This window comes from Rutilus rutilus (genome assembly GCF_951802725.1).
Source record: "Rutilus rutilus genome assembly, chromosome: 20".
In the NCBI taxonomy this organism is placed as follows: domain Eukaryota; kingdom Metazoa; phylum Chordata; class Actinopteri; order Cypriniformes; family Leuciscidae; genus Rutilus; species Rutilus rutilus.
Genome location: NC_140225.1, coordinates 1,710,210 through 1,782,298, shown reverse-complemented (window position 1 = coordinate 1,782,298; position 72,089 = coordinate 1,710,210). Strand labels below are relative to the sequence as shown.

The following is a 72,089-nucleotide window of genomic DNA, read 5'->3' as shown; positions in this document are numbered from 1 at the left end:
ACGGTGCCTTAATGCAGCTACGTGTGGCTTACCTGACTATAACTCATCTAAAATAAAATAGTGAGAGTCCCGTTGTGTTTTGCAGGGAGTGCTGGACTTCTGTTTTGCAGTTCACAGTACCGGGAGTGATTCTAGTGTACCGGAAGCTTGCATAAACTCCCGGTAGACTTATCTATCCAATCTGGAGATATATTGAAAATGAAACCATTGATTCAGTCGCACTCTCGCACTGGGTCTCTCTCACGTTCTCAGTTTTATATATTTAGATATAAAGAGCATAGTTATTACATTGCATTTCTCTACCCCGGGCTCCATTCGAGACCAGCAACTTGAGTTAAACTGATCTGTCCAACCTGGTATCCCGTTTCTGCAGTAGAAATGTGCAGAGGCTGGGAACCCGAACTGTGTCGGTGGAAAAAGGGAGATATTAACTTACATTTACATTTATGTATTTGACATATGCGTTACGACTTACATTGCATTCATGGGATACATTTTTTTTTTTATATGCTTACACAACCCATAATCTTGGGAGTTGCTAGAGCCACGCTCCACTGTTTAGGAATTACTTGAAGCCGACACAAAACATGCATGTTCAATAGGCACCATATTTTTTCAGGCAACTAAATCACATCAACATTTTCCTAAATAAGCCATTTAGACTAAGTATTTTATCTGTTAAACAGAGTTATTTGGTTTATTGACTTTAAAGGGGCGGTTGATTATGATTTGACTTTTCTAACTTTAGTTAGTGTGCAATGTTGCTGTTTGAGCATAAACAACATCTGCAAAGTTACGACGCTCAAAGTTCAAAGCAAAGGGAGATATTTTATTTAACAGAAATCACTTTTTAAGGACTACAACAAACGGCTGGTAGAGACTACAATGAGCTTCTTCACAGGTTAGTGACATCACAAACCCTAAAATTTACATAAACTCCGCCCCCAGGAACACCATTTTTTGATCATCATGACAGAATATGCTAATCAATGACTAGAAGATAGTTAACCCCACATCAGCTACATAAATTCATCAACTAACCATTGAGAAATGTCCTGTTGCTCTACATGTTGTCACTTCTTCTAGAGTCTCTCCATCTTAGTCCGACTCCGGATTGAATATAAAAGGCTAAAAGTTTTTGAAATTTTCAGTGCGTGTCTGTGTGAGGTAATCGGAGCTGCTAAAACACGAGCTCTTGAAGCTCCGCCCCCTGTGCCGGGAGCAGCAGCTCATTTGCATTTAAAGGGACACACACATAAACGGTGCGTTTTTGCTCACCCTCAAAAAGTTACCGTTTTAAAAAAAATATCTGAAAAGGGCATTATATGAACATAAATAAACTGCATGAGATGCATTGTGTTATGCATGGTGGCATAGTGACCAAAGTCAGTACCACTGGATGCATTTGAGAAATCCTGAGAAGGACAGCTGTCTGAGAAAGGAATTCTGTTGAAAGACACCATGTAAACAAAGTCAACCCACCGATATCCATAGGCACGGGATCAGTATGGGCTCGCCAGCAGCCTTTCACAGGAGCGGGACTGATCCGGTTGTAGGTCGAGCGGGTCCCGAGCTGTCCGTTTCCCCCGAGACCAAACGACTCAATCTTTCCTGATGAAGGGACGAACGCCAAAGTGTGCTGCCTTACATGCAGGCGAAGACAAAAGCAATTCATGTTCTTCATGATTAAAAATACATCCCGAAGCACTTTACAATAAGGTTCATTAGTTAATGTATTAACTAACATGAACTAACAATGAGCAATTCATTTGTTACAGTATTTATTAATCTTTGTCAATGTTAGTTAATAAAAATACAGCTGTTCATGTTAGTTCACAGTGCATTCACTAATGTTAACATACAACATTTGATTTTAATAAATGTATTAGTAAATGTTGAAATTAAAATGAACTAAGATTAATAAATGCTGAAGAAGTATTGTTCATTATTAGTTCATGTTCACTAATGTTAATTAATGAGCCTTATTGTAAAGTGTTACCATACATCCTTATAAAGAAGCTTATTGGTAGTCGGTCTCAAGCTTTCATATTGACAGACATTGAGCCAGAATGAAACAATGGTTGTTTATGGATTGTTTGATACTTACCTACCACAAGCGATCTGTGCAACCACATTCCCCATCAGTTCAAACACCTTCCTGGGGTTCACCTCATGGTTTGTGGTGTTGTGTCCCAGCTGACCGTACCCACCAGCTCCAAATGTAAACACACCTCCCTCCTACAAAATAAAAATCAATAATTACTCATCATATAGCCTAAACCTATATATACACAGAGATATAGCAAATATTGCCACAAAATGTGACTCTTATCATCCAGCTTTTTATATAAAGTTGGATAAGCATGTCCAACTTTATCTGCAAACACACTCATGTAAAGCGATATATGTTATATAGTGATATATTTTTTTGCTTGTATCGTTGCAAAATGTAAACTATATTATCGCCCAGTTCTAATCTGCTCAATGCAACTATAAGGCATTAAGATATTAAGAGAGCTTTAACACTTGAAAGTGAGTGACACACACCAAAAGTGCTAGTGTGGAAGCACCCTAATATATTATAAACATTAACAACATTTTCTGTAAATCTGCATTGAAACAATGTGTAGTATGAAATGTGCAATACAAATAAAGTTAACTTGATTTAATCTAAACCATGGCAATTCCTTCTTCTGAATGTACAGCATTTAATTAGGGATGCACCGAAATTTCGGCAGACATTTCGCGAACAGCGAATTGATTCCTCTTTTGAATCTCCGTGTGCGCTTGAACGGACACATACACACAAAATTATTACAAAACACCCGTCTGTGCAAGTATTCTCGTAAACACAGTCGGTTATGTCTAAAGTATCTTAAGTGAACATAAAGAGTTGAGAAAGAAATCGGATGTGTATCATTATATTGGATCAGTGCATTTGGCCTTAAAGCCTATAAATCCCTGCTGATAAGTCATTATACAACAAAAACACAGCTTTAACAAAGATTAATCAATATTTAATTTATACAGTGAACTATAGAGTTATTTACATTAACCTGACTTTATTTGTAACTTCGTTATACTGTGTTAATCTATGCTTGTAATTAGTGTATTTGATCTTAACCCTCCCATTTTTTTTAAGTCAGCATGATTAAAATGGTTGAATTTCATAAAAAAAATCTAATATTAATACAATTATACCTGAATAAGCGAACTTAAAATAAGAAATAAATACTTTATTTTAAGGTGTCTTTGTTACACTGTTATTATACATTTAAGTACCGAGTAATATTAATTAACTAGATGGTTAGGACTAGGTTTGGTTTGGTTTAGGGTTAGTTGCATGAAATTATGCATAATTTATTGTTATTACTATAGTAACTGCATGCAACGTGTAACAACGACACTGTAAAATAAAAGTGTTACCATAATAAAATAAAAAAGAAGCATTTTCGGTCTCGGTTTCGGGCCAGAATTTTCATTTCAGTGCATCCCTACATTTAACATGTCATTATAAATTAAAATGTTGCTTATTAAGCCCTTAAAATAAGCACCAAATCCTGTAAAATCAATGCACACCTTTGTTAGTGCTGCCGTGTGGTCCTCTCCACAGCATATGTAAACCACCCGTTGGGACCTGAGAGTCTTCAGCAAGGCAGGGAAATTGCGATCTGAGGAACACCACGTACTCCACTATAAAATCATTAAACCAGAGAAAGCTCAACTGAATGTCTGAGGTGTTTGTTTTACCATCATTATCGCTGAGGCCCAGCTGGCCGAACTTGTTTCGCCCCCAGCCAAAAACGGCCCCGGAGAGCGTGAGCCCGAAGCTGTGAGCGCCTCCCGCAGATATCTGGGCAAACGGGACGCCCTGCAAAGACTGAATGACTTGTGGGGTGGAAACACCCGCTCCCTGCATCCCGAGACCCAGCTGTCCGTATTTATTTTGGCCCCAGGAGAATATCTGACCTCCTTGAGCGAGAATTTGGGAATAATGACGCATAATTAGGGTAATTTTCAGGCGTGAGGATCAGGGGCCATATTTATCAAGCCTCACAAGAACAATATTCTTGGCTCAAAGTTGCACTTAAAAAGATATTTATCAAGCATCTCAGTCGTAATTTAAGTGAAGTGTAGGACTAAATCTTAAGTGTCAGTATTATAGATGATTCACAACACTTTGCTGTGCCACAAACGGGATTTTGGTAGACGACATTGGCATGGACCAATCACTGAACAGATTTCCTTATTTAAGAATGTTCTCAGATAAATTCACATTGAATGGTGCACTTCTCGAACTGTCTTAAAAAACTGGGGGAGTAAGACAGTCCCTCCAGAAAAACGCGATTATGCGATCGCATAATTCAATGCATAATCAGCCAAAGTCCGCATATTTATGCGGGGGTCGCATTTTTTCAAAAACGCAGCACTTTCGCTGCATAAATTGCCGATTTCCGCGCACAAAAAATATGCAGGGCTTGCGTGATTTCATAATCCCTGCATTTTCGTTGAAAAAAAGTCACATATATCTTAGCAGAAAGTTGAAAAATGTTGCGTTTACTTCACACAAGAGCAGCCATTCTCCCCTGTTGCCATGGGAACGTTATGAAGTGACGTTATTACAGTTGTAAGTATATTAGTGGTATGTAAATTTACGTTACAGTAAGAGATTGCACTTTACAGAAGATGTCTGTTTTGTATAGCTAATTTTTGCAAGTTCCCGCAATAAAATTGCATAAATATCCCACATATTCCATCGCATTTTTTAAGAATACGTGCCGCATAATCAAGGATTTTTGCCCACAACAATCACAAAAAAACTCTGCATTTTTCTGGAAGGACTGGTAAGAGGTATTCTTAGCTTTAAGAAATTTGATAACTTGCTTTTATACTTAAGTTTGAAAAGTAGTCCTGAATTCGCAGCACTTAAGACTAAAATGGCACTTTGAGAAGCTTGATAAATACGGGCCCAGGTTTATAACTATAGTAAGACTCATACCTCTGGCTAAAGCAAGGGAATGCCAAAATCCACAGGCCACCTGGGTAATGTGAACCTCTGACAAACTCTTGACAGTTCTGGGAAGAGAGAACGGAAACACAGTGTTCTGCCATCAAGGTCAAGGACTATAATCGTCACATTTGTCTATAGACGTTTTTCAGTACGGCACCCATTACAGAGGCATTTTATACTGTGAGAGGTGAAGATGCTGTACCTGGGTACACGGAGACAATCTTCAATATTTGAAAGGCCGAGCTGTCCATCTGAACCCAAACCCCACGCAAACACTTGTCCTTTATCATTCAGAGCCAGAGTGTGAGATTCACCGCAAGACACGGCCACAATGTTCTGAGCATCCAGAGACACTACCTGTTCTAGAGAGAGGGTGTAAACATCAGAGAGTCTGAGTGAATTATACAGATGCACTACATGGAAAACTGGCCAATATATTGTGTATATGAAGTACCCTGGAAATCCAGAGTTCTCGTGAGAGCACAAGGTGAATTTGCTCAGCGAGTTTACTCTGGCGTCGAGTAATGATGTCCTTGTATCCGAGCTGCACCAATCACATCGGGTTATCTGATATATAGGCGGAGCTAAACAGAAGACGACAGCGCTGTGACGTCGAAGTCATTAGTAAACATTGCAAGATGGCTATGGATGAACACCAGTTGTTTGAAACGGCTTTGGCTAATACAATGAGCGAGTTAGACTTGGCTTTTTATCTAAAAGAGGAACAGAAGACGGCGCTCGAATCCTTCCTTTGTAAGAAGTGCGTTTTTGCTGTTTTGCCGACCGGATACGGCGAGAGTATAATCTACCAGTTAGCTCCGCTGGTAGCTAAGCGGATGGGGCTTGTTGTGATTGGTCGTAGTGTTATCCAATTGTGTGCAGTGAGATTTTCAGATGCATGCTTGGTGCCGCCCCTCGAGCCGGCCGAGTTTCATTATTCGACGCCAGACCATTAATCTTTCAGATTTAGGTCTGGATTTCCAGGCTATATATAAAGCAAAATTCATATTTGAACTGTATAATCTGTATAATACAACATTCTTAATGTTCCTTAAAGTCCCCCTGTGGTGAAAATCCAGCTTTTAAATGTTGTTTATGTGTCTATGTGGTGTTTTTAATGTGCTTTAAGACAAACCATGTGTAAGTTCATAAGTCGACACCATTGCTGAGTATTTCCTCCTTAAAACTGCAGTGAACCAAAGACAGTCTCAAAAACACGCTTTGAAATCGCTGGTGTTTCTGACGTCACAAACTACCTTGTAACCAATCAGATCAACGTGTGATCGTCAACCAGTGGATCTCTGAGCTGAGTGAGTGAGTGGAGGCGGGGCTCATTTGCATATTCATAGAACCGCGTATACTAAATGAGGCAAGGGTGTCGAGTTACATTCAAGATATTTTAAGGATATGTTATTTTGTTTGGTGATCAAAAGATGAGTTTTAAGGGATAAAATTATTGACTACTTATTTTATTTTAGTGTATTTGCTGTTTGATTTTTTTACTGTGTTATGTATTGTAATATGCTTTTGTCCTCAGGCATGTGAAACAGTGATGCTATAATAAAGGGACCATCAGTTTCAGTGCAACATATTTCTTGATGTTAGAGGTCACTTACTTAGAGGTCATGTGACTTCTAAGGAAATAACAGTTGCCGATGTCACACTGACCGACTAATCTCTGCATTTCTGTGGAATGGTATTATGTTACCAAATCCATCAGATTGTTTTCAGCAGATGTTATGAAAGTACAGGCTGTTTCACTGATATAACCTAATATAACCCAGGGTTCCTGAACAGGAACGCAGAGTTTGTGAGAATGTGATGTACTACGATTCAAAATGTTTTTTTTTTTTTTTTTAAGAAATTAATAATTTTATTCTGGAAGGATTCATTGAATGGATGAAGTGCCAGTAAAGATATTTATGATGATTAATAATAATCATAAATGTTTCCTGAGCATCAAATCCTCATATTAAGAGTGATTTCTGAAGGGTCATGTGACACTGAAGACTGGAGTAATGATGCTGAAAATTCAGCTTTGATCACAGGAATAAATTACACTTTACTATATATTCACATGCCGTTTTAAAATTTAATAATATTTCACATTATTACTGTTTTTACTGTATTTTTGTTCACAGAAATGCAGCATTGGTGAGCAGAAGAGACATCTTCCACAAACATTATAAAATCTTACAGATCTCAAATTTTTGAATGGTCGTTAAACAAAATGGGACAAATTAAAACAACGAAACGCTGATCTAATAAACTCAAAACCTACTTTACTTGAAACTTACAAAAAAATAAAGGGTGAGGCTTGTTCCAGCAAGAAATGTTTGGATCAAGAAAAGTGGGTGTTTCATGCTAGAATGAAGGAACCACCTAATTATTACCTTATTTTTCTTTTTGTAAAATAATAGGGACTGATGACATCCGCCACAGTGATTCACAGTGAATCATTTAGATTAAGATTAAAGATCAAGAAGTCCAATTAAAAGGCATTACATTATAATGCTAGCAGACTGTCTTTGTGGCCCAACCTGGTTTCTTGCGTCCTTTGTCGTGTCCCAGCTGACCCAGGTCATTACACCCGCATGTGTAAACCGTCCCGTCCTCCAGCAGAAACACACTGTGACGTCTGCCACATCCCACATCTCTCACACGCTTGCCCTCGAAGAACTCGCACTTCCTCGGCTCCAGCACGATCTCCTCATCAATCCCACCTAAACCGAGCTGCCCGTACGAGGCATTTCCCCAGCATAGCATGACGACGGGCCCGTGTGCCCGCTCTCTTCCGCAGGCGCAGACCTATAGGTTTGATAAGTTCTCACACACACACACACACACACACACACACACACATACATACATACATACACCTGTCAGGTGAAAGCAAAACTAAACTCTAAAAAGCATCTGTAACAAGAGGCACTTCATTAAACAAAGATCTTTTTTAATGATACATAAATAAAATAAAAATAATAATGGACAAAAGGGAGGTAATGATGAAAATAAAAATAAAAATAATCAGTTACATGAAAGCAATGTACTAAAATGTACAAAATTACATTATATTTTTACTTTAACAAATACTCTAAAACACTTTTTATACAAGTAACTTACTATATAGTATCTATAATTACCTGTTTGATTTACAAATGACTAGGTCACAAAACTAACTAGTAGCCTTCTGGTATAGCTGTCGCAGTTTAAATGAAAGCATGCATATATTTTTACTTAACAAATACTATAAGCATATACTCTAAACCACATTTTCTATAAGCAACTCACTATACTTTGGTTAGTAAATTTAAGTACAGGGTGTAAATTGGTGTATTTTTGTATCATTTAAAATGGTGTGCCTGATTTTTCTCGTTTGATTGTGATTTTGTTTTGGTAAGTACTGGAGGTAGGACCTAATCAGCCCAGGGCTTCTACCTATCCCTTTTCCAGCAGGTTGTGTATTATGTTTACATTTTGTTTTGTTATACATTTTCTTTTTTTACTTGTTTGAATATTTTATTTATGCGTTTCCTTCTTCTTTTGATAGTTCGAAATAAAGATTTTCATATCATATCGTAGTTATAGTATAAAACTAACTAGTAGCCTACTAGTATATCTGTCGCAGTTTAAACAGATGGACATGAAAGCATCTGTAACTAGAGGCACTTCATTAAACAACGTTCTTTTTTAATAATACATATACAGGGTGGCAGAAAATAAAATAAAAATAATAATGGACAAAAGAGAAGTTTTGCTTTAACAAATACTATAACCATATACTCTAAACCACATTTTCTATAAGTAACTGACTATACGTATAGTATCTGTTTGATTTGCAATCACTAGGTTAACAAACTAACTAGTACTCTACTAGTATATCTGTCGCAGTTTAAACAGATGGAAATGAAAGCATGCAGATTAGACCCGCCCTGCAGAGAATATTCGACAGAAATCTCTCTAGAAAGTTCACTTAGGACGGAGGTGTGTGTACATAAACAATTATTGCATAACACAGCTTACAGTTGAAGTCTATAATTGGATGCATTAAAATGGGCACTGGCACTTTAAGAACGTAAAGACACATTGTAACTTGTCTAGACTAAATGACAACAAATGTAACACTGTATCGAATTTTAAACTGCAGACCACGTGATTCACGTGAGATTTAAATGCCCTGTGTTAACGGAATGAGTGAAAATTACCGTTAAAACGGTTGGTGATTAAACGCAGTTTTGAGAGAATGTCAATTAATTCATACAGCAAACAAAGTGTGTGCGCGTTTTAATGACAGGCTTTCAAAATAAAATAATATAAAATACACCTAAATTTAATAAGACCATAAACACATACTGCATCAAGCCCAGGTATGAACACCGCTACATAAGGATATCTGCACACACACACTCCCATACAGCGTTTTGACAGCATGTGTGTGTGTTCGTCAGTGTTGAATCCTCCCCTTACCTGTTGATATGTAATATAATGCTCCTCTGGACGTCTCCAGCACAGGTTCAGGGCTTATGTTTATGTGAGCGTTAATGCGGATATATTCTGTAATGTCATGACAGCCGGACACGCGCTTAAAATACACACACACAGGAATGAACGCGAGGCTCCTGTAATATTCTAGAGAATTTCCGAAACACCGGATGTGACGACAGATGAGGAGTTCCTGCGGTGCGGTTAGAAAACACACACACAATAATAATATAATGATAATAATAATAATAATAATGATAATAATAATATTAATAATAACGCGATAAATATATTTTTTAAACTATGTCTGTTGAAGATTTCCGGTGACATTATGCTTTCTTGTTTTGATATGTTCTGGTTCTAAAGCTTGTCGTCAAGTAAAACACAACAATATTATAAAAATCAATATATATAAAAAAATCTATATGAATAAATATATGAGTTGTATAAAATCTAAGGACAAGGCTTTGTCTAGTCACAGCCATAGCTAGACAATTCTTCAAAATAAAGGTCTAGACAATTTCAATTATTATTTGGAAAATATTGCGTTACATAATTTTGTTTTTGTTTCGTTCTGTACTCTCAGATGTATTATTTGTCTAGGTTCAAGATATTTTTAAAATTATTTTAATCCATTTTTTAATTATTTGTTCATTCATTTTAATCAATTTAATATTCTAATTTTTAGTTATCAATTTATTTTAATCTGTTTTTATATATTTATTTTAATCTTATTTTTAATTAATTACTTTATTTATGTATTCTCCCTGACATGGATGTATGGTCTATAGTATGTGCCTACAACAAAGATCAATACAAGAATGATAATTTCCCCTCTTAAACGTTTCATTTAAGTCATGATTTCACACACGGCTCAGTTTGTTTAACTGCAGCGATTCATCATGTTAATGAGTTTAAACCATGCTTTTGGACATTGCAAGCGTTAGAATCCAAATTAAAAGTCCAATATTCACTCTACATAACCATGACATTTGGAAATGCTTGATTAAACTTGATTATGAGACAGCATTTTTAGCTGCAGGTCAGTCAAGCCAACACATATTTACATCACTATTATGAAACAAATCGCTTTTTATCATCAGAACAAATGTATCAGTTTGACTTTCAACATCAATTAAACCAATCAAAATCGCAGTGTGTGATTCTCAAAACAAAAATCAGTTGAGGTAGAACTATTCATAAAGACAAATAGTTGCATATGTGAATGTTTGTGTGAATCAGAGAAGGGTGAATTTAATAATAAACACGTTCAAATCGATACAAACCTCGGTGTAACAACAGAAATGTTGCATTTTTATTTAAAAAAAAAGAAAAGAAAAAGAAAAACACTATACCAAAGTGCATTTGTAAGGTCGCAAGACAATAATGGTCTACATTCAATGAGGTAGAGCAAAATAACACTTGCTTGTGTTGGTAAAAACAGTATTTTCTTGTACTTAAGTTACTTCAAACTACCATGATGTCTTCATTTAGAAAGATGCCTGTAAATAATAATGCTTTGAAGTAAACTTAACACAAGATAGCGTTCAGTGGGAAGTGCATGACAGCATTATAATAATATTGCACATCTGGGATGACTCCACACCTCATGAACATTATTGATTTAAATCTTCACTCTAATCACTTAAATTAAAAAGGATTCAGAATGTTGCATTTGCATGCAGTAAAGTTGTGTATGCATGCATTCATGTAAATGCATATGCGTATTTCAGAGCGGTAGTGGTGTTTGCAATCCCACGTTTGCACTTAATAAATACAAACTCGCCCCTGTGCGGTGGAGCGGTCCGTGCCGTCTCCATCACCTGTCGAAGCAGGGGTAAAGCGCGCTGGGCTGGTAAGCTCTTCCAGGCACGTTCACCTTGGCGTCCATGTTCTGTGTGTGTCCGAGGCCTCGTATCGGCGCCGTGGACGTCAGGTATGTTGCGGGACCTTGCGCTGAAACGACCACCGGCTGGCAGTTCTGCATGTACTGTGTGTTCGGACGCTGCATGTACTGGTGCAAAGACCCGCTCTGACCCGGGACGGGATACACCGTCTGCTGATGCTGGCATTTCTGCTTGTTTGCTTCCTTTACATCACTGTCGTGAGCACTGAGTGAGAGAGAGAGAGAGAGAGAGAGAGAGAGTGTGAGTGAGTGAGTGAGTGAGTGAGTGAGTGAGTGAGTGAGTGAGTGAGTGATTTTAAGGGGTGATGACGTCCAATATTTGTGGCATCCATCTTTTCATTCAACAGGGTTCGTACAGATATTGTAAAATTACATTTCAAGGACTTTAAGCACTACTCTTTTGGATTTTCAAGGACAACAATCAGAGATCTCACTTATCAAACAATATCTTTATTATCTTTCGAATTCTAAAAAATAATTAAGTAGACAAATAAAAATAAATAAAAAAGGTACAAATAAAGTGCAGCACATGCAACGGCTGTGGTAACTTTAACCATTACTAAGACACAGAAAGATATCACTTTCCTTATTCAAACTGACTTTTTCTCCCTTGAATATATAATTGATCAGAAAAATGAAATCTGTATCATATACTTGAATAATTATATGAGCAATATTACGCTCATAGCCATGTGAAATGGCTCTATATCAATATCAGACGGTTGTGAACAATTTTTTTTATCAATACATTTTTTAATAATTTAAGCACTTTTTCAGAAATATGGCTGTTTTCAAGGGTTTTCCAAGACTTACATTTCAAAAAGTCAAATTCAAGCACTTCAAGCACCTTGTACGAGCCCTTTATAACACGCAAGCATACAACGGCATGAGTTATTTATTAATGCTGAATCATGCATCAGTCCTTTAATGCAGTTTCAATGAGGTCAAACCCGTGTTATAGTATCACTGAGATACTTTCTAGTTTGGAATAATTAAGATTTTTGAATGTTTGTGAAAGAGTCTCTTCTGCTCACCAAAGGCTGCATTTATTTGATTAAAAAATACTGTAACATTTTTTAAATATTATTACAATGTAAAATATCTGTTTTCTATGTGAATATATAGTAAAGTGTAATTTATTCCTGTGATCAAAGCTGAATTTTCAGCATCATTACTCCAGTCTTCAGTGTCACATGATCCTTCTAATATGTTAATTTGCTTCTCAATTATTATTGGTGCTCAATTAGTCAAAAAGTTTTTGCTGCTTAATATTTTTGCTTAAAACATGATCCATTTATTTTCAGGATTCTTTGATGAATATGAAGTTCAAAAGAACAGCATTTATTTGAAATAGAATCTTTTGTAACATTATAAATGTTACAATTTGATGCACCCTTGCCGAATAAAAGTATTCTTTTTTTTTAATCTTACGTACCCAAAACTGCAGCACAACTGTTTTCAACATTGATAATAATCATAAATGTTTCTTGAGCATCAAATCCTCATATTAGAATGATTTCTGAAGGATCATGTGACACTGAAGACTGGAGTAATGATGCTGAAAATTCAGCTTTGATCACAGGAATAAATTACACTTTACTACAGTACTCAACATTTGAAGTGGATCAAAACCTTTCATCAAAGTTATACATGAATTTTGTACAATACCCGTTCTTGTCTTAGGACAACTTTGATGAATCCACTTCAAAGGTTGACTACTGTATATATATATATTCACACATAGAAAACAGATATTTTAAATTCTAATAATATTTCCTGTATTTTTAATCAAATAAATGCAGCCTTGGTGCGCAGAAGACTCTTCAAAAGCTCAAACTCACATTAACAGTCTCTCGACGGCAGGCAGCATCTGGTCCCAGGTGTACGCCGACAGACGCTGGAGACGCGGAGGCCATGACGGAGACAAACGCAGGATTACCCGTGAGGACGACACACACGCCGCTGCAACCAGGGACGGCACGAACCGCAGAAATGCATGATCTTCACACAGGAAATGCAATGCATGTGAATTTACATATGATGCAAACTCCAATGCACCAGTGCAACATTTTTCTCAATGTCATAATCATTTGTCAACAAGCTCATTGTTTCTGCTTTAATTCTTACATTATTTGAATTATTATATTTTTATCTAACTGATTTCTGAAATGCATAACTTAGTCTCCTCTGATAACAGATCACTCTATTGTAATATGGACTCATGCATTTTCTGTAAAGCTGCTTTGATACGATGTGTATTGTGAAACGCGCTACAAAAATAAATGTGAATTGAGTTTAGGACCGGACGCCGCACCTTGCAGAGACACCTCTAGGAAGTAGTCGGCATATTTGGACATGTAAAGCATGGTTTTCTCCATGCAAGCCATCGGCCAGCCGTCATGCAGGTCCGTCTCGTTCACAGCGACCGGCAGGTAATACTCGATGAAGTGGGCAGCCGTGGGAAGGTACAGGTTCCACTGAAACGTCTCGAGGAGCAGCAGCTCCATGTGCAGGAGACCCTGTTTGGTCAGGACCAGGTTCATAGAGCTCATACAGCCCAGACTGTTCAGCGTCTCCAGCTTCGGGACACGGTCTTCTCTCTCCTCAAACTTACCTGGATAATAAACACTTTGAAATGAAATGTTTGCACGCCATTTTACTTTTGTTATCAGGGGTCTTATTCATAAAACTGTGCATAGGATCCTTCCTAAAAGTGTACGTGCACCCAAAAGCCAAAAAATATTCAGGCTTATAAATGAACCTGCACAAAATTCCCTTTATAAATCCCAGTCAGCGGAAGATTGTGCGCACATGCGTCTCGTCCCCGAAATACCCATATATGGAGCTTACAACGCCTCGCTTTACTATGCATATCCTCATCTGCATATCATTTGAATATGCATATTCATCCACATGATCCCATGTTTAGCAGGTACAAGACATTAGGAAAATATGAGACACGGATGTGCCGTCACATTACATTGTTAAAAATCATTTATTCTTGAATAAATAAATAAAATAGTATAAAATACAGAGACTGGCCAAATAGTATTTTTAATTACTTTATATTTATAATGGAAAGAGAGCCTTATTGTGCATTATTGATCATTATTTGCGTGAAAATATTTGCTCAGAGCATGAGTTCTGCTATTATCATGCGCTAAGCAATCACAACGTATGCATGGGAAGTGGCGTACGCCTCTTTCAGGGCCTGTTTTGTGCGACGCAACAGTTATAAATGAAGCCCCTGATGTACTGCAGTATCTTCAACTAGATGTTTGCATTTTCAGAAGTAAATGTGAGTGATGTTTGCATGTTGCACATGGTTATGGCACATTCCAGTGTGTTGTGTGCTTTGTGCATCATACACAATTAGAGTAGGAATTGTGTTAATTTCAGTAATGATAAATAGAAGTAAACTCTTACTGGCCAGAAGCAAGCAGGACAGAGCGACCATGTGAAGCTGCTGTACTGAGATGTCATAGCGGTCCATGAACAGGTCCAGCAGATAAACAGCCAAGTGTCTGGCCGCTGGGCACAGCTTGAACCGATTGCTGACTATAGCGATGAGGTCTGCAAAATATCGTCTAAGGCTCAGCTGTGGGGACTGGCCTTTATATGCAGGCAACCGCAGCTCCTGAAAGACAACCAATGAGACAATCACACTGCAATTAATATGTTTTGGAATATTGATTTGTGCAATAACCAAGTTAAGTTGCACATACATGCATTTATGCATACCAATACGAAAATTTTACTGCAATGAAGATTTTATTGACGGCGATCTGTGCAATAGCCAAGCAAAGATGCATATGCAACCATTCTAGTTGCATTTACATGAATGCATGCATGCATATACAACTTTACTGAATGCAAGTAAATGCAACTTGAATTCATGCATATGCAACTTTGCTGAATGCATGCATATAAAAATGTACTGAATGCAAGTAAATGCAAATTGAATTCATGCATAATGCAACTTTACTGAATGCATGTAAATGCAACTTAAATGCAAGCATATACAACTTTTCTGAATGCATGCAAATGCAACTACTGAATGCATGCATGCATATACAACTTTACTGAATGCATGCATATACAACTTTAATGCATGCAAGTTGCATTTACATTAATTCAGTAAAGTTGCATATGCATGCATGCCTGCCACACATTATACAAACTAAATAGTCAGTTTCACTCTTTGTAATACAGATTTGTGCATGATATCATAAACACAGCTTCAGTGGCACCAAATAACAACACAATGACAGGGATACAAACTTTGTAACGCAGGGCCTGATAGATGTCCTCTGCAAGTTCTCCTTTCCACCACTGTCCCTCCAGCTCCATTGGGCTCCTGGAATATTTGAGGTTTGAAGATCAAGATCAGCTTCATTGAGCAAAAGCACCTCAATGCATCCCAAGACAAATCAAAGCCTGAGCAACAATCAGCACTGATGACGGAGAGACTGAGGTCTTGATTGGTCCAACACTATCCTCAATCAAGAGGAGAAGATCATGAGTAACAAGCCTGAGTCTTCCTCATTGTGCACAACAGTTATTGGGTCAAACCAACTCGGTGCAGATCACAGGCAACAAGTAACGAGAACCAATGCAACTTACTAGCACACATTAACCTACTATAAATCAAATGTGTTGTAATAAACTCATGTCAAATAGAATTGCACTACAACCGTAAGTTGTAAGCTTTCCTCAAAAGTCAGTTAAGTACTTACCTCACACAAAGACGCCTGCATACAGACAGTACAATGCCAACCTACTCGGATAATCAAAGTGTAAATCAAAGTAAGTTCAACACTATTGTGTTCACAAGCAGAGTAACAAATAGCGATACACGGCACGGCGAGTGCGGATCTCAGCCAATCGGAAGACGCCTTACAACCACAGAGCAACCAATCAGAACTCATCTTTCATCCGCGTCATCACAAGGCACGAAACTTTTGTCAATGCAGCGAGAAAGAAAATACTAATCACGGAATTGCACAGAAAATAAATATGTGATTATATAAAATGGCACGTGACAGAGATGCGAGAAGAATCACAATGTCCAGTAATAGCTTTTTGTAAAAGTGCAAATGTGTTTGAGCCTGTTTTAACACTATATCACCACTAGAGGTCCCGCTCTCCTCAACAATGGCTGGTGTTCCTGCGCTACTAATCATCATGTTTCATCATCGCTATCATCTGTTTACTGGTGTTTATAACCCCCTTTTTTAAACTACAACTTAAAAAAAACTGCATGGGTACGAATGTTCTTCTACTGCATGAAATACATATCATATATTTTATTATTTCATTTTTATGGTTAATTGCATGGAATTTACTCTCTCTCTCTCTCTCTCTCTCTTACACACACACACACACATAAACACACACACACACACACACACACACACACACACACACACACACTTTCTTGTACATCTATCTTTATGAGGACATTCATTAACACAATGCAATCTCTAGCCGCTTACCTAGGCAACTAAGTGCCTAACCCGACCCCTGACCCTAACCCGACCCTTAACCTCATTATAACCTTATCCCTAAAACCAAGTCTTGACCCTCAAACAGGCCTTTAAAGGCTCTCAGAAACTGAGGACCGGCCAAAATGTCCTTGCTTTACTCTCTCTGTCCTCACTCCAATGGTCTAACACTCAAACTGGTCTTAACAAAGATAGTTGTACAAGTACACACACACACACACACACACACACACACACACATCACTCACACACAGTAATCTGACACATCAATTCCATTCAATTTACCACACAAATGCAATAATAAAGATATGATATGTATTTTATTCATTAAAAGTAGGACTAGTACTACACTGCAGGATTATAGAATTATTAGAATATATTACTTCCAGAAGTGATACTAATAGTTTACATTTATTTGCACCAAAAGGAATTCACTACAGAGTTAAAAAGGTAGAGAGAGAGAAAAAAAAACAGAAAAAAAAAAACAGAAATAGATTTAAATAAATAAATTTAGGTTTTAAATAAAAGTAAAAAAATATACATTTCTACAGTGTTATAATGCATGCACTTTTCTCACATTGTTATTTTGGTAAAAGCATGTAGTAAAGTGCTCCACACATCATCAGTGTCGTGTGGAGGTTTAACAGTGGCTCTATATGGTGGTTATAAACAGTGCTGAATGATGTTGTGTTGAAAGAGGAAGCACATGCTGTCTTCACAGGCTTCTACTTTTCTGTGCACGGGCTTAAATCTGTTGCATGAATGAGAGAAAACGAACGACTTAGCGCAAACCTAAGCATTGTTGAATCGAAAAATGCATGCAATTTAGCCAATGCAATTAGGCATTAGTATGATGTGGCAGGCAGGTAATCCACTCGTGTCACGGGCTTGAGCTGCTTTTGTCCCCGGATTGAACTGTCATGGCTGCCGTGCGCGGTTGACTGGTTCTGGTTGGACGGGAGGCGGAAAAGCGCTGTAAGTCTGATCACCTTCGACAGTTTTACATGCACTTATACGCGTTTTCACATATGCATCACGTAAACGTTGACTTTGAAGAAGATTTAAAGTTTTACAAGTGGGAATGCAATGTCGCACGCGCAAATGGCATGACAGATATAGCAGTTTGAAACATGTTTGTTGGGCAACTTTACATAAGCAGGACTGCATAGTTACTAGAGTAAACTCTATCGCAAGCTATTTGCATTGCTTTTTAGATTGCATTGCATTAAATTAGTTTTAAAACTTTATAACACGTTCATTGCATTGTGACAGGGGGAATTAGGCAAATGAACCACAGGTGCAAACTGATTATAATTTAACTTGTGCAGTTCAAGATGCATGTTTAGTATGTGCTCCTTGATTGCTTTTAATTCATTTCTTACACGTCTTTGTTGCATGGGTCAGTATGCGTATATGAAGACAGAGATGTGAGGAAGATTAGTGTTAAACTATGCTACCAAAACAGTACAGTACAGTGATGTTCATGTGCTGTGATGTATAACATATGGGACCGAACGGCTATCATATTACAATGGAAGTCAAGTGTATTTCACAGAATACCATGGTATTACCATGGTACATGTCCAAAAGCATCCTGGTATTAAAGTCAGTGTATTTGTTATACACATGTTGCATAAGCATTACATTGCTTTAAACTAACCTTAAACCAGAAAATGATTATGCTAAGGAACAATAGTTGAAAAGGAAAGCGATAACAAAAAGAGGACTAGTGTATATACTATGTAATTAATAAAAAATGTAAGTGAAAATGTACCATCATGACACAATGTTCGAAAACCATGGTAATACCATAGTACAGTACTGAACACACACACACATAGCGTAATTCAAACATACTGACTTGTAATTAATATGTTGTAGTCTTCAGATAATCAGGGTTTGTTCTCAAAGACCTTCTTGAACATGTTGTGTAATTACTGTATGTGACAGTGTTTTTATTTAGGTTTTTGTTATATTTGTGTGGAAATCTCATGGATTTTGATCATAAATGCTTATTAATTTCCATTTAATGTCCAGTTGACATCATATTGCACATCATTCATTACAATAATTGCTCAAAATGACAAGAGTAAATGTAATAAACGAGCACAGTTTTAACAACACGTCACATGCGTTCAGAAGTTTGGGGTCAGTAAAATATGTTAATGTTTTTTAAAGAAGTCTCTTATGCTCACAAAGGCTGCATTTTTTGGATCAAAAATACAGTAAAAACAGTATTATTGTGAAATATTACAATAAAAAAATCAATTTTAATAAAAGAAAATATTTAATTGCATAAATATTAAGCAGCACAGCTGTTTTTTTTAAACATTGATAATAATCATAAATGTTTCTTAAGCATCAAATCATCATATTAGAGTGATTTCTGAAGGATCATGTGACACTGAAGACTGGAGTAATGATGCTGAAAATTCAGCTTTGATCACAGGAATAAATTAGTTTACAATATATTCACACAGAAAACAGCTATTTTAAATTGTATTAATATTTCAAAATTTTTACTGTATTTCTGATCAAAATAAATGCAGCCTTGATGATTTTTTTGCTCAGTCCTGCAACCAGAACCATTGGTGAAAATATAATAACATTGATTATTAAGTATGATACAAATGTTATGTTGATTGTTGAGTTTTAAGCCTGATCTATCTAAAATGTTACTCTTCTCCTTGTCTTGTGTAGGGCTCTGTACATCCAAAATGAACAGAGTCGACGCCAACCCTGACGCTCAGGTTGGGAATGAAGAGAGGAGCATTTGGCATAAACGCCTGCGTCTCAGGAAGTCCTCCTTTTCATTTCCCAATGAACAAAACACTGTGAAAGAGGAGAAGAACGTTACGCCGCACGGACAGAAAGAAACAAAGAAGTTTGAGAAACGACACCTCGTGAACACTTTCATCTGCTCTGCGTGCGACGACGGCATCTCCTTTACACCCGGCGAATTGATGATGCATTTTACGATCGTCCACGAAGGCAAAGGAAGCCCACCGATGTTCCCATGCGACGTGTGTGGTTTCTCGACGTCAGTGTTCACTACGCTTCAACAGCACCGAATGCATCACGAGGACTGTTTGTTCACTTGTGAGATTTGTAATGACAACGTCCAGCAAACGCTTCCCCAACTAACCAAACACTGTCAAACTCGCCATTCTCTGAATGGTCAGTACTACTGTCCAACATGCCAACTCTCCATCCAAGAGATCGAGCAGTTTATATGTCACTCGTGTTCGGCACCAGTCATAAGCAATGGTGAAGAAAGCATTAACTTGAGGGCGGCACAAGAAAACACTCTCCTAAAGCACATGGCTGCCGCATGTCGTCAAAGGTGGAGCAGAAGAAATTGGTGGAGAAAACGTGCACAAGTCTGCAAGCAACACAATAACCCGTCCCAAGAGTTTAAGTTCTTGCTTCCAAAACCAGAACCCCAATGGGCATCCCAGTTATTATTACCATTATCCAGCCCCGGTCTATTGGACAACCGTGGCTTGTTAATGGATCCAGCGAAGACCTTGGAGGAAACGCAGCAGTTTCTTGAAAGGACTGTTAGTAGTGGTAATAACTGGCCTATATCTCTCAAAAGCGAGCTTGATGTTGTTCCTCCCGTGCCGACGACACCCTGTCCGTCCCAAGCGAATGCTAGGCGATGCGACGCGCCACACCCAGGCCTGCGCCGCACTGGGAAAGATAAGCTAACCGGACTTATGGAGAAGAACAATATATCTGTCCCCCCAGATTGCACTACAAAAGTGGTCGGGTTCAAGATGGTGGACGGCAAAAAGCATTTAGTTCTCAAAGTCATTCCTTCAAACAAGCGAGATGTTTCGACTCATTGTGTTGAACCTCACACTGTGAAACCAGCCAATCAACCAGTCGAATCGAATTCGACCGTCTCAGGAAACTGTTCTCGTGCTCAGGTGACTTCTCGAAGGTCTTCATCCCACAGAAAGAAGTGCGTAGCTCAGCGGGACTTTCTGTCTTCAGTGGTTGAAAGGATAAAAAGCCAACAAAAAGATGGATGCAACAATCAGGAACCCACTGACTGCGATACACACGTTAATCACAACGTATGCAGCGCCAGAGAGACCAAAACGCAAAGCACTGAAGTGGATATTCATGCAAAGAGAGGGAAAGACTGCCAAGACAAAGCCCTCAGTGAATCCGAGGAAAACCTCACCGCATGCCAAGGAGACTCGGGCTGCCACAGCGATCTGACCTCAGATACGGGTTCGTTGGAAGAGAGATGTAGTTCTCGACTCCTTAGTGCAGCGTTTGATAAAGAACACAACCTCACACTAGATACAAACACAAACACAGATTCGTGCTCCATCTCCGGGTTTGATTGCATTAGTCCATCCGCTAGATCTCCCCTGAAGGATTTGGCTGAGACGTTGTGTCATTTTCCAAGTGAAGATGAGGGCCTGTTATTTCACAGTCGCGCTGACGAGTGCACAAACAACACGGACCCCGGGGATTCTCCGGTCCCGGTGGGTCAGCGCGACTGTGAGAGGGAGAGCGCTCCAGACCTGGATCAGACGGTGGATGAGCTGCCTTTATCAACAAGCAGTCGTTCGCTGGATGAAGCGCGAGAGGATCAGACGATATCTGCACGCTACTGCTCTGGTGAACCTCGGACAGATGTGACGTGCACTGGAGGTAAGCAGGACACGCTGGGATGAAGTGCACTTGTTGTGTGTTCTCAAGGTCATGGAAAACAGTTTGGGAAATGTTTTGATTCTTCAAATGCAATGGAAATTGTGTTCAATGGAATATACAGTCAAATCTAAATATATTCAGACACATTTCTCACATTAGCACAGTTTATTCGCTATAGTTTAGAAAATGGTAATGACAAGAACTCAGTTGATATTTGACTGGTTTTGTCCGTCCTTCTGTTAGACTGTCTCACACATGAATTATGTTGAATATCTGTCGCTGTTAAATTTAACTACACAATTAGATAATACCAGTTTAGCTCAACCAATCACCAAGCAATGCTTCATTTTGTTCAGTCTGTGGTGTAAAAAGAGCATTTAAAGAAAAAACACTTCAGCAAAACATGATCAGCTCAAAGTGTTGGAATAATTTTTGGTCCCAAATTGTTATAAAAAGATTTTTTGGGTATAATTTATCACAGTTTACTTTATTTTGCTATCCTCACTTACATAAATGAACGATAGTGTCATGCACCCACTAGTAAGAAAATATCAAAAATGAGATCTGGTTTCTGAATAATTTTTGGTTTGACTGTATTTTTGCTAGTTGGCTTTTGGAGTAAACAACAACAAAAACATGGAAAAGTTATGCCATGAAAAATCATAAAACCATGGGCTTTAGACAGCATGTTTAATTCAATTCACATTTACTTGTATAGCGCTTTTCACAATAAATATCGTTCCAAAGCAGCTTTATAGAAAATACACGCGTCTTTATTACAATAATGCGGTCAATGAAAAGGCTGTAAGTGATGTTCATTGTTTGGCCTACAAAACATTGACATCTTTCCTAAACACTTCCATATATACTGTATCTAAGGTCACATGCATAGATATCTAAACATGGATACCACATTAGAGAGCCGCTATATTGAAGTCGTGCGCCATATTGGAACAGTCAAAGCTGGTCCGTGAACACGTGAGAACCTGCAAACCTAGTTATTCATATTTATGAACGTCCGTATCTGCAATAGTTATTAGCAGTTTTCTTATATCATGAATGTTAGATAGTTCTGCATATGGTGCATTTCATATTTCCTATAAATATTATTAATCATCAGAGAACCCTGCTGTATAGATATCATATAATAGAATATTAAGGTTTTCATCCTTTTGACATTGACATTTATCAATATTATCATTAAAAAAAAAAAATTTTACTCTGAAATTGCTCGGTAAACATCTTTCCAAAAAGATTCAACAAATGCATTAAGTAAAATATAGCCATTAAATGTTTTCCATGTTTTTCACCATATATTTAACATTTAACACAATAATTAAAATATTCAATTCAATTCAATTCATATTTATGTGAATAGCGTTTTTCACAATACACATCGTTTCAAAGCAGCTTTACTGAAAATGCACGAGTCCACATTACAATAGAGTGATCTGTTATCAGAGGAGACTGTCTAAGTTATGCATTTCAGAAATGTACTAATGTTAGCTAAAAATGTATAAATGTAAACAATGTAATAATTTAAGGCAGAAACAATGAGCTCATTGAAGTAGCGAATACTTGTTTGTTTAATGCACACTATGTAAGATTTTTGGATTACAATATTCAAAAACCACTAGAACAATGTTATATATTTTGTTGATTTGTTTACCTACATAATCCCAAGTGTTTCCAAGAATGTTTAAATCCAGAGAAATAAGCAATTTTAACCAGGACACGGACCGTTGCCTAGCAATGATATTAATACTTCTGTTGTTTGTTAACAATAACATATAGAAAATTGTAGCATTGGTGCATGTTGATTCAGAGTAAAATATAGTAATTAAACATGCTTGATTTTTCTCTAAATTAACATTTATTATTTACAATTTTTATTTGCACCACTATTAGAATGCATAGAAACATTTAGCATGTAAACTATCTTCTGTTTCCATCAGGTCCAAACCAGCAATCCAAGCCAGTCAGCATCTTTCCTGATGGTTCAAACTCTTCCACATGTGTATCCCGGGAGTCGAGCGGCCCTCTTACATCACCGAACAGAAAGCGCATGGGAGAGACGTCCTCTCCGGACTCTCCCATCAGTAAATCCCAGAAGCGTTCGACTCGAGCCTCTGAAGACGTCACGGCATCAGACCTCCACTGGCAACCGGTGGCTCGAGACGTTCCCACAACACTGCGACTGATTCCCTACAGCCCCTCACAATCCGTTCAAATCCCACGGGACAACCAGCCTGTTATAGTTCTCAACCATCCCGACACTGAGATTCCCGAGGTGACGAACATCATGAAAGTCGTCCGCAAGCACAAAGACGCCGTGCAGCGTGTCGTGCTCTCTCGGAAAACTCTCCGAGCTCTCTCGGATTTCAGCTGCGATGACTTCCGGAACAACCTCATCGGTAACTGCCACGCATCCCATTTCAGGAGGGAACGGCCGAACGGGACGGTCAAGGAAAGGTTCAGCTTGAAACTGAGGCTTAAAAGAGTGTGCGGAAGAAAGTATACCGTGGTGCCAGCAGTATCAGAAAGCATCGTGCTTCAGCCGACGTTTAGATGCTGGTTCTGCGGGAGGATTTTTAGAAACCAGGAAGCCTGGGTGGGACACGGACAGAGACACCTGATGGAAGCAACCCGAGGCTGGGAACAGCTCTTTACCAGATAGAGGAGCCGTTTTTAAGAAGTGCTGTGAATCAGGGTTACTATGCAAATCTCAGGGCGAGAAAAACACAGGTCCAAATCTGAGGATATTTTGATATTTCATTCTTTATAGTAATATTCTTTTAAACCCTTTTCTTCGGGTGGCAATTTCTATGATCGAATATTCACATGCAAGCGTTATTTATTTTGTTCCGCAATGTGAAAAAGTACAGAGCATTAGTTAATATATTAAAAATCACCGTGTCAGACCAAATCCATCTCGCACGATACTGTGATGCATCATAATTCGTGAGATTATTGCAGAGACCTCAGGTAATATTATAATATTCCACTACTAATAGAGCAAGTGTGTTGAACGAGTAAATGAACAGTTGTGTTTGATGCTACACTCTGTTTGTCTTAATACTTTATGTAGCTTTTGAATATATTGTTTTATTATTTTATTTCTGGCGTTTGAAACACATAGTGCATGTGTAGTTTAACCTCTTCATTACTTCCGTTTTTGCTTTACTAATCAACTTTAATTAGGGTTTTGTGACTGGAATGTTTACAGAATGAAAAGTAGATTGTCGATCCGTTGTAAATGACTGTCAAAGGTGCTTTAGCGTGTCATATTGCCTGTTCACATAGCATTCGTTCAGTTTTGTATTTATGCTAATTGTCTTTATATTTATTTTTTCAGCATGCGGTTGTGGCTATGATACGTTACGTGGGTTTGATTAAGGATTTAATTAATAGTTTAAATTAATTATCTTGCATTTATCTAATTGTTAATGTAATACTGATTGTTTAAGAATCATGTAAACTGTGATGTTGTGGTCTCAGTAGTCAATCATTTATGAAGCCAAAGGATTTTTTAAGATCAGTGTAATCTGATCAGAATAATAATTTCGTGAGCAAAGGGTTTATTTTCACCGAATTAAAAAATGAGACCCTCACTGACCTTTGATTGCACTGCAAAGTTTGAAGCTCTTATAACAGTGGTGTGAATATCGTAAATTTGAAGACGGTCTTTATTCCAGGCCTCTGATCCGCTTAACTTGAAAACCAAAGAAAATGTGTGTCTTCTGTTTGTGTAGAAGTGTAAACACTGGTATACGCACTAACAGCTGTGAACGACACCTTGTGTTGCTGTATTGTAGAAGTGCCTCCACACAACCCGAGACTCTGAGTTCCTCTACCAGTAAATAAATAAATATAATTATTTTGAACATGTATTTGTGTTAGTTTTGATTTGAGCTGAGGTATAACCAGCTGTTTAAGAAAAACACTATTGTTCTGATTACACAGTTTTGCATATCAAACTCTTTATCTAAATGTACAGTACCAGTCAAAAGTTTGGAAACATTACTATTTTTAATGCTTTTGAAAGAAGTCTCTTATGCTCATCAAGCCTGCAGTTAAAAAAAACAACAAAAAAAAACAGTAATATTATTACAATTTAAAACAATGGTTCTCTTTTTTAATATACTTTAAAATGTAATTTATTTTTGTGATGCAAAGCTGAATTTTCATCAGCAAGTACTCCAGTCTTTGGTGTCTTATGATCCTTCAGAAATCATTCTAATATGATGATTTGATACTCAGTTATTATCAATGATGGAAACAGTTGTGCTGTTTAATATATATATTTTTGGAATACTTTTTTCAGGATTCATTGATGAGTAAAACGTTAACAGCATTTATTCATAAAAACAGCATTTATTCAAAATAAAAACATTTCTAACAATATAAATCGTTACCATCACCTTTTATCAATTTAACGCATCCTTGTTGAATTAAAGTACTAATTTCTTAAAAAAAAAAATAGTTATTGTTCCCAAACTTTTGAACGGTAGTGTATATTGTTACAAAAGATTTCTATTCTAAATAAATACAGTTCTTTTTAACTTTTTATTCATCAAATAATCCTGAAAAAAGTATCTCAGGTTATAAAAAAAATATTAAGCAGCACAACTGTTTCCAACATTGATCATAAATCATCATATTAGAATGATTTCTGAAGGATCATAAGACACCAAAGACTGGAGTACTTGCTGATGAAAATTCAGCTTTGCATCACAAAAATAAATTACATTTTAAAGTATATTAAAAAAGAGAACCATTATTTTAAATTGTAATAATATTTCATAATATTACTGTTTTTTTTTTTAACTGCAGGCTTGATGAGCATAAGAGACTTCTTTCAAAAACATTAAAAATAGTAATGTTTCCAAACTTTTGACTGCTACTGTATATCAGTTTTTTTAAACAGTTTTTTACACTTAAAAAAAGAAATATGGTGATCATGAAATTTTAGTTTAGTTTAGTTTCACCAAAACAATCCTAATTTAAGACTAGATGGACTAGATTTTTTTTTTCTTGAGAGAAGGGGAACGTTACTTTTAAAAGTATTATATTGTATTACTCCCACAAAAAGAACTAATTATAACTAATAAATTAGGTTATTTAAAAAAAAAACAGGCTTTGGGTAACAAACAAACTGCTTTAAATTTACAACAAAATGTTGTATTTTGGCAATGCATCTTTTTTTTAAAACAAAAGACTAAAAATGGAAATTAAAAGTTTCACCTAAAATAGTCTCACAGTTTTAAGGTTCCTAATTAATTTATTAAAATTAACTAATTATAACTAATAACTAATTGTGTGATAGTTTTATGTAATGTTACTTTTGCATTACTTTTTATAACCTGGGCTAGGCTTGCCTGTTTGTCTATAAAAACAAAAAAGTTCTATTTTTGGCAAATCTAAAGGCCCTTTCCCACCAAAAGTGAGATGAATAAGCCTCAGGTTGAAGGACATGCAAACTCTCAGCTGTACAGTAGAGGGAGCAGGGTCAGTCGGATCATTGAAGACGCTGGCTAATAAAGTGAGATTAAATGCATAAAGTATATAACATTTAATTAATGCAGGTTTGCTAAATATTCTGAGTTTTTATTCATTTTGAGGAATGCTGAATCTGTTTTTGTGCAAGTGAGATGAGTAAATGCATGCTCACATTTAGTCTTGAACGACAATAACCATCATGTTCTTACACACAACGCCTCTGCACTTACAGTTCCTCTCAACATGAGGACAGGAGAGCTGTCAGTCAGGGCATGGGAGGAACTTGCATTACTTGTTTGAAAAAGTAACTCAGGTATTTTGTTGTACATTTTACTTTACAGTTACCTGGAAAAAAAAAATCTGATTATGTAACTCGTGTTACTTGTAATGCCTTACCTCAAACACTGAGAACAAGCATTATGTAACTGGGCTTTTAACTTAATATATATATATATATATATATATATATATATATATATATATATATACAGCAGGTCAACTGATGGTCAAATCTAGTATTAGATTTTCAGTGGCCCACAAGTTTTCCAATTATTGCAACCTAAAAAGTAATGTAAACCAAATTACAGCCATTGAATGTGGATCGAATGTACAGAGCCGACTGTGGCCTATGTGGTTAAAAAGAAGTCATTTTTATTTATGCCTATTTTTTTTTTTTTACTATACAAATATTGTATACTATACTGTTATCTGTAGATCTGATTACTCTTGCAAAATAGCCTGCATGCTCCAAAGAATATTTTTGATCAACTCACGTGACTAGTCCAGCTTATGTAAAATATATGTAATTTATATGAATAATTTGAATTAACATAGTACACAACACAATAACTTTAAGTAAAAAGATTCATATTTATTTTTTTACTGCACACACTTTATATAAAACAAAATGTTCATACAATGATTCAACAACAAATACACATAAACTGTACAACTGTACCTTATTTGCATATCTTCATTTAACATTGCTCTCTTCTCTGCTGCTGTATTTTTAGCTCGTTTCGTCACAGATATGTAAACACGGACCTCTTTCATCATTGCAACGTTAATCTTGAATGGTATTTTCGGCGTTTCTCTTTCCGTCGCGTCAAATTAAAAAAACCGCGTTGTTTTAATTCCGTTACTGCGGCTGTTGTGGAAACGCGCGCCTTTGTGCGATCGGCCCTGTCACTCACTAAAATAAGTTATAAAAGTAGCAGCAAGTCCCAGCTTCGCAAGCGTGGATCTGTTTCCATCATCTATTAAGGTAAGATGTGAAACCATCATCACACAGTTGTATGTCAGTACAGTTATATTTGTCAGCCTGCAGTCTTCAGGTCGCGCTGTTGTTGTGGTTGTTTCACGGCTTCACTGCATGCCTGAGTTTGGTGGAGTCTTTGGTGTTGCTCTGTGAGTCGACCAGCACGAGAGGATTCTTCTGGTGGTTCTCAATAATGTCTGACACGCTGCTGAAACGCTTGAGAGTAAAGAGAGATGATAGTTAGTGACTGAGCTGACAACTTTACCTCTTTTCACCACATGCAGTGTATTTGGACACTTAAGTCACACTTATCTGAAAGCCATTTAAATGTGAGCATGAAATCAAAAGGGACTTTTTTTTTTTCATGGAATATTTCAGCATTTATTATAAATGATTTATCCGTGCACTGTGCACATTTAAAAAAGCCCTCAACTTCCCCTCCCTCTTGCAGCAACTTCTTCTCTGATGACGTGTTTACCGGCGCGTGGGCGGGGCAACCTGTCATTCACAGAGATCCAGAGGTGGACAGTAACAATGTGCATTTACTGTGTAGGCTACTGTACTTAAGTACACTTTTTGAGTATCTGTACTTTACTTGAGTATTATTTTTTCAGGAAACTTTTTACTTTAACTTCACCACATTTGAAAGACAAATATCATACTTTTTACTCCACTGCATTTCTACGGCCCTTGAGTAGAAAGTAGTAATGTCAGTCAGTGGATGATTTTGGTTGCAGGGGTTGCATTTTGGTTGGAAATGAAAGTCGGGTTGACGTCAGAATCCAACATCATCAACCTGATTTTCATTTTCAACGTTGGGTTTGGTCTTCTAAATGCGAATTTTGTCATTGTTTTGGAGCACACTAGCTTATAGATAACAGTAAGGCTAACATATTCATACTAAAAGCCAAGAAACTTTAAATAGGGCACTATTTGAGGGAACAGCCATTTGGGTGTCCGAAACAATTGTGGACGTTATTGAGTGACTTATTCAATCTCACATTCAATCCCACTGGAACTGTGTTCGAGAAATACATGTGATATTGATATGAGGGCAGGCATAGATTCAGAGGCTTAAGGTACTGTAAGTTTTACACACAACAATAATGAAACAATGCATTGACATTTACTTTTGACTTTTGATACTTAAGTACTTTTAAAAACGAGTACTTCTGTACTTTTACTTAAGTAAAAATAGGTATTTATGACTTTTACTTGGAGTAATATTTGATCAGTAGTATCTGTACTTTCACTCAAGTAAGGAAGTTGTGTACTTTGTCCACCTCTGCAGAGATCCACCAATAGCAAACCACAACCATCAAGTAAGCTCTTTACAATGGCAAAGTTTTTGAGGGCTGTGAAGAACTCTGTCATCACCGGTGTGCTGATGAAGATGTTTTCATAATTTGTGGGTGTTTTTTTCTATTTGCATGTTTGTTTGTTTTCTATTTGCATGTGTTTTCTTCAGTTGCGCTCTCTCGGCCACCGTAGGTTGGACTCGATATAGCGTTCCTTACAACTTACCAAAGATCCAGTGATCCGTGGATATTGACATGCAGCAGGAATCGTGTTTACTTTCCTGACATTTATATGAGCCTGATTTCGACGCCGGGGAAATAATAAAGCAAATTTGTCTGTGAACGCTTTATATTAATACAGTATAGATCCATAAATCCATGTGATCACTTATATCAATGTTATATATATCAACATACCGTCCAGCCCTAAAACTTGTATAGTTTTTTGTCAGTGATTTTAAAACGTCCAATTATGCAGAATATACGATGGTAAATATTTAATTGATGAGTTGTCAATACAATATAACAATACAATATATAGTGTATGATTTTACCCCTAAATTCAGCATATTGACACACAATAACTGCAAATCCCTCAATGATTTGCAGCGATTCATTTACTTCTCTTTTCTGTAACTTCCGGCAGTCTGTAAAAACACACCTCAGATTTCTTGTCAAATCTATTAATACAGTAAATCTCAAAGCTCTTTCCCGTTTTAGATGGGTTTTGTGTGTTTTTTGCGCCATTCACGCTGAAAACCAATGCTGTCAGTGCTCAGTGTTTCTGCCACTCATTGTGTGTGACCACTAACCAGTGATGCAATTTGCCTTTGACTGTGCCCTTCAGCTTCTAAATTGCGACGCCGCAAATTGGTTGCGAAAGCTGCGTGTTAGAGTTAGTTTCTGTTGTAGCATTTCACAGTCGACCTGCAACAATCCCTGTCTCTAATCAATTCCCAGTGAACAAAATCAAGTCTACATGTGTTCTTGTTCCAGAAGCCGATTCTCCTGGATATACGTCACAATAGGGAAGAAAAGACTATCGCAACTTCTGTTTAGTGACTTTTTAAGTGTCCAAATTCTTGTTAGGGTCAGTGTATCACCATGTCCTCCTTTACCTCCTCTCCTTGTTTTTCTTTCCCCAGAGCATATTGTTTGTTGGAAGCGATGTAGCGGACGGGGATGTTGTAAACTCGGCCGTTGTAAAACACCACGAGTGTGTACGGCTGCTGTGCGTCCACACCAGAGCTCTTCCTGAGCAGAAACGACCCGTCCTGAAATACAATCAGACAAAAAGCCACATACGGATTAGCTACATCTCAGATAGGGATAGACTGAGATTTACATTCATGCATTTGGCAGATGCTTTTATCCAAAGCGACTTGCATTGCATTCAAGGAACACACTTTATCAGCAGCTCATGCTTGCCCTGGTTTTAGCTTTTAGGTTTTAGTTTTAGCTACAGGAATAATAGCAGCCGGTAATCATTTGTGATGTTTTAAGATTATGTGCATTGTCTGATAAACATTTGACTGTTTATTCCACATTTCCAATGTTTTTGTTTGCATTTTCTGGTTTTGAATATATTGGTGCATCTTGAGTTCATTTATTTATTTTATATTTTATATTTTTATTTATTATATTATTTATTCATTTATCAAAAATATTTCCATTCCATTGTTCCAGTCGCAAAAGAAAACATCCATTTCAGTGTTCTTGTGATTTTTCCAAAAGAGGAAAGAATATCATGAGATTGATTACATGGATCCGAAGAGAGAAAGATGCCAATTTTGCCAGCCGTTTTATTTAACTTTATTTATTTAAGCCGTTTAAACTCACAACTGACTAGTTTAATGAAATTTAATGCCATGGTCATATAACATCAAATTAAGGATGCACCGATATTAAAATTTTGGCTGACACGATAACAGATATAATTCTTTATAATTGAAAGCCAATAACCGATATATTGGCATACACATTATTATATAATTTTTGAGAGCCTGATTACAAAAACAAAAGTCTCACCATTAAAAGCCGTGTCCTAATTATGATGTTCTCATTATAATTTTATGCAGCTTATATGACAGCACATGTTGCACTTAACCGTATTTTCCTTTTCAAAGTGATTCCAATCATATTTCAAGCGATTCAAAACCATCATGTCGACCTCAGCTGAAGGAAATAATACATTAATTATCGGCTTTAATATATCGGCCACATTTTCTTATCGAGCCGATAACGATAGCATTAAAAAGGAACATATATCTGCCAATACCGATATGGTGGCCGATATATCGTGCATCCCTACATAAAATGTAGTGTTATAAATGTACATAGAATGAAAATGTTAACAACTTAGCAAGATTTACAATGTTAATTACTTTGGAAAGGTGAAGTAAATCAACATGCATGATGCATATTATCAGTGTTTTATTGGCCACTTGCATTTGCTTGGCTTCTGCAATAATGGATGAGTATTTTCACAAAAGGTTTTGATTTAAATAATAATGCAAGAAATTAGATGTGTGTACACATCAAAGCCGGATTTGGTTTCCTCCTAAAAGAACGGCAGTGATGAACTGTTAGTGGATCTGATATAATGGCAGAGTTGATGTATTATAGTTCAGGGTTTACAGGAATTTGCTGGAATTTCTAATGCAACGTCTGTGTGAAATGCATCAGTGTTGTTTTGTGCAAGCCGGACATGCCTTAGCTGAGCGAATGAGAGCGTCCTCTGCTGTCTTGCGGTCACAGCTGCTGGCAAACCAAACCTTTTTATACACACCAGCTTCCTGTGAGAGAGGACGGGATAGTCAGACTGACAGAGAAATGCATGCTGGGATGCTCTTAATTATAGTACTTGTGCTGCAAACTGAGGCACACTAACATCAGGGTCACTTTTCATTCTCTGTCAGAGCCAAACCTTCTCAATAAAAAAAAAAAGGGTAACACTTAACAATAAGGTTCATTAGTTAACTTTATTTAATGTATTTACTTACATGCACTAACAATGAGCAAAACATTACTGTATTAGTTAATGTTTGTTCATAAAAATACAGCTGTTCATTGTTAGTTCACAGTGCATTCACTAATGTTAACAAACACAACCTTTTTAATGACGTATTAGTAAATGTTGAAATGAATATTAACTAAGATTAATAAATGCTGTAGAAGTATTGTTCATTCTTAGCTCATGTTAACTAAGGTAGTTAACCAATGAACCTTATTGTAAAGTGTTACCGAAAAAAAGATATGCGTAAAGAAGTCAAGAAAATAATTGTAATCACCTCGTCGGCGGATCTGCTGTCTGAAGGCAACGTCCCTCTGCCTGGACAAAATAATATTAATAAACAGACAGAAAAGGAAAGACTAGACAGATCTGATGTCGATATTTGCCTTATAAACAGAGAGATCTGCTGAATTTTGAGAAAGCGTGAATCTTACTTTGGGAGGGAACCTGTCGAGGCAAAGGCATTCTGTCGGAGAGAAGGAGTTTAGTTCTTGTGGTTCTTTATGATTACGGTATAAAATGAAACCGTGGTCGGTGATTTCTTACCTGGCTCGATGAAAGCCTGTCGACGGACTCGACGTGGAGTCCGCTGGGATAGTCACTGGTGTTGTTTTAGATGATGATGCTGTAACTGAGATCATGTGACCAACAAAAGGTCTTAATTAAGATTGCATATCCTGGAGACTTTCATGTTGGTTACATCTACAAGGTATTGGCTATATTTAGTATAGCACACTTTCACTGCGTGAAGAAGAAGGCTATTTTTATGTATGCAATGCATGCAATGATGTGCCAAATTTGTGCATTGTAAAACTGTTGGGGTGGAACAATTTTTCGTGTCACAATATATCGCGATACAAAAATGCAACAATATGTATTGTGGAAAGTTCACCCAAAATAACAATTAATGTGTGAGAAAAAATTTCAGTTTTATACATTAAACTACTGTATGTGCTGAATATAATGTATAATAATGCAATAGGGGAATATTTGTGGGTCCTGATAATGCCAAATGTCTGATGTCACCAGTAAAAAGTGACATTATTTTAAATATATCTAGTCAGTGAAAGTAGATATTCGTCTAAAATAATTCAGTATTTTCAGCTTCAGAATCATGAATATTGTTATTCTGGTGTCTCTATTGTCCTGTGCTTTGGGTTTCCAGCACCAAGTCCAAATCTATTCATTTACACACACAAGGTAAAATCAAATTTAGCATTTTAATCAACAGTACCTTTTTTGTTAACCTTTTATCATATGTCTTGGAGTATCGCAATAATATCATATCCTGAGTTCAGTATCGTGACGTGAGAGTATCGTTACACCCCTAGAAAACATTTACTTTGGGCTTACTTTGTGTCATAACGCATCAGTTTGACTTATGCATCTTAATACTGCAGGATTCACCATATACCGTACGCTAGATTTCAAGCAGAAAAACATTGCTTTTGTTATTCTATGACAGTCTCATCATGAGGGATTTTGATAGTTACCTTCACTCTCTCTGCGAGGAATGCTTGGTTTCTGCAACGATGGATGAGTATGTTCACAAAATGTTTTGACTGAAATAATAATGCACGACTGTTTTTAAAGAAATGAGATGTGTGTACCGGCATCGAAGCAGGACTTGGTTTCTTCCTAAAAGAACAGAAGTGATGAACTGTTAGTGGATCAGATATAATGTATGTATTATCGTTGTATTATAGTTGAGGGTTTCCAGGTCTTACAGGTCTCGAGGTCGAGGTGTCGGTATGGATGGTCTCCGCGTCCCCGTTGTGTCCTCTGGTCTTGCTTTAACCACTAACGAGTGTCAGAAGATAGATGGTTTTCAAGAGAGATTGTTTTTCTGCATTCATTTGCTCAGGTTTAGTGTGTGTAACTGATACTCACTGTCATCTGCGTCACACACCTCGTAATCGTCCTCTGATTGGGATCCCTGCTCAGACACATAGTGGAAGAAGACCGTCAGCATATTCTCAATTAAAAACACACATTTTGGTTTGTTATATCATATATCAGCGACATATGTGCATATAGGGCTGATCGCTTATTTACATTCGAATCAAATGTACATGTTGGACAGGCTGGTAACAAACGTCTCATTTGTCAACATTAGTCAATGCATTAGCTACGATAAACTGACAATATGTGTGTGTGTGTGTATGGGGGATATATGTATATATATTAGGGATGCACCGATATGAACATTTTGGCCGATACCGATAACATTTATATTTGAAAGCCGATAACCGATATATTGGCCGATAAATCGAAATAATATAATTTTTGAAAGCCTGATTACAAGACAAAAGTCTCACCATTAAAAGTCCCAAGCACACAATTATAATTTTCTCATTATAATTTTACGTAGCTGATATGACAGACTTGCACTTGACTGTATTTTCCTTTTTTGAAGTGATTCCCATTAAATTTCAAGCAATTAAAAACCATCATGTTGATCAGTTTGCATCTGAAGTGTCTCAGCTGAAGGAAATAATACATTATTTATCAGCTTTAATATATCGGCCAAATTTTCCGATAACGATAACATTAAAAATGAACATATATCGGCTGATACTGATATATATATATAATATATCGTGCATCCCTTATATTTATATATATATACTGTGTATATATATATATATATATAGTAAATACTGAAATTTACAACTAAGATTAAGTATTGTTCATTGTTAGTTAATGTTAACTAATGTTATCTATTTGATGCAAAATAACATTATTATTTTTTAGTGTTATTATACTATTGGTAGTTGCAGTTCTTGCTTATATTATTGATGATTAAAGTGATGATCGATACTCACTGGAGGCGTTGATGGCCTTCTGGCGTGCATTCTGTATGAACAGATAAAACATGGAAAATCTACATTTGTTTTTAATTTGTGCATTCAACTCTTTCGTTTGGAACATTTATCATTTTGTAGTGTTTCGAGAGACGGCTGTGATATTTAAACTGATTCGCATTGTTAGAGAACCAAAGTAATGGGAAAAAAAGTAGAAACTATCAAAATGGTAAATGTTGGTAAGGGTGTTTGTGATGATCATATAAGTAAGAATGACTGTAATACCGTGGACTGGCTTTAGGAGGCGCTATCTGTGTGTTCGGCTGAAGAGTCTCGTTACTTCTGATGATCAGAACATTTATGGACACAGAACATCAATATAAAAGAGAGAATATGCTCAAAGTTAGACTAAATGTAGTGTTGACGTGTGAGTATATAGCAACATCTTCATGCACTGGGAATAATTGAATGTAATTACTGCTATCTGACATTGAGTTTAACACTGTTTTGTAACATAGCTAGTTTAATGTGTGTAAAATAAATAATATAGTTAATTGGGAAGTTTTACCTTTTCTTAGAATGTGAATTCTCCTATAAACAGAGACACAAAGCTGTTTTTTTCCAGAGCATTTATAAGGCAAATTAATTTTAGAAGCTTAAAGGATGAATCACGCATGTTTGTCAAGAACATGTCCATGTCATATTTCATGCCAAAATCATAAATAAAAAAATGATGCATGATGGGATTAGTTGTACTACCTGTAATTTATGCAGATTTTAACCATGATAATATTAATAAAAATTATTCAGATTGAACTATTTTAAACACTGCATTGCTATAATCACCACTGATCAAAACTCCATTAATCGCATCTAACATTCAAGTTTGTTTATATATGTGTGTATATATATTATTGTATGTATATATGTATATGTGTGTGTGTGTATATATATATATATATATATATATATATATATAATGTATACATCTAATGTATATATCTAATGTATATGTGTATATATATATATATATACACACACACACACATAGACATGTATATATATTTTATACATAAATATAATCATATATATACACATATATTATATAAACAAAAACTTTTATGTTAGATGTGATTAATCATGATTTATCGATTTGACTATATACATATTACAGTAATGAGGTTTTGGGGATAATGTCATGTAATCAATGTTTCCAAAAGGCTTAATTTTCTTAAAATACAAACTGCATGCTCTTATTCTTTGATTTTGATTTTGACGTGAACTATGACCTGAATATATTTAACTTCAGTGACCTGAACAGAGCTCTTTTGATTGAAGCTTACCTTCGAGTCAGGAACCTCATAGAAATCTAAAAAAAGAAGTGCAGTAAATGCGCTTTCAATATTTGATCAAATAAACCCAGTGAAACTGTGCAGGTCTTGGAAAATAATCTCACCTGGATCGTGTCCAGAAGCAGGAACAGCAGGTTTGACCCCTCGGTTAACCGTCGGCTCTGGAAATCACCATCATTAGAGCTTTATTTATTGATAATAATAATAATTCAGTGTGCTACAACATTAAAAACGCCTTGCATAAGCGTTCCTTTATCATCTTACTTGTTAGTGTTTTCCCAGTGGGGTCGATGTAATTATCATCCATTTCGTCCTCTGGCTCAATGTAATCTCCCTGAACAGAGAGAGTTGCAGTATCAGTAGTTTATTGTGTAGTAAATTAAAGTGTGTGTAAAGTTAATGGTGCGAGCCGTTATTATTACATCATCTTCCTCTGGCCGACCGCGGGCCAGTCGAGGGGGTTTGTGCCTCTGTTGCAGATGGAAAGGAGTGTTTGGTTTTTCCGGTCGACCACGACAGCTGTCTGGTGAACAGAAGAAACACACACCGGAAGTCTGGTTTTAGAACTGAACAATTTAGCAATATGTCATCAGTTTCTCACACTTATTGCATGCTTTTTTAGCATTTGAAAGCATTGCTTTCTTCAAAGTTTGCGTTTTACAGAGTTAAAAAAGCATGCAATAAGTGCTTTCTTCAAAGTTTCATTCAGTGACAAAAGACCAGGGGCCGGTTTCACAAAGATTGACTTTGACTGTGGGCTTAGATATAGTAGATAGTCAGACTTCAGATACACATCTAAATCAGACCGTTGCACAAAGCACTGAAGACTCTGACTATCTTAAGTAGGAATACACTGCACTGCATTCTGGGTAAAATAAGACACTTTTCGCACATTTTTGACTTGTCTAACACTATAGACCGCTCTAAAATAGCTTTGTGAAACCGGCCCCAGGAGCTTTAAAAAATAAATAAAAATAAAAATCACATTTCACTGCATTGCAAAACATCTTTTGTGTTCCGCGGAAGACGGTCGTTTGGCGTTTGGTGGGGAAATGATGGGAGAGTTTAAATGTATTCAGTGAACTAGCCTTTTAAAGTCGACATGAAATGCTGTTTGCAACCCATTTTTCTTGTAAAACGAGATTCAGAGTGAAAAATGTAGGGCAGGACTGGATTACAGAAATAAGAGTTCTTGGCAGAGCTGCACGATTCTGGATAAACTGAGAATCACGATTTTTCTCCATATAGAGACTTCAATGGGGTCCAACGGGTTGAAGGGTCCAAATGTGAGTTTCAGTGCAGCTTCAAAGTCTCGACACGATCCCAGCCGAGGAATAAGAGCCTTATCCAGCGAAGCGATCGGTCATTTAAAAATAAACAAATTTATTTGGGCTGGGTAGTGACACAAATTTCACAATTCGATTCGATTTCGATTCACAAGCTTGCAAATCGATTCAATTTCGATTCGATTCAATATTGATTATTTTGGATATCAGGAACAATACATGGCAAATTTCAAATCTCTTCACTAATGCTGTAAACTATGGGAGTCAGTTGTGGCCTACTAGGCTTCATTAGCCTACTATAATATTGAAGGTAAAAATGAACTGATTTGTATAAAAACTTAAATCACACTTTTATTTATTTTTATAATAATAAACTTATATGAAATGTAAACATTTAAATAGTGGCTGTCATAAAAACCTGCCAGATTTATTCAAACATGCATTAAATATTGAAGAACATTAAAAATTATTATGAATATGTAATATGGTGCATATATTTAGCAAAATGCTCCTCTCTAGAGTTAATGTTTCTAGCTGACTGACGAGTTTATGGTCACTGGATATGTTTTTTCTGAGGTAAATGTGACATTACATGACATTGTTTACAAGCTGATGCTGAGCTGAGCCAGAACGACCTCACGCCACAGCGCCAAAACTGTATTTATGTTTTGGAATTTCGTAAGAAAATGGACGTAATTTGAAATCTGAGACTTTGTTTCATATCAATAGTAACAAACATTAATTCATCAACTGAAAACAGGATGACTAATCTATTCTTGGGATTTAAGAATCGATATCGGTTCGTAAAAATGAGAATCCAACGGGTTGAAGGTCCAAATGTGAGTTTCGGTGCAGCTTCAAAGTCTCGACACGATCCCAGCCGAGGAATAAGAGTCTTATCTAGACAAACCATCGCTCGTTTAAAAAATAAATAATAATAATTATATACTTTTTAACCACAAATGCCCGTCTTGTACTATCTCTGAGATGTGCCACGCATTACATCATCACGTTGGAAAGGTCACGAATCCTGGAATGTTTTCCTCAAAAACCTTAATTTATTTTCGACTGAAGAAAGACAGACATGGACATCTTGGATGAAGTGGGGGAGAGTAAATTATCAGGAAATGGTTATTTGAAAGTGAACTACGCCTTTAATTTACTAGAGATTCTGACACAATGTTAATTACTGCAGTTTAATTAATGTGAATGAATTATTTTTAAAAATCGGCTGAGTGAATGATTCAATGACTCGTAAAGACTTTCATCATTGGATGAATCAGCGTTTTTGAACGAATCTAGTCACGATTCAATGACTAACACATTTTAAACAGTCACTTGTCGCCACCTACTGGTGGAAAGGTGTAATAATACAATCGTTATTTTAAAGGGTAACTCTCGCCAAAATGCAACCTAGGGTCTTTTTGTGAATCTACCCGAGGCAAACTTTCGTGTAAAAGCATAATTAGAATGGAAACGCCACTTTTAAGTTTGACCGTATTTTCGTTTTCGGTCAAATTGCCTGTTGAATGGGAGTGAATGGGGCACTTCTATGATAGCATCAAAAATCGCTATTTTTTAAAAACACTAAGAAGGCTCGACACAACATGAAACTGTGCTGGAAGTCTCACCAGGGGCTCTACACATGAACTCCAGCATTGAGAACATTGTTTGTGTACACAGAGTTTACTAAAAAGAAGGATTTTGAACAGCTCACTGAATAAAAGACAGCTAATATAACCAGAAGCGGATGAGATCGGAAGCCTCGACACATTCAGGTTACAAATGTTCGAAATGAAAAGTGAGGTGGATAAGATCCAGTGCGTCGTGATACTCACTCACCCACATACTCTCCTCTGGGGTTCGTGATGGACGAGCCGATGGTAAAGCCCTTCCCGTGACCCTCTGACCTCGGCGGAGGCTCGTAGTTATCGTCGTGATCGCCGCCCTGTGGCTCCTCATATGTATCGCTGTCCTGAAATATTAATATGTGATCAGTGTCTCTCTATATGTCCTGCTTTTACAACTGCAATAGTGGAGATTAATCGGTATAACTGCATTTTGAAAATTGTGTCATTGCTAGTTTCAAATAAATTGTATTTACATTTAATTGAATTAGACGTACACAACAGTGTGAAGTTAGTATCAGTGAGATACCATAGCAATAATGTTTTTATTTTTTTGTTTTTATGTACTATTTTCAAGTTTTAGTAATTTGGTCGTGTGGTTTTGTCATTTTTATTAGTTTTGTTTTTTAAACCGTGCTTTGTGATTAATCACATCTAACATAAAAAAATATGTTAAATTCCCATAGAGGCAGGCAGATTTTTATTTTTAAAGGCCAGTTACTTCATGGATCCAGGATACTATGCATCCTGATAAAGTTCCCTTGGCCTCTGGAATTAAAATAGCCCCACATCATCACATAGCCTTCACCACACCTAGAGATTGGCATGGTTTTATTTCAGTTAGCCTAAAAGCTAGTTTGATTTGCATTGCTCTCAATGCCAAGGGAACTTTATCAGGATGCATAGTATCCTGGATCCATGAAGTAACTGGCCTTTAAAAAAAAAAATCTGCCTGCCTCTATGGGAATTTAACATAGGGGTGTACTAACTTATGCACCCTGTATTTTAAGGAAGAACATTTATTTATTTACGATACATTATTCATTCACAAAGAAAATTGGTGTCCTTAAAGGTTGGATTTTTCCTAATTTTTTAAATTAAGGCATTAAGTTCAATTTCCAAAATATGATTTTTTATTCCTCTTTTTAGTCAACTTTAGCATGGGTGTATTAACTTATGCATTGCACTGTATATATATATATTTGTTGCACTTTTTTATTTGGTGTAAAAAGGGCCTTTAAAAACACCACAATTTACTGTGTTCATATATTTCATGAGTAGATACTAATTAGATATGATTATTTTAAAACAGGTTTTTTTACTTAAATTACTTAAATTAATATTGACCACTACACTGTAAAAAAAAGTTGGTGCCTTAAATTAAGTACAATCAACTTTGATGTCATTTCAACATAAATTACATTAAACTGACTTAAAAGATGAGTTGAATCTTGTATAACTTTATATAAAAAGTTTTAAATTGCTTAATTTATTTTGATGAGCCAAAGCAATGTAAAAACATATGTCATCATAACTTATTGATCATATCATTTTTTCTGGTCGTACAGTCATTAAATGATTCCTGACGTTACATTTGTACCATTTCTCCCGTAAGTGAGCTGTGAATGACTTTATCGGGTGGAGAAGTGATATTACTGAAGAAGAACAATCATGCACTTACAAAATCTGAGTCAGAGTATCTCTCGGTATCCGGAGCTTCGCCTGGAAAGTGACACAAACATGGTCATGAGGTCAGAAACTGAATATATTTAGAGTGTGTCTTAATGCTCCATGAATGCCTCATGCATGTCATTTTAAGCCACTGTATTACATTATGCTTTATATTATTTCATAGGCCTGAATCAACCTGACTGCATTGGGTTACATCAAGCGAAAGTCTTTTTTAAGGGTCAGATCAAGTAGAAATAGGTGCACATTTTTAGGTGCACAAGAGACTTGCCTTGATAGTCCCTTGCTGGTACTTTCGGAGGACCTTTCTTCTTTATTCTGAAACAAAATTGAAAATAACCCAAAATACAGGAAGTTCTTGAGAGTTGATATCAGCGCATTGCGGATTAGTGACGCTGAGCGAGCGAGTGGATTTGTAGTTTTCATTTGTCAGCGACCTTTAAACACCGCATCATATAATTGCATGTAATCTACAACAGGCAAAAGCAAAGACACACAATGGCTGGATGCATTTGCAACGGAATAATGAGACGGTTGTTAAAGTTAAAAGCCAGATTATAGTAAGTCTTTCCAAAGACACCACAAAGATGACGCAACGGTGGCTGTCTGGGGCCATTTCTTCACTCACAGACAGAGAAGAACAAGCAGAACAAGCTATATTTTGCACTTGAAAAGATAATTTGCTTTTCAATAAGCCTAAATTTTAAGCAAACACACCTACAGGCTAACAATGATGTTAAGACACGCATGCATGCTTTTTACGAGTTAGGATTCACAGCACAGAAACATTGATCATACCGGTCCAGCGTATTTCTCCCGGTTTTGAGAATATTAGCGGTTTGTTCGTTCTGAAACCTTAAAAATGAATACATTTTGTTATTTGCATTGATGATGAATATTAATTACATTTCCTGAAGAATATGTGAGCGTGGAAAACACACCTCCACTTATCTAGGCTGTATTTTTATTTCTGAAAACGGTCAAACCAGTGTCGTAGTAAAGTTCAGACACGAGGAATCATTGATGTCTGGCACGCAAATGGTGCGGAACAAACATGCATTGAAGTGCAGTGAAGTTTCATGTGGAAAAACCCCTAAGCATGAACAATTGCTATTGTGATACTTGACTTGCAATACAATGCAATAATTGCAGAAGGAATGCGCCGAAACTGTTTTGGTTTTTTTTTCATGTTACTATAATGACTATTTTGGACCACAGGTGTCCTTTCATTAATAACAATTGCTTGCTATTGGTGCAATAATGCTGTTTTCCGTCATGCACGCCACACCTAATGGCCCGTTTTGGGACTATTACTCTGAATGAATAGAGGAAGTGAGAGCGAATGTGTTTGAGGACAGTCACCAGATGTTTCCTTGTGTCTGTTTTCAGCCTGACTGTGAGTCAGGGCTGATGTGATGTGTGTATAACATACCGTTTTAGTCTGTTGAAAAGGCTGTCGTCATTCTTCTTTATATCTTGAACAATTTTTTGGAGTTGCCTGAGAAACAAAACACACGATGAGTTAATAAAAGCACATACTGTACACTAGTGGTTAAGAGTTGGAAAGGAGTCTCTTCTGCTCACCAGGGCTGCATTTATTTGATCAAAAATACAGTAAAAATTGTGAAATATTATTCCAATTTTAAATTACTGTTTTTTATGTGAATATACAGTAAAGTGTAATTTATTACTGTGATCAAAGCTGAATTTTCAGCATCATTACTACAGTCTTCAGTGTCACATGATCCTTCAGAAATCACTCTAATATGATGATTGTGTTGATAATCATAAAACAGTTCATATGTAACTTGACTGATATTTTTGTGGAAACTGTGATACATTTTATTTTTCAAGATTCTTTGATGAATAGAAAGTTCAAAAGAACAGCATTTATTTGAAATAGAATCTTTTGTAACATTATAGATAGATGGATAGATATTCATATAGAAAAATTGAAAGATGGATAGATATTCATGTAGATAGATAAATAGATAGATATTCAGATTGAAAGATGGATAGATATTCTGACAGATAGATAGATATATAGATATTCAGATTGAAAGATGGATAGATATTCAGACAGATAGATAGATATATAGATAGATATTCAGATAGAAAAATTGAAAGATGGATAGATATTCATGTAGATAGATAGATAGATAGATAGATAGATAGATTTACATGTATTTATTTGGCAGACACTTTTACCCAAAGCGACTTGCATTGCATTTCAAGCTACACATTTCCATTCTTATCAGTTCTTGCTTTCCCTGGGAGTCGAACCCATGACCTTGGGAATGCCAACACGTTGAATTATGTGTTTTAACATCTTATCAGATCCAGAGATAACATGTTTCTGACAGACTCAATCTGAGCGGCTTCACGTCTGCGAGCGAGACGTATAATGACCATAATCACAGTCCTCAGAACAGTCCAACACTAACTCTCTAACTTCAGCAAATCCATCAGACAGTCACATGATCATCCTCACTGAACTCCGCTATCAGGATCACACGGAAGGTTTGCTGATCAAACGCTTTTACATTTACATTTATGGCCATTTATATATTTTAAAAAATTTTTTATGTACATTATACATAATTGATATGATATATAAATATTTTATATATAAATAACACATTTAAAAAAGATATACATGCATGTGTGTGTATTTATAAATACAAAATAATTGTACACACACATATATTATGAACACAAACTTTGATTTTGAATGCGATTAATCGTGATTAATCGTTGATCTGATTAAAAAAACAATTAAACACAATATAGGTTTGACCAGCAAAACGTTAGATCCTTTAGAAGCAGTTTTCTTCTCTTAACATTAAATCTGTGTTAAGCAGTGGTAAAGTGACTGGAAGAGCGCAGTAAACCTCCTAACGCATGAATATCAGAGATCTCTCACCTCAGTTTATCCGCAGCAGGAGCCGTGAGTCTGTTGAACTGCTCCATTGTGTGTGTGTGACTGTCGAGTGTGAGTGTGAGTGTGGGTGTGTGTGTTCAACAGCACATGCTGCAGATGTAGAGGAGGGCCATTTTCCACAGAAGTGGTTCGTAATGAGGATTTCGAAACTGCGGTTGAACGTCATGTTACCTCTATATTTAGAGTCAAGCCATTTTAACCTGATTCACTTGATGCTTTTTCTCGAATCTCTGGATTCTCAGTTCTCCGTCTGTGCTTTTTCCAACCTTTTAATGTCTAATAATAATTCTGAATGATTTTGTCTTAACATTATTGCACTAGTCTTCTGATGCATACACATATGCGCTATGAGTGACGTTTAAGGCATTAATAATGTAACACATTTGTTCCTAGCTAAGTAAGCACTCGTGTTTTTCTCCACGGATACGAAACAAACTCGCATGGCTTTTCTTAAAAGGTTTTGAAAGGGTTAGTGAAAGTATGTGCTTTATTTTTAGTTGCAGTTGTAGTTGTATTGGAACAATAATAAAGTCTTTGCAAAACTTTACAGCCATTATTCATAATGTATGTTATAATAATGCATTCGATATTTTCATAAATAAAACCAAAGTTAAAATGCATTATGGGTAGATTCCTTTTTGATTGTTTGTCATGTTTTAATGCATTATACTTTCTAAAGGTGTAATAGGGGAAAAAATTTATATTATAATGTATGCATCATAAAGTGCATTAAAAGGCATAATTAATGCATTAAAATACTTGTAGAATGCATTATATATAAAGGCTTCAAGTAAATTGTTACACCATTTTTTATTGCTGAAATTTCTGTATCTTATAGTATATTAGTAGTAAATATATTTTGTTAGATGCACAGGCCACAATCCTGCAGTGTGTGTGTTAGTAAAACTACACCGTTTCCTCATTGCGACAGGCAATCATTGACCAATGAGGAACACATGACAAATAATACTGTAATACTATAAGTGCCTGGGTGTAGAGTTTAGAGTTTAGAGTAGAAATAGAAGAGAAACCGGTTCCTTACGGCCGATGGAGGAGGCTGAACTTGTTGAGGTCGCCGTCCGACAGAGTCTGCAAAAGAAACCACAGTTCAGAGAAGCTTTTCATGCAACTTCAAGAGAATCAGTAATATTCAGTGACAGTCGAGTTTCTGATACAAACACACACACTCTCAGTGGCTTTCTTAAAAGAAACTTGTTCTAGAGAATAAAAATAAACATTGCATTTGTGCTTAAATAATAGTAGTTAAATTAGGACGTCTGATTCATTTCTGTATATATATATATATATGCATTCATTCATTCATTCATTTTTTTTTCAGTTTGTGTCACTCGAAAGTGTTTCTGTGAACCTATAAATGTTTAATGAAAATATACATGGGTAAATATTGTTATAATGCTTTGTTTGATTAAGTTATATCAGTTATTGTTTGACTAATTTAATGCATTTCAGTTGCATTTTGTGCCACATAAAATCATAGCAAAAGTAAAGTATGAAGTCTCTGACATGTGACTTCATAGAGTTAAAATAAAATATATTCTGCCATTTATTCACTTTTTGAATGAATACAGGTGAAGCTGAAGACAATTTGCACTCTTAAATATAATAATATAACTTTAAATGCACTACAAAGTGTGGATCATAGTCAGAGGTGGACAAAGTACACAACTTCCTTACTAGAGTGAAAGTACAGATACTGGTAAAATATTACTCAGTTACAAATAAAAGTCGTAAATACCTATTTTTACTTAAGTAAAAGTACAGAAGTACTCGTTTTTAAAAGTACTTAAGTATCAAAAGTAAAAAGTAAATGTCAATGCATTGTTTCATTATTGTTGTGTGTAATACTTACCAGTACCTTATGCCTCTGAATCTATGGCTGCCCTCATATCAATATCACATGTATTTCTAGAACACACCCATACACAAAAGAAATATATTTGAAATATATTTTCAGTATATATTTTGGAATATATGCAAATATTTGAAATTGGCCCAATAAATATATTTCTTGTTGAAATATATTCTGAAATATAACAAAAATATATGATGTTAAGTGTGAAATATATTTATTGGGCCAATTTCAAATATTTGCATATATTCCCAAATATATACTGAAAATATATTTCAAATATATTTCTTTTGTGTATGGGCAGTTCCAGTGGGATTGAATGTGAGATTGAATAAGTCACTCAATAACGTCCACAATGGTTTCGGACACCCAAATGGCTGATCCCTCAAATAGTGCCCTATTTAAAGTTTTTTGGCTTTTAGTATGAATATGTTAGCATTACTGTTATCTATAAGCTAGTGTTACTGTTATCTATAAGCTAGTGTTACTGTTATCTATAAGCTAGTGTTACTGTTATCTATAAGCTAGTGTTGCTGTTATCTATAAGCTAGTGTGCACCAAAACAATGACAAAATTCGCATTTAGAAGACCAAACCCAACGCTGAAAATGAAAATCAGGTTGATGATGTTGGATTCTGACGTCAACCCCACTTTCATTTCCAACCTAAATGCAACCCCTGCAACCAAAATCATCCACTGACTGACATTACTACTTTCTACTCAAGGACCGTAGAAATGTAGTGGAGTAAAAAGTATGATATTTGTCTTTCAAATGTGGTGAAGTTAAAGTAAAAAGTTTCCAGAAAAAATAATACTCAAGTAAAGTACAGATACTCAGAGAGTGTACTTAAGTACAGTACTCAAGTAAATGCACTTTGTTACTGTCCACCTCTGATCATAGTAATAAAACAGCATGTTACTTTGCAGAAGGGGATTTCTAAAGTATCAAAAGTTGAGCCAAAAAGGTGAAATCATGCAACAAAGAAAATATGATCTTTGTTTTTTAATGTAAGATCTTATAATAAACTTCTCTGGGTTTATTAGGGACACAGAATCCATGCTCAACGCTTGAAACATTAGTATGCTACGCTTATACTTCAGGAACCGCTGAATAATTCAGTGAGTAAGTTGTTTTGTTCCTAGTTTAGCATCTTCGTGTTTTCGAACACCCTAGTTATGTTTTGAATGAAATACTGTAGCTTACTGAATTATGCAACAATAGATATTTCTGTAGCAGTTTGCTGAGGTTTTTTTCCCCAATCAGAAAGCTTGATCTGTCTTTTCCCTGATTCCAACACTAGGTGGAGCTCTCACCCAGCAGCGAAACTGAGGCTGCTGTTCACTCAGAGTGTGTACCTGTGTGTGTGTGTGTTGGGGAAAGTGCATAGATTTGAGTGTTTTGACGTATTGGCATATATTAACGAGTCATAAAATCGATGGACAGAGCTTGATGACTGTGAATAAATGATGAGGAGAGCATCCGAAGGAAGAAAATGTCCTCTGAGACTCACAGAGAGATGATTTATGCTCTAATTCTTCCTGAATAATGTAAATACTCTATTTTACATATTTATTTTTTATGTTAAAATTCTTTGGCCTCGTTTCATTTTGCACTTTTTAGTAGTTACTTTTATGAGCTCCCTTTCCTTTCCTTTAACTTAACTTTATTTTGGGTTGTGGAGATGCTGGAGCATCTTGGGCTAAAGGCTTATTTTATTTATTTTTACTTTATTATTTTTATTTTATTTGGGTCAAGGAGATGCTTATTATTTTATATTATTTTATTACTTTTTTATTTGGGTTGTAGAGATGCTGGAGCATCTCAGGTTTAAGGCGTATTCTATTGATTTAATTTGTTTATTTATTTATTGACTTCATTTGGGTCATGGTGATGCTGGAACATCTCCGATTAAAGGCTTATTTTATTTATTTTATTTATTTATTTATTTATTTATTTTATTTTATTTTATTTTATTTTTATTTGGGTCACGGTGAGGCTGGAGCATCTTGGGCTGAATGCTTATTTTATTTATTTTATTTTATTATTTTTATTTTATTTTATTTATTTTTATTTGGGTCACGGTGAGGCTGGAGCATCTCGGGCTGAAGGTTTATTTTATTTTATTTTACTTTATTATTTTATTTTATTTTATTACTTTTTTATTTTGGGTTGTGGAGATACTGGAGCATCTTGGGCTGAATGCTTATTTTATTTATTTTATTTTATTATTTTATTTTATTTGGGTCACAAAGATGCTTATTATTTTATTTTATTTTATTACTTTTTTTATTTGGGTTATGGAGATGCTGAAGCATCTCTGGTTTAAGGCGTATTTTATTTATTTATTTATTATTTATTTATTTACTTTATTTGGGTCATGGTGATGCTGGAACATCTCCGACTAAAGGCTTATTTTATTTTATTTTATTTTATTTTATTTTATTTTATTTTATTTTATTTTATTTTATTTTATTTACTTCATTTGGGTCATGGTGATGCTGGAACATCTCAGACTAAAGGCTTATTTTATTTTATTTTATTTTATTTTATTTTATTTTATTTTATTTTATTTATTCATTTTTATTTGGGTCACGGTGAGGCTGGAGCATCTCGGTCCGAAGGTTTCTTTTATTTTTTGATTGATTGCAAAGCATGTAAACTTTGACACCGCCACATGAACAGGCCATTAGTTAGCCTCAAACTAGAAATATGGTTTGACCTATAAATAAAAATGTTCATCACACATCCTTCTGCTTTCAGTGTAATACTCTCTGCGTTACGCATCAAAACCCCCGACAGCTGAAGTCTTGGCGAAGCGTCTTTCATAAGTATCTGACGGATCTAAAAGAGACAAATGCAAGAGGTTGAGTTTTCTGAATCTCCAACTCTCTGCAGACAAAGACGAGAAAATCTCAAAGTCCTGCCTGAAATCAAGCTTAGCCTTTTGACACAGAATAAAATATGGAATATTTCTCCTTGGAAGCTGCTTGCTGAGGTGAATTATTTATGTGGAGATTCTCCAGGAGTCGAAGCGAGAGACACTGGAATCACAGCTGCATATTAAACAGCTTCAGCTTTCACATAAGCGGCGCTCAGAGTCTCGGCTCGAGTCCCACAGACTCTCAGACCTCTGAACGCAGTCAGAGACGAATGACCAATCACATCAAGAACCACAACATCACCCAAGTTTGACCAAGTGCTCCGTCTACATCAAACCTCTTCAGGCTCCGGGACTCTTGTGTTGTGTAACACTCTGGGTGTCACAATATATCGCAACACAAAAATACAACAATATGTATTGTGGATAGTTCACCCAAAATAAAAATTCATGTTTTCAGAGTTTTAGTGTCAGTACTACATAAACTACTGTATATAATATTGAATATAATGTACACTCTCAGAAAAAAAGGTACAATTAAGCTGTCACTGGGACAGTTCCTTTCAAAAGGGTTCTAATATGTACACTTTTGGTACTAATACTTTTGGAACTAATATGTACACTTTTGGTACTAATATGTACACTTTTGGAACTAAATGTACACTTTTGGTACTAATACTTTTGGAACTAATATGTACACTTTTGGAACTAATATGTACACTTTTGGAACTAATATGTACACTTTTGGAACTAATATGTACACTTTTGGAACTAATATGTACACTTTTGGTACTAATATGTACACTTTTGGAACTAATGTACACTTTTGGTACTAATATGTAAACTTTTGGAACTAATGTACACTTTTGGTACTAATATGTACACTTTTGGAACTATTTTGGAACTAATATGTACACTTTTGGAACTAATATGTACACTCTTGGAACTAATATGTACACTCTTGGAACTAATATGTACACTTTTGGAACTAATGTACACTTTTGGTACTAATATGTACACTTTTGGAACTAATGTACACTTTTGGTACTAATATGTAAACTTTTGGAACTAATGTACACTTTTGGTACTAATATGTACACTTTTGGAACTAATATGTACACTTTTGGTACTAATGTACACTTTTGGTACCAATATGTATACTTTTGGAACTAATATGTACACTTTTGGAGCTATTTTGGAACTAATATGTACACTTTTGGAACTAATATGTACACTTTTGGAACTAATATGTACACTTTTGGAACTAATATGTACACTCTTGGAACTAATATGTACACTTTTGGAACTAATGTACACTTTTGGTACTAATATGTACACTTTTGGAACTAATGTACACTTTTGGTACTAATATGTACACTTTTGGAACTAATGTACACTTTTGGTACTAATATGTACACTTTTGGAACTAATATGTACACTTTTGGAACTAATATGTACCTTTGAGGAACTAATATGCACTCCACAGTGACAGCTTTTGTATTTTTGAGAGTGTATAATAATGCAATGGGGGAATATTTGTAAAAATATGGTGTCACAATATATGGCAATACAAAAATACAACAATATGTATCGTGGATAGTGACAATATTTATTGTGGATAGTTCACCCAAAATAAAAATTCATGTTTTCAGAGTTTTAGTGTCAGTACTACATAAACTACTATATATAATGTTGAATATAATGTATAATAATGCAATGGGGGAATATTTGTGTGTCTTGATAATGCCAAATGTCTGATGTTACCAGTAAAAAGTGACAAATATAACTAGTCAGAGACAGAGTGCAAGCATATATTATAAAGCATAACAATTCTGTATTTTCAGCTTCAGAATCATGAATATTGTTATTCTGGTGTCTCTATTGTCCTGTGCTTTGGGTTTCAGCACCAAGTCCAAGTCTATAGGCCTTTTCAGAATGTTTGTAAACAATAGGCACCGAGTAACTTCCGGGTGGCAGAACGCGAGCGGCTTCCACTGACTAACTGAAGAGATCCAGCCAGCGACTGCAACAGTTACATAGTTAAAAACATTGTTGTTGATCAAAGTTGAAACGATGATGAAAACGTGTTGTGTTTGGGGTTGCGCTGCCAGATATACAGCAAAAGGTGTAGCAGCTAGGGGTTTCATCGATTTCCTGTGGGTGAGGAGGTTATAGCGAGTGGACGCTGTGTCGTCAAAAGTAGGAAATCTTAACGATCCCCTAAATTATATGATTCATCCAACGTTTACATTTCTGCTGCCAACCCTGCTTGCCCTTCAACTCTGCTTTGTGTATTCTCAAAACGGTCCATCTACAAAATCACAGCAGAGCATTTATCTTCCGCCGGGGAAATTCGAGACTAATATTAGTAAACTTGTCTCTTGATGAAGAGACTCATTGCCAGTCACTGCCTGAAGTAAAAGAGTGCTGCCCACTCTCACGCATTCACCGTGAGACTCACGCAATTGTCACTTTTCACACGCTCTCACGCCACACATCCATTTTCTCACGCAACTTACCGAAATGTATATTCCTCATACATAATATCGACCAATCAGTGTTTTTCAACCGCGCAAAGGTCGATATAACAGCTGGAGAACAATTGTCACATAACATTTACCTCAGGAAAGCCATTTAATGACTATGATAGGCTATATAGCACGTTATTTTGGCTAGAAAAAAAGAGCTATAGAGAGTATTTTGCTAATTATGTGTAGGCCTACTATATTACATATTTATTATATTTTTTACTTATATCATTAAACACAGTTGTTATTATGATAAAAAATGCATTATATTGAATTAATTTTTTTTTTTTTATAACATTTTTACTGTCGACGGTGGGCCTCCCTTCCAAGCAATTTACTAGCGTTGCCATAGGAACACTTCGGCTTTTGCCACCCGGAAGAACGTCTAATACTGATGTGACGTCATGGTGAATTGTCGTAATACCAAACTTAGCATTTTAATTAACAGTTAAAACCTTTTATCATATGGCTTGGAGTATCGCAATAATACCGTATCGTGAGTTCAGTATCGTGACATGAGCGCATCGTTACACCCCTAGTTGACACATTTCACCTTTAAAACTGATTTGAGACCAGACAAAAAATTGCTTTCCAAGTTGCAAGCAACTCCTAATTTAAGACTCTCGAGATTATCGGGTTTCTTTCCTATTAAAATCAAGGGATTGTGTTTTATGAACTCTTCTTCTTGTTGGGAAAGTAGCATATAAGTCAGTACTGTTGGTAACTTAACACTGAGTGAAAGTCACGATGTTCTGCTTCTAGAAGTCTCATCACGCTCTTAACACACACTCATCGAGTGTCAGAGGAAACGTTCCTGTGATCTACACACTCTTTCACCAGATGGTTACCGCATAAACGCCACATGAATATGCAAAGATATCTAAAATATGCCCTCGGCACCCGTTCAGGAGGACACTGGGAGAGTTGGGGAAAACACGCTGTTACTTCAGCAAACTTTAGGCTGCAAGTGAAAGTGGATGAAATGAAATGCCCTTTTTCCCAGTAAAGGAGGTTAGTGTTAGTGTTGGCCAATCAGGATTTAGGAAGTAGTTTCTGAAGAAAAGAGGCCGTCGTTTTCTTTTTTTAATGTCAACTTTTTGCTGAGTCAACAAAACAAAAATGAGGACCAGTGTATTTTGTTTTCATCATACTTTTAATGCGATATTTAAAAAAGCATCAGGTAAGAATATTTTTATTTTTTATTTATCTAGTGTCTCGGGCTGAAGTTTATTTTATTTTATATATTTTATCTACTTTCTCGGGCTGAAGTTTTATTTCATTTTATTTTTTATTTACTGTCTTGTGCTGAATTTTTTATTTTATTTTATTTTATTTTATGTTTTATCTGTCTCGGGCTGAAGTCTTTTTATTTATCTACTTTCTCGGGCTGAAGTTTTATCTAAAGTTTTATTTTATATATTTTATTTACTGTCTTGGGCTGAAGTTTTGTTTTATTTAATTTATGTTTTTTTTATCAGAATTTATCTTTTTTATCAGAATTGCGAGATATAAAGTCGCAATTGCGTGTTATAAAGTCAGAATTCTGACTTTTTTTCTCGCAATTGCGACTTTATATCACGCAATTCTGACTTTATAACACGCAATTGCGAGTTTATATCTCGCAATTCTGACATATTTTCTCAGAATTGTGAGATATAAACTCACAATTGTGAGATATAAAGTCCAATTCTAAGGGGGAAAAAAAGACGGACTTTTTTTTTTTTTTACCTCAGAATAGTTTATCTCACAATTCTGACTTTATAACACGCAATTGCGACTTTATATCATGCAATTCTGACTTTATATCTCCCAATTGCGTATTATAAAGTCAGAATTGCGTGATATAAAGTCGCAATTGCGAGAAAAAGTCAGAATTCTGACTTTATAACACGCAATTGCGACTTTATTTCACGCAATTCTGACTTTATATCTCGCAATTCTGACTTTATAACACGCTAGAAATAAAGTCAGAATTGCGAGATGTAAACTCGCAATTGTGAGATTAAAAAATCGCAATTATCTCTTAAAATGTTTTGTGGCGGAAACAAGCTTCCATACTTATCTAGGCTACTGTCTCTTGCTGAAGTTTTACTTTACACAATCCAACTAAACACTGATGTCCACACATGCTGTAATTGATGTCCATAGATTCGGGCTGAATCGAGTTAGTGTTTCTGATGAACTTTATACGGGTCGGTCATAAATTCGATTTTGGACTGATGACGTCATGCATGTGAGTTTCTTCATGTTCTTCTCTTGTTGAATATTCCATTTGTAAATGTGTCACATTATTAATAACAAATGTTATTAAAGTGTGTAATAATGACTGTTTCCAAACAGTTCTTCAGGCGATCTCACTCAATCCTGACGGCATGAATAATCTCCGGTATGTCATTAAAAGTCTTTCCCTGGACTGACGGTTCCAGTTTCACCACAGCATCTTAAACGATAAATATTTGCGCTTGTCTAATTCCTCCATCAATGCAAATCCACTATAAAAGATGCAAGATGACTGAGTCAGACCGTCACTTCCCCATATGAAAGAGTTTTAAAAGCACTGATTGTATCTAAAATACACGATTAGTAGGCTAGAATCAAATGCTAACGATATTAACACTGATTAGATTTAGATGACATTGCAAAGAGAAAATATTGGTCAATATTGACCAAAAGCGAAGATTTGACCAAGAAAGGGAACTTACCAGAAACCGACAGCCGTCAATCCGGTTCCTCTGAACCGAGTCTGCACAGTCTCGCATGTTGTTCTGTGAACAAACACCATTAAGCTTCAGCTCATGTACACATTAATCAATAAACATGACTTAAACCTTTTTTCATTGGATGAAACAACAAAAATAGGCCTAGTTGAAAAGCATTAAATGTCTTTAGTAAATCGCGGTTCACACACGAACTGAACTGAATTGAACCCTCACCTGAATCAGAAAGCCGGACACCTGCGCGGGACTCCATCCCTCACACTGTTCCCGGGTCGGTAAACTCATCCTGGATCGGTTAAACCCGTCTGAATCCGCTCAGAGGACAACACACATTCAGAAGAGGCTTCACTGCCAGTGTGAGGCAAGCTCTTGCAACATGGGAAGTTCCTCTAGTTCTCGATGATGGTGACTGACCCTTACACGTAGCCTAATGCTTTTCTCACACTTCTCTCTGCGGTGATGAATTCATTCTCCTAGGTAATGAATGCAAAGCCACAACTCGATTTAACTTCACGTGTGATTTTAGGGCCACTATAAAAGCGTGAACGTTCTGCTTTTTAAAGGAACGTCCGGCTCTGTGTGGGAAATCGCTGTTTGCACAAACCAAAAGGGAAATGAAAGATTAAACAGAACACATTTTCTCCATATATAGACCGGATATAGCTGTTACATATGTGAGGGTTTTTAGTCAAAAGTTTGGTTACATGCATCATGCATGGTTGTTTCTCACAGAGGTTCTCACTTCCATAAGTTATCATATTTTTTGTTCTTTTTTTTTTTTTTTGTCTAAAATATTGATTTTCAGTTGTCTGATTGGAGCAGTTTGTCACATTTTTTTTTTTTATTCATTTTATGCTTTTTATATACAGTCAAACCAAAATGTATTCAGACGCCAGGTGTAATTTTTGATATTTTTTTACTTGTGGGTGCAGAACACAATAGTTCCTTTATGGGTTACACCTTATTTCAATATTCCACTTTAGTCATTCTACTGACTATAAGTAACTTTGCAACTACATGTCAACTAACTCTCATGTATTAGTAGAGTGTTAGGTTGTGGTTATGTGTTAGGGTTTGGCTTAGTAGAATAAGATGACATGTGGTTGCAAAGTTACTTATAATCAGTATAATGTCTGGTTGGGAGATCATCACAATAAAGTGTTAGCCGACAGTCTACTAATACTCTAATGAATGCTAGTTGACATGCAAAGTTACTTATAGTTAGTAGAATGTCTAAAGTGGACTATTGAAATAAAGTGTTACCCATTTATGTAAGTGAGGATAGCAAAATAAAGTAAACAGTGACATATTATACCCTAAAATTCTTCATACAGTGACTACCAGTAAAATGAATAAAGATTTGGTACCAAAAATGATTCCGACACTTTGAGCTGACCATGTTTTGCTGAAGTGTTTTATACTTTAATTGCTAATGTGACCTTTTTACACACAGACTGAACAAAATGAAGCATTACTTGGTGACCTAAATTGGTATTATCTGGTATTATGTAATTAAATTTAACAGCGACAGATATTCAACATAATTCATTTGTGGACAAAACCAGTGAAATATCAACTGAGGTCATAACTCTTGAGTTCTTGTCATATTTTATTACATTTTCTAAACTATAGTGAATAAACTGTTATAATGTGAGAAATGTTGAAGGTGCATGTCTGAATACATTTTGGTTTGTATTTTATTACTTATTTCTGTACTTATATATATATTTTTATATATATTCTCACTAAATGGCCCTTACTAGGTTTCCAATCTGACATCTTATTTACATATGTGACAAAATGCTCTATTGGTGTGTTCAACACGACGCATGGCGGCTAAACGACAAACCAGCACGTAATGGAGAACAATGATAGGTTGTGGTAAATTAAAAAAGTTTTCCATGCTCTCTTTTATAGATGGGCTTTGCATTTAAGGGTTTTTCAGGTCGTGTTTGCATGTGGTTCTGAGCTCTGGTGCTTTTTATAACGTTTGTCATTTCCTATTTTGTTGCAAAATCATTTAGTAGAGCGTAGAATGTAATCCGAAGATATTTGGCATTGCATTATCTACTTTAACACAGAATTACCACAGAATACTCAAGTTTCTGTTTCCTTAAATGTTTATTAATCAATAAGCTTCAGTGTTGAGAGGGAAATTGAGCATTAGAGTCATTCTTTTAACCTAAAATCATGTTCAAGTGCTGTTTATGAAGATACAGGAACACGCCTGCTTCACAAAGATGAGATACAATAAGCTCAAATGAATTTCCTGCATCTGAAGAATGACTCATTTGGAGAGCGTTGCTTAAAAAGGTCTTAAAAAGTCTGAATTCGCCCTTAAACAAATTAAAGGGATCGTTCACCCAAAAATGAAAATCAGTCCATGATTTACTCACCCTGAAGTCATCCTAGGTGTATATGACTTTCTTCTTTCAGACGGATACAATCAGAGTTATATTAAAAAATGTCCTGGCTCTTCCAAGCCTTATAATGGCAGTGAATGGGTGTATGTCTTTGGAAGTAAACACAAAGTGCATCTATCCATCATAAAAGTACATCTATCCATCATAAAAGTGCATCCGTCCATCATAAAAGTGCATCTATCCATCATTAAAGTGCATCTATCCATCATAAAAGTGCATCTATCAATCATAAAAGTACATCTATCCATCATAAAAGTGCATCTATCCATCATAAAAGTGCATCTATCATCATAAAAGTGCATCCGTCCATCATAAAAGTGCATCTATCCATCATAAAAGTACATCTATCCATCATAAAAGTGCATCTGTCCATCATAAAAGTGCATCCATCCATCATAAAAGTACATCAATCCATCATAAAAGTACATCTGTCCATCATAAAAGTGTATCTGTCCATCATAAAATTGCATCTGTCCATCAAAAAAGTGCATCTATCCATCATAAAAGTGCATCTATCCATCATAAAAGTGCATCTATCCATCATAAAAGTGCATCCATCCATCATAAAAGTGCATCTATCCATCATAAAAGTACATCTATCCATCATAAAAGTACATCTGTCCATCATAAAAGTGCATCTGTCCATCATAAAAGTGCATCTGTCCATCAAAAAAGTGCATCTATCCATCATAAAAGTGCATCCATCCATCATAAAAGTACATCTATCAATCATAAAAGTACATCTGTCCATCATAAAAGTGCATCTATCCATCATAAAAGTGCATCTATCATCATAAAAGTGCATCCGTCCATCATAAAAGTGCATCTATCCATCATAAAAGTACATCTATCCATCATAAAAGTGCATCTGTCCATCATAAAAGTGCATCCATCCATCATAAAAGTACATCAATCCATCATAAAAGTACATCTGTCCATCATAAAAGTGTATCTGTCCATCATAAAATTGCATCTGTCCATCAAAAAAGTGCATCTATCCATCATAAAAGTGCATCTATCCATCATAAAAGTGCATCTATCCATCATAAAAGTGCATCCATCCATCATAAAAGTGCATCTATCCATCATAAAAGTACATCTATCCATCATAAAAGTACATCTGTCCATCATAAAAGTGCATCTGTCCATCATAAAAGTGCATCTGTCCATCAAAAAAGTGCATCTATCCATCATAAAAGTGCATCCATCCATCATAAAAGTGCATCTATCCATCATAAAAGTACATCTGTCCATCATAAAAGTGTATCTGTCCATCATAAAAGTGCATCTATCCATCATAAAAGTGCATCTGTCCATCATAAAAGTACATCTGTCCATCATAAAAGTGTATCTGTCCATCATAAAAGTGCATCTATCCATCATAAAAGTGCATCTATCCATCACCATCATAAAAGTGCATCTAAAAGTGCATCTATCCATCATAAAAGTACATCTATCCATCATAAAAGTGCATCTGTCCATCATAAAAGTGCATCTATCCATCATAAAAGTGCATCTATCCATCATAAAAGTGCATCTAAAAGTGCATCTATCCATCATAAAAGTACATCTATCCATCATAAAAGTACATCTGTCCATCATAAAAGTGTATCTGTCCATCATAAAAGTGCATCTATCCATCATAAAAGTGCATCTATCCATCACCATCATAAAAGTGCATCTAAAAGTGCATCTATCCATCATAAAAGTACATCTATCCATCATAAAAGTGCATCTGTCCATCATAAAAGTGCATCTATCCATCATAAAAGTGCATCTATCCATCATAAAAGTGCATCTAAAAGTGCATCTATCCATCATAAAAGTACATCTATCCATCATAAAAGTGCATCTATCATCATAAAAGTGCTCGACATGGCTCTCGGGTGGTTAATAAAGGCCTTCTGAAGTGAAGCGATGTGTTCGTGTAAGAAAAATATCCATATTTAGAACTTTATGGACTAAAATAACTAGCTTCCGGCAGAGAGAGATTCACTCCCATTATAAAGCTTGGAAGAGCCAGGACATTTTTTAATATAACTCTGATTGTATTCATGAGTAAATCATGGACTAATTTTAATTTTTGGGTGAACGATCTCTTTAAGGCCTTAAAGCCACAGTCTGTAAGTTTCGCCGCTAGAGGCGATTATTCAAAACAATAACAAAGGCGTAGCTTGATGACACATGAATGAGCGTGGAAACATGGGAGTTGGTGTCTTCAACATGCGTTAAAACATGCAGCTGATTTCTCTGGGATCATTTGGGATAACGCAAGTACACAAGTCAACAAAATATATAACATTGTTCCAGTGGATTTTGGGTATTTATACAGAAAAATCTTACATATTGTGCCTTTAAAAAGGTTTAAATGCTTAAAGTCATGGCATTAAATGTTGCATGCATTGAAAATATTAACATTTTCTGCAGTGTTTTTGTCTTGCAATGGAGATGCAATGAAGTTTTGAAAAATTAAAACAAGTATTAAACCGTGAACAAATATGTGTCAATGAGTTATGAAAACTTGAATTAGGTCTTTTTTTCTGAGCCCAATGGCAGATATTTCACGATCACTTCATTTTGATCAGTTTCACAGAAAGCAAGACTTCATACTTGATGTAATTTTGCCTCTCCAGTAAATGTATCTTGATTTAAGAATCTTTAGACATTTGCACTGAAAAAACAAAACAACTTTTTTTGCTAATTCAACTCATCGTGTTTCTCCCTATAGAGAAAAGATTGACATTGTGTTCCTTTCAATAAATTCCTTAAATTCTCTTTGCTTGGTCTTAAAAAGGTCTTACATTTACCTTTATCAAACCAAACCCTGTTTTAGGCTATCATAATCATATTGGCCATTACTCTGAAGTACTACACTATTCAATGCCATTAAAATGTTATGCTTTTATATATAATGTTTCCAGCCTCGAGTGCCTCAGTATTTGCAAATGCAACATCAGTTTGTACATTTTAAACAATTACAAAAACAGTGTAATAATGAATGGTGTTTTATGAATATCATGTTTTAGTGCATTCAGTCGTTGAGGATATTGTTATTTGGAAATATTATGACGCCATCAGCTGCATCATAAACTCCCTCATGCAGGTAATAATATTTTTGTGATGTGTATTATGTTTACAAGAAAGAATTATTGCACTATTAATCATAACGACCGCAAGAGCCCGTTATTAATGTTAAGATGCATTAGACATTATGATGCAGTGTTTTTATAGAAAATGAATAGCAGTTATTGTGAATATGGCTGTTCCTGGAAGCGTCTTCTGTTCTGCAGGTGCTCAAACGTGGACCATTTCTCATCGGCCTGCGTTTTTTAATTCTGGACTTGATCCAAACCAGCAGTGACACGAAGAACTGAGAGGAAGTGGCTTTACGATTACACACAACTACTGTGCGACTCCAGTTAACCTCCGACATCCAGTTAATGAGAGTCAGAGCATCATTGTCAAACACACACTCACACACACACACACATTCTTGTACATCTATCTTTTGAGGACATTCATTGACACAATGCAATCTCTAGCCGCTTACCCTAACCTTACCCATCACAACTAAGTGCCTAACCCGACCCCTGACCCTAACCCGACCCTTAACCTCATTATAACCTTATCCCTAAAACCTAGTCTTGACCCTCAAACAGGCCTTTAAAGGCTCTCAGAGACTGAGGACCGGCCAACATGTCCTTACTCTCTCTGTCCTCACTCCAATGGTCTAACACTCAAACTGGTCTTCACAAAGATAGTTGTGCAAGTACACACACTCTCTCTCTCACACAGTCTCTCATACAAACACACTCTCTCTCTCACACACACACACACACACACACACACACACACACACACACACACACACACACACACACACACACACACACACACACACACACACACACACACACACACACACACACACACACACACTCTCTCTGTCTCTCATACAAACACACACTCTCGCACACACACAGTCTCACATGCACTCACACTCAGTCTCGACTCACACACACACACTCTCTCTCTCATACAAACACACACTCTCACACACACACACACACACACACACACACACACACACACACACAGTCTCACGCACTCACACACTCAGTCTTTTTCACACACACTTAGACGCATACACACACACACACACACTCACTGACAAACACGTGCACACCTTTCACACACTCACTCGCAGACTCGTACACACACACTCTCACATACACACTCAGAGTAATTAAAGGATTCCTGAGTGTTAATAGAGGCCTTGTGCATTACAGCGGTGTGTGTGTGTGTGTGTGTGTGTGTGTGTGTGTGAAATCTATTAGAAATGAATCAGTTTAATGGTAAATAATGACTATGGTCAAGAGGAAAAGCACGTTAATGTGCTGCAACACGAACAGGCCTGTCCTGGATCTGTGTCTCTGGTGTGGACAGCACATCTAACCCAGTGTAAAGCTGCAGGTCCATCAAGGAATCGAGAGAACATGGAGAAATAACTACATCTTTTTTTCCTTTTCGTTTTGGAGAACATGTGAGTGGTTTCTGTTACTAACATGTGGTTGCTAAGGCTTCATCAGTGGTTTTAGTGCCTCTTTACCTCTTTTTTTCTCTGCAGAATCATGTTAAATGTAGTTCTTCAACAAAAGCATATACCGTTGATCACCAACCTTATAACTCACAGGTAAAGGCTTGTATAAGAAATCATATGAAATTACTTTTCCTATGGAGAAAATGATTGGGATTTTAACTTCAGGAGCTCAGCTGTTGTAATCTGTGTTTGCGCGGTCAGCTTCGGTTGTTTGCTATAGTGTTGCTGCTAGTATGTTTTTTACTGGATCAAGTTGAAAGAGTGATAATTCTCAATGATAAAACAGGCCTCTATAGATTTCAAGTATCCATTACTTCAATGAGCTCATTGTTTATGCCTTAAATTATTACATTGTTTAAATTAATACATTTTTAGCTAACAGTGTGATTTGTACGTGTACATTTCTGAAATGCATAACTGATAACAGATCACTCTATTGTAATGTGGACTCATGCATTTTCTGTAAAGCTGCTCTGAAACGAAGTGTATTGTGAAAAGCGCTGTACAAATAAATGTGAATTGAATTGAGACCCAAACCAGAGCTGTGCACAGCTAAAGCAATAGAAAGCACCAGAATAACACCGATAAAGAGCAAAATAAAAATAAACTGGGGGAAACAGTGTGAGATCTTCTGTACAGAAGAGGCATAATAAAGATCTGAAAATGACCAGTTCATCTCCACATATGGTGCTGTGCATCCGTTCATCAGCTAATGAAGGGCTTCTTCTTCACAGGTAGACTCATTAACTCGCTCGGGCAGATGGTGGAGCGCGAGGAACAGGCTGGTGCTCTGTTCTACATCTGTGAGAAACTGCTGGACGTTACTGGACATCTGTGGAGGTCGATCACTGCGACCAGTCCGACCGAATCCCACGACAACTCGAGGAGAAGTTCGGTCTGGCGCTTCTGAGATGCTAATGGAAAACAAGGTAAAGTTCACTATGATGCACATGCACTGAAACACACTGCACTTTTATGTATTTGAACATGCTTTTTAAAGATGATGTGGCTGCAAACAAGGAATGAATCCTAATTTGCACACTATGTACTTGTTTAATGTGCCAAAGTAGGACAGATGCATCCCAAATGATGTCGAAAATGCATTAAATGGCCAAAAGCATTGCTTCTAATGAACAGGTTCCTGAGATTTCCGTGAAGACGAACTGTAATGCATTATGCATGACATTCTGGTGCTTTCAACTTTGTTGCAACAGTTTATGGAGGGTGTTTCTCTATTATGATATGCCTGTGCACAGCATCCATACAGACATTATTTTCTAAACTATAATCTGGAATTATTGCGATCGCCAAAGCCATTTATTACAAAGAGGTTTCCACATACTATTGGCCATAAAGTGTAGGATGCCAAAAGTGCTTGTTTTGTTCAACTATTTCTAGTGGACTTGTAATGTAATGTTTACATCCATGCATTCTTCTTTTAATTTAGGCTGATATTGCTCACATCTCGTTGTGTTATAGAAGAGGACGAGTTTGCAATAATGGTGAAACTTCTCTGTATCCTCGTGATTTAACTCCGTAAAGCCTGACATATGAATATACATATATATGAATATATATGAATAATATATATATATATATATATATATATATATATACATACATACATACATACATACATATACATACATATATATAATTTATTATGTAAACACAAACTTTTGTTTTCGATGCGATTAATTACTATTAATCGTTGCCCAGCACTTATAGCCTGATTATCATATTTGATATTCCCAATTGAGAAAAAAAAAGAAAAAAAGTATGGATAATTAAGTAAAGCTGAGTTCCTTCAGTCTCGTTCATCTTGAAATATTACTAACAATATCAAAGTTATTCTTACATTTCACAGTAATAAGAGCGTGTTTAAATCAGGAAACTACTCATTTCCACATTGCTATATCTGACTAAACACTATTGTCTTATATATCAAAACCATTTACAGTATTACTAGTTTTATTTAATTTTTTTCATAATGTAGAATTGCTGTAAGTAGTGCAGTCATTGTCATCATGACCATCATGTATTTTCTATTTATTTACAATGGAAATGAGAAAATCTCGTTCCAGACCCGTATGACTGAAGACAGAAGAACATATTTTCTCAGTGTTTTTCCTCTATATTAGCTATAATATATAAGCTATAATGGAAGTCAATGCATTCTGATGTTGTTTGGTTATCACCACTCTTCAAGATATAAGAAAGACATGCAGGTTTGGAACAACATGAGGGCGAGAAAATGAACTTTTTTTTTAAACATTATCCAAGATGAGAGTAGCTTTTATAGGTGTTATTTTGATAGATTAATACAGAAACTATTCATTTCTTTTTAATTTTATAGGCCCTAATTAAACATTCAGCCATAAATGTGTGCGATTATGTGGTAAACAGGCCTGTGGTGTCATTGCAATACCAGTGAGTTTGTGAAAATGTCCTCAGTGGTGTTCATTCAAGTCTTCCCTCAGTTCTGCTGTTATTCTTTTCCTCTTTTCTTCGCCGTGACACCAGTGTTCTCCATCCATCTGTTAGTGGTAGTTTTGGCATGCCCTATCAGCACGAGTGCCAAATCTAAAGCACCTGTAAGACTCTTTGCCAAACCGTAAACAAACACGCCACACTAACTGCCAGTTTTGTCTTTCAAAGAAAAATAAGGCATCGACGGCATCAGCCAATGCCACTGATACAGAAGCCCCAGGCCCTGATGCAGAGATGCTTCCCACTCGAAAGCGCCGGCCTGAAGTGGCCTTCCCTCGGGGTCACGAGGAGGTCAAGTTCGGGGATCTGACCCTGTACCTGGTGGAGAAGAGGATGGGAAAAAGCAGGAGGAACTTTCTCTCGAATCTGGCCAGATCGAAGGGGTTCAGCGTGGACGACGCTCTCAGGTACGTCACACAGAAAACACCGCAATCTGTACTAAATAGTGTTCGATATTAGAATTAGGGTACGTTTACACGACAACGATATGCTTAAAACGGACACGTTTTTCCTTTGAGTTTTCCGCGTACAGGCGACATCATTGTCAAAACGATCCCTGTTCACACGGATACGCGAAAACGACTGAAAACGCTGTATTCTGCTGCCGGCTGGACCCGAATAATCGAATATTCGTTTGGTGGGTTGGTATTCGTTTTGAAAATTTGACATTTGAATATTCTGGGTTTTTTGGGTTTTTTTTTTTTTGCACACCTGGCATCCCCCTGGAAACAGTTCTCATTCGCGCTTGAATATGTTCAACACTATAAAATCTGATCAAATACAATACTCTTTTTTACAATTATCTTATATAGCCTAGCCATTTTTAATAGGATGGACAGTTGAAGGAACCCAACCTCGTTATACTTACTAAATATATTTGCTTCTTCTTGGCCTAAAGTGTTCCAGCAACGGGAGTGTTCTCTGGCTAGAGCGCAGAACAGCGGAGTGTGTGTGGACAGAAGTGCATGAGAACAGCGGAGTGTGTGTGGACAGAAGTGCATGAGAGTGTGTGTGGACAGAAGTGCATGAGAACAGCGGAGTGTGTGTGGACAGAAGTGCATGAGAACAGCGGAGTGTGTGTGGACTGAAGTGCATGAGAACAGCGGAGTGTGTGTGGACAGAAGTGCATGAGAACAGCGGAGTGTGTGTGGACTGAAGTGCATGAGAACAGCGGAGTGTGTGTGGACTGAAGTGCATGAGAACAGCGGAGTGTGTGTGGCACTGTGTGTGGACAGAAGTGCATGAGAACAGCGGAGTGTGTGTGGACTGAAGTGCATGAGAACAGCGGAGTGTGTGTGGACAGAAGTGCATGAGAACAGCGGAGTGTGTGTGGACAGAAGTGCATGAGAACAGCGGAGTGTGTGTGGACTGAAGTGCATGAGAACAGCGGAGTGTGTGTGGACAGAAGTGCATGAGAACAGCGGAGTGTGTGTGGACAGAAGTGCATGAGAACAGCGGAGTGTGTGTGGACTGAAGTGCATGCCTGAGCTTGTGTTTTGGGTTAAGCTGCGTTGCTTTGACATTGTGGAAAATAGAATAATAGAAACAAAATGTATTAAGCTTTTTACCCGTTATTATCAATCTAAATTAATCTCGTTTTTAATTTAACTTAATTTCGTTTTTCTTTATTTAAATTTTGTTTTTCTTTATTTAAATCTACCCTTTACTGTGTCAGTAATTTGTTAGTCAGAAAAATATTAGACTACCTTATTAAAAGTATTGCTAAAGTTAACAGACCTGTGTGTGTGTGTTACGTGCGAGTGTATTTACTTTGTGTTGTTCATGGGGAAGATGTGTTTAATATCACTAGTGCAGTGTCCGTTCTCATTCTCATATAAGCCCTGCCCGCGTGAGGTGCGCCGCTTCCCGCTCGCGCTGTTCTGTAGTTTACAAGTTAAAAGTTGATTAATTCTGAACGTGTCGCGTCTCGCGTGTCCATCTATATTGCACCAAATGCGACACTGCACTCCCTTGTGAAGTCGATTGGATGAATTTAAAATGCAAACGGACAGACAGACACACAGAGAATACTGCCTTTATTAGAGAGAAGAATATGTTCAGCCCCCTCTCTCCGAAGCTTCGAATATTCGATGTTCATTACTACCGAAGCTTCGAAGCTCAAAAAATGGTATTTGGACCAGCCCTACAGGCCAGTAGATGGCGATGAAACACTATAGACTGAACACGTAATACGCATGTGCATGACGTCGTCGTGTTCAGAGATTCGCGTTTTAGTTGTTTACACGGAGACCGCTTTCAAAAACGTACACTTGGAAACACGTTTTCAAACGTTTGCGTTTTCAGGAACGCCGTTGTCGTGTAAATGAACGGCCAAAACACATAAAAAGTTTTACGTTTTTAGTTGAAAACGGCGTTGTGTAAACGGCCTCTTGGAGTGTCCCAAATTGTAGTGCGTTGAAATGCGTGACAAGGATCTTTTATCCAAAGATATCCGGATGGTTTACTATTTACGGTTCGAATCCGGAAGTGCGGATCCGTGCTCAATCTAACGGCTAATGTTGCACGTTGGACGAGGATTTCGATTAGAACTACAAACGCGAATAAAAAGTACAGAACTACAAACATGGTGGACAAAAAGAAAAAATGTATTCTGATGCTTGTAATGTAAATCAATGAGATCTGTATAACAGTATAGCAGATACGGACATAAAATGCATATAAATATTAATATCTGCCAATAATACGTCTCAGTATGATGATATTTAAATGCTTAGTTTTATGATCAAAGCTTCGTATAGTTTTAAAACATATAATGCAATGCAATACAATGATGATTTAACAATATCAAAGTTATTCTTAAATTTACATTTACTTTAAAAAAAATCTGATTTCACAGTATTAAAAATTTGTTAAAATCAGGAAACTACTGACTTCTTTCTACTGTCTAAACACTATTGTCATATTAATCAGAACCATTTACAGTATTACTGTTTTTTTTCATAATGTAGATTTGCCCTAAATAGTGCAGCCATTGTCATCAAAACCATCAGGAATTTTCTATTTATTATTTTTTCATCTGCAACAGCATTTTGAACTTTAGAAAGACACATTTGATCATTAACTTTTAAATGCATCATTATGCAAACACACGAGGAGCGACTCGGCATGAAAGACCGGCGACTGTCAGATTAACGCGTTGCTGCATTTCTCTCTTAAATTGAATGTGGAGGAATTTAACTGTGACAAGATGATTGACAGGGCCGTTTAAATGCAATTATGTCAAAGTAGTTTGTCCCAAGTCTGACACACACTCAAAAGTATGTACTAGTTCTTCACAAAAACAGTGTATACTTTAAGGACAGAGTGTAATTGGCGAATTGGGACGCGGCGACTGTGAACTTATTCATACATCAGAGTCGAGCATTACAGCTCAGTGAAGCCTTAAACCAGCAGTTCATTTTTCACACATACAGAACTTGGGATTGTGACGATTAAACTCGCCGCTCAGTTTATAAATAAATCAGAATTCTGTCACGCTAGAGTTTTTGATGCGAACCCAAGAGTTTTGTTTGTTTGGACGCTGTAAAAGCAGTTGTGTAAAGAAACCCCATCCAAATGTGCTTAGAAAAGGTTGTGTGGAATTCAAACCACGTGCGAATTCAGTCTTGCGGACGTTAATGCGTCATTTCAACTAGTATTCTTTGCAATGCAAAATAAAAGTTTTTTTGCAAAGTATCTTTTGCAATGCATTAATTCCAGACACATGTTAGTGTCGTTCTGTGTTGGTGCAAATTCAAAAGTGACAAATGCGTTAAATGCGTCTTACCATGACGAAACAAACGTACCGCGATTGTGCAAGTAAAGACAATGAACCAAGTGTGAAACAGTCGTCGGCACTTTCTGTGTGTTCCTCTGAGTGCGATTTAAAGGAACAAACAAACAGAGTCACTCATATCCCAGTTTATCCCAGTAGATATTTCCCTATTTAAGGACAGTGAGTGACGTACATCTCTCTGGCAAACAGTTAAAAGTTCAATTTTTCACTGTGTAATATTTTAATTTGCATACAATTTTATGCAAATCACAGGGATAATGAGTAGTACAGCTGGTGTCTCCGTGAGTTTCAGGACAGAAGGTTCTGTGGAAAATGATGTTGTAATAATAGCACAGAAACCATCTATTAAAACCTCATTGTGCAGCTCAGCAACTGTTGATTTAACATAATTAATCAGTCACTCCGAGTAAAAACCAGAAATTACAAGTATAGACTGACTTACACTATCAGGCAAAAGTTTGGAATATTTAGGATTTTTTTACGTTTTTGAAAGAAATGACTCATCAAAGCTGCATTAATTTGCTGAGAAAGGTAATAAGTATTAAAATAAGTGTTTTCTCTGTGAATATATGTTAAAATGTCATTTATTCCTGTGATCAAAGCTGAATTTTCAGCATCATTACTCCAGTCTTCAGTGTCACATGATCCTTCACAAATCACTCTAATATGATGATTTGATGATCAAGAAACATTTATGATTATTATTAATGTCGAAAACCGTTGTGCTGCTTCAGATTTTTTGTGGAAACTGTGATACTTTTATTCAGCAAGGACGCATTAAAATGATCAAAAGTGACAGTACAGACATTTATAATGTTACAAAAGATTCCATTTCAAATAAATGCTGTTCTTTTGAACTTTCTATTTATCAAAGAATCCTGAAAAATAAAATGTATCACAGTTTCCACAAAAATATAAACCGTTTTCAACATTGATAATAATCATAAATGTTTCTTGAGCATCAAATCATCATATTAGAGTGATTTCTGAGGGATCATGTGACACTGAAGACTGGAGTAATGATGCTGAAAATTCAGCTTTGATCACAGGAATACATTACATTTGAACATATATTCACATAGAAAACGGCAATTTTAAATAATAATCATATTTCACAATTTTACTGTTTTTTGATCAAATAAATGCAGCCTTGGTGAGCAGAAGAGACTGCTTTCAAAAACATAAAAAAATCTGAATTATTCCAAACTTTTGACCAGTGCTATTCTGAATTGAAAGGAGTAAATGACTCGTGCAGCATCAAAGAGTGTAATATAATAACCCTGAGTCGTGAAGTGTGGTGAGTTATTCTTCTCTGGATGATCCAGGGCTGTTGGTGCCAGTTGGTGCCAGTTTGTGCCAGTTTGTGCAGGTGGAGGAGCACCAGTGGGAGTTGTTGGGGTAGATGGGCATAACAGCACCAGCAGTTTGCCGTGGCGTATCGTGCCGTTCCCAGCTGAGCGATGGCACCATTCCCAGAAACACAGCTTGAGCTCGAGCGTCTGCAACCAACCACAGGAAACGCATCGTGATGAGCTGAAAACTGACATTTTATAAGCCAGTGAGGGTTTGATATCAGTAAGAGTCTCATAATACAATGCCCTGTAAAGATTCCCCGGGTATTACACAGAACGCAGAGCATGCCGTGAGAGAGACGGCACACAGGCGCACGAGAAAGACTGGAGATTAACTGTTGAAACATTTATAATGCACATCTTATTTTATATTGATATCACTGAAGCCGTTTAATAAATCAAGCCGTGATTTGATTCCAGTGGAGTTTGATGTAAGAGGAAAATGTTCTTGCTCAGAGGTTGCACAAGGAGATTCTCATAAAATTCCTTTCGAAAGGAATGAAAAAAAGAGGACGATTTTTATTTATTTTACTTCGTGTTTGTTATTAAAAAAACAAACAAGCAAGCAAAAAAAAATGGAACGCAAAAGTAATGTAATGAAATATTTTACATAAAGAGTAACTAACATAACTAGTTACTTTTTTTTTTAGGGAGTAACGCAATATTGTAACACATTACTTTTAAAAGTAACTTTTCCCAACACTGAAAATGAGTCCATTCCTAGATGAAAAGGTTCTATATGGAACTTTTCAGGGGTTCCAATCATAGGATCATTTGATGGATTTAGTTGTCATTTTTTTATTATTATTTTTTTATTAAATAACTCGTTATGAAAGTAGTATACAATCATTTATAATCTTATATTGAACCTTTTTTTGCATAGTGTTCTTTAAATTAAATCATGAACCCTATATAGAACCCCATTGAATCTTATAATCTTTATACTCAGTTAAAATCATTTGGTTTTGAGGCGGTTTGCTTCGAGATCATATCTGACAAATTTACATACCATTTAAAAACCATGAATGTCATGCATGAATTTCAGATTTTCATCGCATTAACATCAGATATCATCACAGGGGTTTTTGTAAAAGTACAGATCAGGTTATCATGGAAACTTGGGCTCATTTGACTTTGGCCATAGCAACGCCCTGGCAACCACCTCATCATTTTGCCAGTGAGTTTTGCGCATAAACGCCACCATTATTTTACTTGAAAACTGTAAAAATCATTAAATATGTTGGACTCATTTGTGTTTGTGACTCTGCTAATGTATCGTTTCTCTGCGTTCTAGTCAAACCAGTGTTGTTATTTTTAAGAAATGCTAAAACTACTAAAAAATTAACTGAATTACTGAAATCAAGAGAAAATAAAATATAAATATTAGATGAAAAACTTACTTAAACTTGGATGAAAATGAGAAATGTTGTCTTGGGGAAATGAAATGAAATGAAAAAGTTTGAGTTGAAGTACTAAAAGCAAAAGTAGAAATATAAAAAAAACTACACTTTTACTTAAATTATAATGAAACTCAAAATATAAATAATCGAATTCAAAAATATTTCTAAATACTATCTGTAAAAAAAAGTTGCTGCCTTAAATTTTTAAGTACAATCAACTTGGATGTTTAAGTCATTTCAACTTAAATTACATTAAACTGACTTTGAGTTGAAAAAAATGAGTTGAATCTTGTATAACTTATAAAAAAGTTAAATATCACTTGTCAAAGTTAAAGCTATGTAAAAACATGTGTTGTCATAACTTATTGATCATATCATTTTTACAGTGTATAAATACTACACAACAATAGTCAAACAATAAAAGATTGCATTTTTTTTTAGTGTTCATCAAACAAGCCATATATTTCCCGGTTGATGACGAACAGAAGTGGGGACATTATTTTCCCAGGTCACGTCACGGGTCAATTTACCCTCAAACTCTCTCTCGTCTCTGGCTAATTTCAAGCATCCGCCGTGGTGACAGTGTGTGTGTGTGTGTGTGTGTTCTAGGTGTGTGTTCTGCTATTCTTCTTCCCCGTGTGCTGCTGATTGCAAGCGATGCCCGATGTGGGTAATTTCGTTTAGCGACTGCTTTGATAGACACAGTAATTTACCAAATTGCTGAAAGCTCGGACTGACTGATCGGTGTGTGTGTGTGTGTGTGTGTGTTATTATACCTGTGCTTCTGATCAGACACGTCACATACACACATCCTAATGCAGATCCCAGTGTGAAAGTCCACCTGATTTGATTTCACACACTATAATCTGATCTCAGACAACCACTAGAGAAATGAAAAAGGCATGTGGGTGTGTGTGTGAGAGAATCAATCAATCGCAGAGTAGATGTGAAAGTGGATTAAGGTGCTTTGCAAACAGCCACACAATCTGAGGTTTCTTCTTGAACTCATTATGTGTGTGTCTAATGGTGTGTGTCTTGTGTTTTCAGTGGGAACGTGACTCACGTCGTGTCTGAGGGAAACACGGCGCAGGATCTCTGGAACTGGCTGGAGGAGCAGGGATTCGGAGAGACTCGAGACACACACGTGCTGGACATCAGCTGGTTTACTGAGAGCATGAGCGCTGGACGGCCTGTGCCTGTGGAACTGAGACATTACATACAAGTAAGTGCACGCTCATCCATCCTCCATCATACGACCCGGAAACCGATCGAGCACTGCAAATAATGCTTTTCTTTCTTAGTATTTTTGTCTTGTTTCCAGTCATTTACTTAAAGGTGTGTAATTTTTAGCGGCATCTAGTGGTGAGGTTGTGAACTGCACCCAACAGAAGTTACGGTGGCCAACAGGAAGTGATGTCGTGAGAGTAGCCAGTTCAGCAATGAGGTTTCTTTACAAAGATAAATTAAGAAATTAGATTTACTTTAATTACTCAGTAAAGCGATATGTTATTGTGAATATTATTGTTACTTGTTCATCATTGTGTCAGTGTTTTATTCGCTGACTTTAGCTGAAGCTTCTCTACACGAAGAACAACATAGTGAGGAAACGCGTTTGTCCGTTTAGGGCCACCATAGAAACATGTCGATGTAAGCGGACCCGCGGTGTGTGTAGAGAAGTGACTCATTCTAAGC

At 36.3% G+C, this 72,089-nt stretch overlaps 5 protein-coding genes across 10 annotated transcripts in view; 2 read left to right on the top strand and 3 right to left on the bottom strand.

Annotated features, from left to right (window-relative positions):
* The window catches only part of herc4 (HECT and RLD domain containing E3 ubiquitin protein ligase 4), a 28,139-nt gene extending 18,456 nt beyond the window's left edge, over nucleotides 1-9,683 (bottom strand). For both annotated transcript variants that reach the window (XM_084391667.1, XM_084391668.1), the window contains exons 1-8: nucleotides 9,479-9,683; nucleotides 7,552-7,819; nucleotides 5,214-5,373; nucleotides 5,000-5,076; nucleotides 3,751-3,972; nucleotides 3,580-3,671; nucleotides 2,108-2,238; nucleotides 1,483-1,643 (exon numbers count right to left, since the gene is read on the bottom strand). In XM_084391667.1, coding sequence (XP_084247793.1) covers nucleotides 1,483-1,643; nucleotides 2,108-2,238; nucleotides 3,580-3,671; nucleotides 3,751-3,972; nucleotides 5,000-5,076; nucleotides 5,214-5,373; nucleotides 7,552-7,777 — 1,069 coding nt within the window. In that variant the 5' untranslated portion in view covers nucleotides 7,778-7,819; nucleotides 9,479-9,683. The remainder of the gene's footprint in view (nucleotides 1-1,482; nucleotides 1,644-2,107; nucleotides 2,239-3,579; nucleotides 3,672-3,750; nucleotides 3,973-4,999; nucleotides 5,077-5,213; nucleotides 5,374-7,551; nucleotides 7,820-9,478) is intronic.
* A 1,096-nt stretch (nucleotides 9,684-10,779) lies between these two features.
* ccnj (cyclin J) lies at nucleotides 10,780-16,281 on the bottom strand. 2 transcript variants are annotated; one of them, XM_084391510.1, is made up of 6 exons: nucleotides 16,136-16,281; nucleotides 15,681-15,891; nucleotides 14,826-15,036; nucleotides 13,714-14,013; nucleotides 13,241-13,400; nucleotides 10,780-11,604 (listed from the first exon to the last, which is right to left on the bottom strand). In XM_084391510.1, exons 2-6 carry the CDS (start codon nucleotides 15,747-15,749, stop codon nucleotides 11,313-11,315), a joined length of 1,032 nt encoding a protein of 343 aa, XP_084247636.1. In that variant the 5' UTR covers nucleotides 15,750-15,891; nucleotides 16,136-16,281; the 3' UTR covers nucleotides 10,780-11,312. The 2 variants fall into 2 exon arrangements, with proteins under 2 accessions (XP_084247636.1, XP_084247635.1); XM_084391509.1 differs by having other exon boundaries at nucleotides 15,681-15,756.
* Nucleotides 16,282-17,574: 1,293 nt separating this feature from the next.
* On the top strand, nucleotides 17,575-25,462 carry znf518a (zinc finger protein 518A). The gene is made up of 3 exons (XM_084391508.1): nucleotides 17,575-17,878; nucleotides 19,604-21,574; nucleotides 23,530-25,462. The coding sequence occupies exons 2-3, from the start codon at nucleotides 19,621-19,623 to the stop codon at nucleotides 24,249-24,251; spliced, it is 2,676 nt and encodes an 891-aa protein (XP_084247634.1). The 5' UTR covers nucleotides 17,575-17,878; nucleotides 19,604-19,620; the 3' UTR covers nucleotides 24,252-25,462.
* Nucleotides 25,463-27,923: 2,461 nt separating this feature from the next.
* On the bottom strand, nucleotides 27,924-54,737 carry blnk (B cell linker). Of its 4 annotated transcripts, XM_084390853.1 has the most exons (25): nucleotides 54,553-54,736; nucleotides 54,322-54,384; nucleotides 45,385-45,431; nucleotides 42,834-42,899; nucleotides 42,200-42,256; nucleotides 41,673-41,719; nucleotides 41,394-41,434; nucleotides 39,927-40,059; nucleotides 37,221-37,321; nucleotides 37,063-37,132; nucleotides 36,903-36,959; nucleotides 36,790-36,815; nucleotides 36,015-36,037; nucleotides 35,732-35,788; nucleotides 35,468-35,498; nucleotides 34,533-34,578; nucleotides 34,370-34,442; nucleotides 34,253-34,280; nucleotides 34,136-34,166; nucleotides 33,189-33,273; nucleotides 33,077-33,108; nucleotides 32,920-32,960; nucleotides 32,341-32,424; nucleotides 30,748-30,903; nucleotides 27,924-28,547 (listed from the first exon to the last, which is right to left on the bottom strand). In XM_084390853.1, exons 1-25 carry the CDS (start codon nucleotides 54,619-54,621, stop codon nucleotides 28,431-28,433), a joined length of 1,581 nt encoding a protein of 526 aa, XP_084246979.1. In that variant the 5' UTR covers nucleotides 54,622-54,736; the 3' UTR covers nucleotides 27,924-28,430. The 4 variants fall into 4 exon arrangements, with proteins under 4 accessions (XP_084246979.1, XP_084246980.1, XP_084246981.1 ...); XM_084390854.1 differs by lacking the exon at nucleotides 42,200-42,256 and having other exon boundaries at nucleotides 54,553-54,737; XM_084390855.1 differs by lacking the exons at nucleotides 45,385-45,431; nucleotides 54,322-54,384; nucleotides 54,553-54,736 and adding an exon at nucleotides 44,325-44,472.
* A 7,431-nt stretch (nucleotides 54,738-62,168) lies between these two features.
* The window catches only part of dntt (deoxynucleotidyltransferase, terminal), a 132,612-nt gene continuing 122,691 nt past the window's right edge, over nucleotides 62,169-72,089 (top strand). Inside the window, exons 1-3 of the mRNA XM_084391928.1 lie at nucleotides 62,169-62,288; nucleotides 64,018-64,256; nucleotides 71,445-71,619. Coding sequence (XP_084248054.1) covers nucleotides 62,271-62,288; nucleotides 64,018-64,256; nucleotides 71,445-71,619 — 432 coding nt within the window. The 5' untranslated portion in view covers nucleotides 62,169-62,270. The remainder of the gene's footprint in view (nucleotides 62,289-64,017; nucleotides 64,257-71,444; nucleotides 71,620-72,089) is intronic.

Coding starts and splice junctions, on each gene's coding strand:
- znf518a (XM_084391508.1), top strand. CDS start 19,621: ATGAACAGAGTCGACGCCAACCCTGACGCTCAGGTTGGGAATGAAGAG. Junction 21,575..23,529: donor AGATGTGACGTGCACTGGAG/GTAAGCAGGACA, acceptor TGTTTCCATCAG/GTCCAAACCAGCAATCCAAG.
- blnk (XM_084390853.1), bottom strand. CDS start 54,621: ATGAGTTTACCGACCCGGGAACAGTGTGAGGGATGGAGTCCCGCGCAG. Junction 37,133..37,220: donor GTCGGCCAGAGGAAGATGAT/GTAATAATAACG, acceptor CTCTCTGTTCAG/GGAGATTACATTGAGCCAGA. Junction 28,548..30,747: donor AAGAAAAACAAGGAGAGGAG/GTAAAGGAGGAC, acceptor TTTACTCTCAAG/CGTTTCAGCAGCGTGTCAGA.
- ccnj (XM_084391510.1), bottom strand. CDS start 15,749: ATGGAGCTGGAGGGACAGTGGTGGAAAGGAGAACTTGCAGAGGACATC. Junction 15,037..15,680: donor ATCAGGCCCTGCGTTACAAA/GTTTGTATCCCT, acceptor GTTGTCTTTCAG/GAGCTGCGGTTGCCTGCATA. Junction 13,401..13,713: donor CCTAGAGGTGTCTCTGCAAG/GTGCGGCGTCCG, acceptor TCCTGTGTGAAG/ATCATGCATTTCTGCGGTTC.